This window comes from Squalius cephalus (assembly GCF_949319135.1).
Source record: "Squalius cephalus genome assembly, chromosome: 20".
NCBI lineage: Eukaryota > Metazoa > Chordata > Actinopteri > Cypriniformes > Leuciscidae > Squalius > Squalius cephalus.
Window position 1 is genome coordinate 22084889 of NC_137141.1, and position 60948 is coordinate 22145836.

At 36.6% G+C, this 60948-nt stretch overlaps 3 protein-coding genes across 8 annotated transcripts; 2 read left to right on the top strand and 1 right to left on the bottom strand.

Moving 5' to 3' along the window:
• The first annotated feature begins 9826 nt into the window (after nt 1-9826).
• Nucleotides 9827-20444, top strand: grhl3 (grainyhead-like transcription factor 3). The gene is made up of 15 exons (XM_079853122.1): nt 9827-9934; nt 11194-11353; nt 11443-11507; nt 12118-12334; nt 12565-12644; nt 12838-12988; nt 13487-13598; nt 13922-14016; nt 14937-15095; nt 16167-16248; nt 16533-16666; nt 17319-17445; nt 17582-17667; nt 17772-17836; nt 19652-20444. Exons 1-15 carry the CDS (start codon nt 9918-9920, stop codon nt 19767-19769), a joined length of 1668 nt encoding a protein of 555 aa, XP_079709248.1. The 5' UTR covers nt 9827-9917; the 3' UTR covers nt 19770-20444.
• Nucleotides 20445-22239: 1795 nt separating this feature from the next.
• cldn23l (claudin 23-like) lies at nt 22240-26782 on the top strand. The gene is made up of 3 exons (XM_079854302.1): nt 22240-22461; nt 22713-22772; nt 23601-26782. The coding sequence occupies exon 3, from the start codon at nt 23656-23658 to the stop codon at nt 24331-24333; it is 678 nt and encodes a 225-aa protein (XP_079710428.1). The 5' UTR covers nt 22240-22461; nt 22713-22772; nt 23601-23655; the 3' UTR covers nt 24334-26782.
• Nucleotides 26783-28137: 1355 nt separating this feature from the next.
• On the bottom strand, nt 28138-55535 carry cnksr1 (connector enhancer of kinase suppressor of Ras 1). 6 transcript variants are annotated; one of them, XM_079853480.1, is made up of 22 exons: nt 55340-55500; nt 52305-52462; nt 48228-48430; nt 48017-48101; nt 42385-42426; nt 41363-41482; nt 40132-40191; nt 39404-39472; nt 38794-38913; nt 36780-36874; nt 35068-35097; nt 34754-34863; nt 33951-34075; nt 33634-33667; nt 33356-33531; nt 32468-32541; nt 31981-32052; nt 30393-30466; nt 29990-30063; nt 29357-29459; nt 29074-29252; nt 28138-28598 (listed from the first exon to the last, which is right to left on the bottom strand). In XM_079853480.1, exons 1-22 carry the CDS (start codon nt 55389-55391, stop codon nt 28272-28274), a joined length of 2382 nt encoding a protein of 793 aa, XP_079709606.1. In that variant the 5' UTR covers nt 55392-55500; the 3' UTR covers nt 28138-28271. The 6 variants fall into 6 exon arrangements, with proteins under 6 accessions (XP_079709606.1, XP_079709609.1, XP_079709608.1 ...); XM_079853483.1 differs by lacking the exon at nt 40132-40191; XM_079853482.1 differs by lacking the exon at nt 35068-35097 and having other exon boundaries at nt 36780-36868.
• Nucleotides 55536-60948: the final 5413 nt, after the last annotated feature.

A 60948-nucleotide genomic window follows, 5' to 3' on the forward strand; every position in this document is an offset into this window, starting at 1 on the left:
CTCTCTCTCTGTGTGTGTGTGTGTGTGTGTGTGTGTGCTCAGGGGGTTATTCAGACTAGCTGACAGACCAGTTGTCTGCATTTCCTCCTTCTCAGTCAGGCGTTTCTACCTTTATTCATGCTACCTGCAGGCTCATACTTTGATGCCACTAGTCTTCCTTTACAGCCTTTTGCATTTGAAAGATTCTTCATGTTGCGCTTGCTGATTTGACTCCAATTTGTCCCTCAAGTTTACAAATGAAAAGCTAAAAGGACCTTAAAGTGAAGAAAATTCATGCGATAATAATTTTAGTGGGGATCATTTTAACCGTTTTTCCTCGAGTAGGAGCTGCAATGCAAGCCATGTGGACTTCTCTGTTAAAATCATTTAATAATACATTTTTTACTGTTATATAATTCAGTTTGTAACACCTTGATTTAGACACCCACACTAAACACAACTTTATTCGAAATAATTCTTCATCATAGACATTATGGGGCCATGCAAATGACTTTCTCACAGTTGAGTTGCTCTACACACACTCACTTCACACTCTCACCTCCAGACTTAAAATGTATCTTCTCTTTTAAAGTCACTTCTTTGTCTTGTCGTATGTGGGTGGCTGTGTCTTTAAACCCCCTCCAGCACGAAAGCGTTAGCAAATAACGCTGTCCTTTTTCATTAAGAAAGAATGCATGAACGTTAGCGATTGCAGCAGCAATGACCAAAAAAAAAAAAAAAAAAAAAATTTAGGTATAGCTACTCCATTTCGCTCTATTTTTGGCCTTTCCATTTTTCTCCGGAAGTAGGTTTTTCTGGCGATACCTGATTTTTTTTTTTTTTTTTTTTTACTTTTGCGATGGAATGAAGGTTCGTTAGAGGGTTGTGGTAAGGCAGGCTTTTCCTAAAACTTCCACAGGTTTAGACTTGCCTTGGTACGCACTCAGAGGTATTTAAACATTGATCCAAAAGACAACAATGACAATGACACCTCAGTCCAAATGTGAGCGCAGCCATGAGGGAGAAATGAAGCATAACGCGGCTGTGACTCGTTTAATCAGAATGACAGCCATTAGAGGATAATAGGGTGTAACCATACCTTCATCATGTGTCATAACATTTGCCTTAGAAAGACTTAATTAAAATGTTCTCATTGCAAGAATGTAAAAAAAAACTTATGTATACAAATAATTACGTGATGGATACACAAATGCAATGCTGAAACTGAGACTGAGAGCAGCCTGACTGTGATCCATTCGTTCATGGGGAGCACAATGCAGCACTTTACACTCAGTTTACAGTTTATTTTGGTATAGATGTATGCTGCATGCCAAAGCAAATATCTAATGTAATAGCGTCTGCTGAAACAAAATGTGCATAGTGATTGATTCCCCTATTGTGTCATATGGGCCTAAAATGGCCGTCATCGCGACTAATGCATGGTATTCTGCTAAAAACTGTGAGGTTATGGCTTTTCTTGTATTTCAGATTGTTAAGAATGTTTTTCATTGTCCGAATAGGCTACTCATGAATGATACTGTGATACTCATGCTTGTTTAATTAAAATATTTATGACCTGCAGTATTTTGGGTCACAGACCTTAAAATGAAATCATTTATGATGGCTAAATTTGTAACGGTTAAATTTAAACAAATAATATAATCTTCTGCATCATTAATTTGTGCATATAAAATAATATATATGTGTACAGATTAATATTGTATTTGTATAATATATATATATATATATATATATATATATATATATACATATATATATATATTGTATTTTTATTATTTTTATTTATTTTATATAAGAAAAATAGATATGTCCTATAGATCTCTATATAGATAAATGGCCAAATAAAAAATAAAAAAATGTAAGAGACTATTCTGCATTTAATTTTTTCAGCATCTCATAAAGGTCTAAAAAACAGTTTGAACTTCATGCATGGATTTAATCTTTACATCTTATTATTACGTCATATATGTGTAAAAGTGTGTTTGTGTGCATGATTTCTAGCAGGTTCGATTAGACGAATGATTTCACAAATAATTGCTTAAAACAATGAAATGCAGTATTTAAAAATAAAGTAAAATGAGATAAACTAATGTATTATATAAATGAATATAATAAAATAGTATAACTTTTCAAATTATATATAACTTTATATATATATATATATATATATTAAAATAGTATAACTTTTCAAATTATATATAACTTTTTTCAAATGTTCTCTTTTTGGCGTAGAATTTAGGTTAGAATAGTCCGTAATTGACATCTATGGGATGTCCTAATTGTGAATAGCTAAGCAAACGTGTGTCTTTGACGACTTGAGAACTGTCACTTGTCTAGGTCAGTGTTAATGCAATAATGGTTTGTTTGTGCAGACTTGTGCTAACCGTCTTCTCTGTGTGGTGAAGAGATGGACATATAGACAGACACACAGGCGCAGGGGAATAGGAGCTCTCCACGATGAGCCCTGACTTTTCAAAAGCCATCACGTCGGAACAAAAGGCCCCGTTTCATTTTCTTTCTGTTTGTTTGTCTCTTCCTTCATTTTTTCAGCACCTTGTAATCATAGCCTTTGTTAGCATTCGGTTCAGGTTGAACCTGTTGTGTTACTGTGGGCACCTCCTCTGCTTTATGCACGTTTGCCCCTTTCTCTCCTTTGCCCCATCCTTTCATTTGCAGGCGTGTTTAACAGTTTAATAGAGCCATAATGACATAGCATTTGTCTTAGCCGAGTCCCTGCTCTGCTCTTCAGCAGGTGTCTGCTGTTAAAGCTGAGCAGGTGCATTCTGCATTCTTTCACTCCATGACTCAACTTCACTGGTTAATCCACAGATGTTCTCTAGATTATAATCTTCTTCCTAACCCATTATTCCTTGGGATTAAATACAATAATATACAGAGGAAGTCATTCATTATGATGCATTAAAAGAAACAGTTAAAAAAAGCTTTAGGCGGTCCTAATCTAATTTATAAATTAGAATGAATATAAAGTTTGTGGATTTTGAAAAATAATAAATATTTAAGATTTTGCACTATAGGTCACTGATCAAGTAAGTAAATCTGTTACCTTGATCATGTGAAGTCAAAGCAAAAAGAAGAATACCACATACTAAGATAAAACTAAATTCGCATGATTTCACTCAAATGGTGACAATTTGAAATAAATTACATATTATAATGATATTTATTTATTTATTTATTTATTTATTTATAAATAAATAAAATGACTCCACTGTGTATAAAACTGTATTTACACTGTAAAAAGTGAACAGTTGGATCAACTTAAAAAAATTACTTCAATTGGTAACACCTAAATAATTTAAGTTTTCTCAACTTAAATTATCACGTTTTACGTGATAATTTAAGTTGAGAAAACTTAATTTCAAAACTTTTTGCAGTGTACAGGAAATATAAAGGATAGGGCTTATATATTGAAAAATATTTAACATAACATATAACATTTGTCCTCATGGGTTATAATTTGAGTTGTTGTCAGCTTGTTAAATTACATAACATGTGTCATCCAAATCAGCAAATTCTCTTGCTTGATTTATTTTAAATGTGAAAAAAACCCTTTCCTTGTTGACTCAAAATTGCACAAAATGTAAAAATGTTAACATGCAAACACAAACTATTATGTTAATATTTCTACATCATTTTTTAAAAAACATTTTTTAATTAAAATGCTCCAAATGAAATAGGGCGGAGTTGGGCAAATTGTTTATTTTTAATTTTATTAACAAAATGAATATGTGTACAAAATGTGAACTCACACTTTGTAGTGTCAATGAGATAATTATTTAAATATTTTGAAATATAGCTTAATTTGAAAAAAAAAATTAATTTTAAAGTTTTAGTACTTTTGTTGTGTTTTTGTCATTTGTATTGTGTTTTTTTTTTTTTTTTAAAGATCTTTTTTTTTTTTAGTTATCAAGTTAAACTGAAAATTAGAAATGTTGCTTGGGCAACTAGCTGAAATACATTTTTGATATTTTTTTTATTTAAAGTAAATTTATTAACAAAAAGATTATTAATAGTTAATATTATTTGATTAATTATTATTTTATTTCATTAACATTTATTTTAGTGACAGACATTTTTTGAAGTTTTAGTTTATTTTAAAAATAACCCTTCTTTGTACTTAACATTGTACATTGGATTAATTTGTAGTAGATAATAGTGTTAAAATTATATCATATTTTTTTTTACTTGATTTTTTATTTGTCATCTTTAAAAGAACATTTAATGTAACATCTAAAGTTCTGTAGTAATCTCAGCTATACAACTTAATTCTGTTTTAATGAGCACATTAATGCAAATAGAGTAGAGACTCTCTTCATCTCACTTTCTCTCTCTCCTGAGTGTCTCTCATTCTCTTCAACAAGACAGGACTTGTAGAGTGAAACTAGGTGAGAGATTTTGTGTTGCACACATGAGAGGTGTGTGTGCTTTCTGAAGTTAGAACAAAAGCACTTGCAAATTTTATCTGAGCGGTAGGAAGTGGTGAGGGGATTATTTTTCAGTGTGGGTAGATTTTAAGGATGCCGTGTGTGTGTGTGTGTGTTTGGAAGAGGGGCACATGTGCGTGTTGCAGAGGTGTGGAAGGGTAACAGGGTGATGGTTTGGACATGTTTCCAAGGTTATTTACAATAAGCATGTGTGCTAGCGTTTGCATGCGGGGTCTTGACATGTTTAGTTTCTATTGCTGCTCACAATGTGGTAACGAATCCTGGAAAGCACAGAAACCTCACAATCCCACGGGAACATCTGAACTCATCCAGGGAAAAGTAAAAGAGAGAGAGAGGCAGATGCCTATCACGCAGGGGAACAGTGAACGTCTCTCTGCCTCCCTCTTTTATTGGTGTAATGATGGATTGTTTCGCATTCAGTTTTGCTGCCAGTTCCCAGTGAGAATCCCACAGACCATCACAAGAGCTTAGTGACTGTCAGGATTTCTATTACTCACCACCAGATCTGCAGACAGAAATCAAACACTGACATAGCACAAACTTTACATGAGGCAAGAATCTGGCCGAAGAACAGCTTGCGTGTGTGTCTGTGGTCCTGGTATATCCTAAGTTATGGGGACAAAATGCCCCCACAAAGATGGCAATATCCAAAATCCTTGTCCTTTTTTGTCCCTTGAGGAAAACAGCGTAATGTACAGTTTTGTACAGTATAAAAATCCGTATGTCTATGAAATGTCTCCATAAATCATGAAAACCCAACATGTGCGTGTGTGTGTGTGTTTGTGTGCTGCTGCTACACTCTGTGACTCTTTAAATCTTTTATTTTTCAAAAGATTTAGTTTCAAGAAATGACAAGATGATGAAGACCGAGTCAGATTTGGACTGATTTATTTAATCTTCATCTGTTAAAACAATCACATTTCCTGGTATAAAGGTTTGTTCATGGCCTTGGCTAATCTAAAAGTGAATTTTGTTATAATGTGTGATAGCGTTTGTTTTGACATATTTTTAGCATGTCGCTTAACATTGAATTTAGAAAATGTTTTCTGTAGCAGTTTGGTGTAATAAAGAGTTCTGTAAAATGCTTGGCATGACAGCGGTATTGCGAACAATGATTATCAGATTGTACACTTTCATGACAGTTAACTGAAAAATGCATCCCCTGATGTTAAAAGAATAACTTATAAATGAATTGGGTAGCCCAAAATAGAGAAATTCTGGCAGAGTTTAGCATTTCAACATTTAAAACGAGAAAATAATCCCTAATAAAGAGTTTAAGGCTATGATAATATGTTCTCCAAGAATGATTACCTTAAAAAAAGCAAAGCCCCTTATTTTTTTTCTTTATTTAAAATCATCCTAAACATTCCCCTAATTGAATAATCACATTATTACAGATTTATTAATACCATTTTCACAATATTAACTAGACTGATAAACTCATTATTTTACATAAAGGTACAAATCCGCTTTTCATTTCATCTTTGTCAGTTCAAGAAACTGCTATTGACACGGTGTGTCACATTTCTGTTCTTCTGTTACAATCCCAAAGGAAATATGAGACAATTGTATCTGTGCAGGTTTGTTTTAATACTCCGCATCCTTCAGTTACAACAGTCACAGTGTAGCCTGAGGAGAAACGTGAAGAAGATTGTAGTGTGACTGTAAGAAACTTCCGATAGTGTGTGTGTGTGTGTATGTGGTCCCGGTAAACCCTATACTTTATGAGAACAAAATGTCCCCACAAAGATGGCAATGTCCATAATCCTTGTCCTTGTGGGGGCATTTTTGAACATGTAAAAATAGAGAAAGTTTTCTAGGGTTTAGGGTTAGGGGATAGAATATACAGTTTGTATAGAATAAAAATCATTATTTCTATGGAATAAAACCCCATGAAAACCCAACGTGTGTGTGTGTGTGTGTGTGTGTGTGTGTGTGTGTGTGTGTGTGTGAATGAAACTAGGATTACATCTGACTGATAGATATTACAGGCCACACCTCTTTTTTTACCATTACAATATGTGTGTGTGTGTGTGTGTGTGTGTGTGTGTGTGTGTGTGTGTGTCCTGATCCCTCATGAATGATGCAGAGTGATTTGAGGTTTTGACCCTATAAGGGATACATTTTCAGCACATCTTGGGCAACATCTGGCAGTTTCATTGGGTCATATTTGAATTTAGACTAAGAGGAACCTTAAATGTGCAATCACAATTGAGCTGAATCTTTCAGATCATAAAATCATTTCTCCTCTCAAACAAATCTCAACTGGCATTTCATGTGGTTTTCTTGAACATTTTAGATTAAATTGAAGACCTTTTTCACCAAACAAGGAACTTAAGAGCATTTTAAACAAAATCAGATCAAAGCTTTCAGATCACATTTACATTATATGCATTTACTAATTACATTACAAATGAGAATAGTGCTACTGTACCAAATTTCCATAGAGTTAATGCGTTTATAAATATAAACATGAAAAGTTTTTTTTTTTTTTTTTTTTTTTTTTAGATTGTGGTGGATTCTGCTGTTTGGACTACATATATTGTTATTCTACTCATTTAATAGGTAAAACAAGCCATATTAGTTTATATAATGCTAGTGCAGATCAGCGTGTGATGATAGATATGTGATGCATGAACAGTGCACATAATCCTGTTCTCACAGATTTAAACTGATTTCACCCTGTGAATACACTGCAACACCATTTGCAAACCACAAACACTACATCTGATTTTGATTATACATTTAGCTCAGGTGATGAACAGATCATGTGAAAAATGAAGATGAAATATCATACAATCATGCAAACATCTCATTTAAAATCTAATTTGCACAAGTAAATTTGTGATATTGATCATGTGACTCTTTGTACAGTCAGTCAGATGTTTTTTGGATCATTTTAAGTCATGCTGGAGGACATGATCATCATATAATGGTATTGGAGAATGTGTATATAATTACAAGGATGCAAAGTAGAAGCATTTTCACTGGACTCAGACTTTTGAGCCCCACTTTATATTTTATTTGATAGTAAACTACTCTAAGGGTTTTGACACATTCCAGATCCAGAGAAATCAGAATACTCAGAACTATTATGTAAATAGTGATGGTTCATGTTCATTCATACATTGATTTTTAAAATGGATTTAAAGCTGTTTCACTTTAGGATTGAGGAAAATGGAGTGATTGCTATTTTTGTCACACCTTGAGAGAATCACAATAGAAACCATGAAAAGACAGGAGAGTGTGATAGTGACCCTCTCGTGGACTCTTAGCCCTGTTTACAGCTGGTATTAAGATGCGTTTTGGTGGATCGGATCACAAGTAGACGAGGGAAACACATACCCATTTACACCATCTGTCTCTTTTGTCCACTTTCGACCACTTCTGTCCTGATTTCTTCGAGGGTCTATGGGTGGGTGCATGGGTTTTTTTTGGGGTTTTTTTCAGATCTTTCCATTTAATGGACAAAATAAGTTTGTGCAATTTACATGAACGCACCCGGAGATGACAGAAATGACTATTAAGACTACCTTTAAAAGTTCTTAAAAAGCGCAAAACTTTTTAGACCCCGTTTATACCCATGTTTAGTGTCGTCCACTTGTGATCCGATCAACCAAAAGACATCTTAATACCAGGTGAAAACAGGGCCTTCGATCCGAGGATACTTCTTATATTCATTTCCCTTCTTTTTCTTTCTCTATCTCCAGCTTTCTCTTACAAATGTCTCAGTGATGGAGCATTTACACAGGTTTCGGTTTGTTTTTTTAGTTTTTTTTTTGCATGGTTTCTAGGTGTGAAATGATCCCTTTAGAAAAGCTTCTCAATCTAAGGGCTCGTTCCCTTTACATTGACACTTCCAGCAGAACACAACGTATCTCAACGTGGCTGTTCACACCTGCTGCTTTAAGTATAGGAATATAGGAATCAGGATGGCAAAGTTTTCACTTAAATCTTTAAAAACACAATTGTGAACTAGATGGAATTTGACATAGGATTGATTGCTATTAGTGAAAAACCGTCAATTAACATACATAACATATGCAATATTTGAATAATAATCTGGTATATACAGTATGTGATTATGCACTGTATTTGCATAGTTAGTTTTCAAATGCAAATGGCAAGTTACTACACCATATAGTCACACCTTTTTAAAGTATATGAAAATTGCATGTGTGTCAAGGAACTAACTCGCAGTCATTTACTGTAAACCACTAAAGAGTTATCAGCATTCCTGACTTCCTTTCTTACATCTTATAATCTATTTTTTCTGTACATTTTTTTGGGTTCAACTTCGAGATGCCTGAGGGGTCTGATGTGTGTGCGTGTGTGAAACTGTGAGGGTGTGTGTGAAGGCAGACTGCAGAGCACGCACCCTGTGTGACACAATGCCAGATACCTTCAGGTCTTAAAACTAAGATTAATAGACAAACATAAATGCAAACATGGCTGCAGTTTATTTATGTATAAAGATAATATGCAAAGACTGAAAATATTGTGCACCTTGTCTAGTATGAAATATATCAAAACTATCATTTTTCCAATTAAGACAAATTCAAAAGGTTTCATATAAACCAAACGCAAAATAAAAGTGTTAGAGATTTTAAAAGGTGCATATGCAGTCCTTTATCTGTTTGCACCAGTTCCCGTCTGAGATGCAGAGGCATATTTGACATCTGATATGCCAGAATTTTTATTTGCAAATCATGCATTAAGACCTTATAGTAAATGTTTTGAAGGAAAAAAATATTTCATTTGCAAGCATTAGAAATAAATGATCAAGAATTAAGCATGATACACATAATCATAATTGTTTTGGGAAAGTATGGTGTGTAATGAGAGAGTAATTAAATGCACATAAATAATTATGACTTCATTATGACTAGATTATGACCATGTAAAAATAATACAGTAAAATATCAAATAAAGCTAAATAAAAAAATAATTTCAATTAATTGGAAAAGGCCATAAAAACCATGCAGCCAAAACCTCCCTCTTTCATTCTATTGGAGATTGAGAGAATGACACAACCTTTAATTTGCATGTTAAAACCATGTTCTTTCACCTGTGCCTTTGGTTTCTGATCCCAAATAAGATGCATTTCACACCTGTGGCTGCAGACTCTCAGTCTTTTATATGAGGTGTTAATGAGTTACCCCCCACCCCCCCACCCTCCCACTCACACATGCTGAAGTTTCTCTCCAGCACTGAGAGAGTTAAGGGAGGATACACCTGTCCTATCACACACCTGTCTCAGGCTGGCAGCCAATCAGAGCAAAGAAGGCAACCCGCTATAAATGGAGAGACGATGTGGATACAAATCAAACCACCTCATTTATCAGGATATAAACACATAGACACACATTCAACCAGACGTACAAACACATCTGGGAGAAGAGGCAAGATAACAAACTAAGGATTTTATCACCATCGCCTGTCAGAGGAGTCATGACCAAGGAGATTGAGTAAGTCATTATTTGTATAAATTATTTCCATTCAATTTTACAAAGGTATTTTTTTCTTTCTTTTTTTGTTTTTTTTGTTTTGTTGTTGGCTGTGTTGAACACATACCATTTTTTTTTATAAAAATGAATTGCTATAATTGCTTTGCAAAAATCCTATTTGTCTTATTAAGGATATATTTAAATACTTAAAAAGTATATTATATTTAATATATTGTCAGCAACTGTCTAGACATTCTCAAATGAGCTGTTAATGCAGGACTAAAAAATGCATTTTGTTTCATATGATTCATCTGATTTCTTTGTGGGTTGCGCTAGTTTGCAGTTTCACCGCTCTGAGCTGTCTCTTCCTCTTGAGCAATGTCTTTCTCCTCTTCTCCCACTCTCCCTCTGCTCGAGAGTAAACGGGCCCCCACATGAATGAGTACATGAAGATAATTTCTGCTGAAAATTGACACCAGGACCCAAACACACATTCTCGGTCTCGCTGACAGACAGCCTAGTGTAACTGTCCTAAGGTCCCGAGTGCACAAAAACAGAAACACATCAGTCTTGTGCTAATGTGTTGTGGGTTGGGGTCTATGTAAACATGCAGGTGCCTAGAATTAGTCGATAGGGGTACTTAACAGGGATTTAAAATCTATGCAGGTTTTTCTTTTTTCCAGTGTGTTTTTTTTTTTTTTTTTAAAGAAATGAACCAAAAATGCTCATTCATTAAGTGTGAGCACAGGTGCCTAAACAGTTCTGTTTGCATTTTAGCTTATCAAAGCAGACCACCTCATTGCTAATCATAGTAGTTCGGGAAAGTCCCAAAACAAATCTAACTGTTTGAGGAGTTCTTCAAATCCTTGTCTTTTGTTTGCGGTGCTCGTGTTAAGTTAAAATTAAGTTATTTGCTTTTGACCGTTGATCCGTTTCAAGAGTTTTTGCCCTTCAGATTATATGAGAAGAGAAAGGTAGATGTTTGCCACCATTTTTCTTCACATTTAGCCATTTCTTTTCTTTTTTTTTGCCTGAAATGATTGGGGAGGTTTTCCTGAGCATTATATTGGCTTGAAGTCTGAAGGCTTCACTTCAATTTTGTGGTTTTGTCACTGAGCATCGTATGTGCACCAGAGGCACATTTTTGTGGCCTTTAAAGCTGTTATTAAATTATTTTGCCATACATCACTCTACACCGACATTTGCAAAATCGCATGTTGCAGTTCTTGGGAATGCTTGATGTTTTATCTGTGCTAATATCTCATTCGTCTTTCCCCTAGGGCTCTCATGGTACAGCAGAACGAGAGTTTCAACTACTTGCGCTATTCAGACAATTACATGATGGACTCTTGGCCTTACGAGGATGACATCAGCAAGACTAAACCCAGACTTCAGTCAGATGAAGACCTGGCTATTGACATCTTCTATGATACCTGCAAGGTAATTTTTTTAAATATATATATATATATATATTATCATTATTCAATTTGTATTATAAACAAAAGTTATATTATAAATATTTTTTTCAGACTTCAAAAGAGCAGATGACGGCATGTACCCGTGGTAGCAGCATGTACAAACCCAGAGAGGAGAGGTAAGTTTGGCCATAAAGTTTTATGAATCAAAATGCTTACAATACTAAGCATACAGTAAAGAAGTACTGTCAGTTTATAGTATCAGACAGAAGGCAAGATAAACATATGTCACAACAGTAAGTCTTCCAGATTTAAATGTCACATTTTCTCCATCCAGTACTATATTGCTAGGTTGAGTAATTTAGCCAAAGATTATCTGAGGTCAGAGCTGGTTCAGCTGTTAATCCTTTTCTTCAACCCATCCCAAAAACGACTGAGTCACTACACAGCACCCTTTTGTGCTAGTGAAAAATAGCTGCCTATAGAGCTTGTTGTTGGTCTCCCCGATGTCAAACCCAGCCGAGAAACTCAAACAGTGAAAAAAAATCAGCGTTAGGTAGCAAACAGCTCCCGCCCAGAGTGTTTGGCTTTCCTTTTCATGAAAAGAAAGCTCCATAAACAATGCAGAGATTGAGCAAAGCTTTTATTGACTTTAACACTTTTTTGTCATCATTGTTTAGATAGGTAACAGATGCCCTTGTGTAAATTGCATTAAGGATTGAGTACCATTATAAAAAATTCAGTGTGCAACTAGAAGGTTCCTAATATGTATTGGCATTTATCCCTTAGGACACCGAACAGCTCTTCCCCTGAGCTGGCCACACTGGAGAACGCTCAGATCATGAAAATTCTTTCTGACAATATTCCCTTCAGCCACGTAAAGCAACCATTAGCGAGCACTGAAAGCTACCCAGTCAACATCAACAACATCTTGGAGTCGCTCCTCCCCCCACAGTCACAGAAATCATGGCAATCTCACCCAACCTTTCTCGAGGTCACCCCTGAGGTTTGCAAAGCACATTTTAAATTATTTTTTATTTTAAATTAGTATATATATTATTTTTATTTAAATAATAATCTTATATATTAATAATAATATGTATTTTTGTCGTTGTTTCTGAGCCATTACAATAAATACAACAAAAAAAATATGCCATGAATGCCTAAAACCGGTGCTTTGTCAAATATAATTACCATCAGTTTATGACACATGTGTTTCTTTTCTTCAAAAAACAGCCTCTAAGCAACCGCAATGCGTTTGTGGGACAGACAAGCCCTGTATACTCCTACCCCAACTCTTCTCCAGAAAGATACAGGTGAGACAGGCTGCCTGAGCCTTTACAAATCAGTCATAGTTTTTTCTTTCTCATTCTTTCGCCTCTATAAAAAATAACTGTGTCATTTGGTTACTTTATACAAGCTATAAAAAGTAATAGATATTAGTAGGCAATGTAAAAAACTGTGCAATGCTGTTGCATAGAAAAGTTTTAATTTGACTGTTTTTCGCAGGAATGACTTCCAATTCGTTCTTGGCTCCCCACAAGCATCCCAGCACAAAACTACAGAAATACCCATGGTGTACCTCAACAAGGGGCAGTTTTACCCCATCACGCTGCAGGGAGTGGACAGCACTGCTGGGGTGGCATGCAGCAAAGTAAAAGTAAGTTATACTTTCAAAAACTCACATTGGGAATTTCTAAAATACCACAGAATTCAGGTCAGAATTCATGCTCGCCATATAACATATTTTTTTTCCTCAAGTAATCTGCGCCAAAGAGAAAGAGTTACAAGATAATTTAGCATCTTTTAAAGTACCGTATTTTGACATTTTGTGGCTCAGTAACCTTGACGTGACACTGCAAAGAAGATTCAGGGCAAGTTTCCTTAACTCTATACTAGGCCAAACTCTAAACTCAGGTGATGGAGAAGAAGGTGTGACAGATTGGCTCTTTTGTTTAAAGCACACACGGCTATGGTCAGTGACAAAGCAGAGAGAAAGGGGTATTAGTGTGAAAGGAGTATTAGTAGAAAGGGGTATTACATCACTTGGTAAACAGCAAAACGTCAAGTATTGTCCTATAGGGAGTCACCACTCTCTAAAAACCACAAAGTAACAGGTTGTAATAATGCTTTCTTTTCCTTCCTTTATCTCTTTCAGACGGTGATCATGGCTGTGTTTGAGAATGACAAGAGTCCTGAGATGCAGCTAAAGTACTGGAACCACTGGCACGCTCGACAGCCTACCGTCAAACAAAGAGTCATTGATATCGGTGCGTAATATCACTCTACCTAAAGAACACTGCAAAAATAACTCTTAATATGTTGTCGATTTCCAGTCAAAATATCTTATACATTACATAATATAATATAAGATATATTTATTGAAAGATTTTTAAAGATATGTTGAATTACAATATTCCCGTTTACCTCATTGGCTACATGGCGTATCATTTTTATTAATTTTATTTGGGGAAAAAAACCCAATACTGATTTACTACTTTAAAGTCAGATGTCATTTAAGGTGGAAGGTTTTGATTGATGTGTTGAATTTAATCCAATTTATATTAATAAATTCTTCTGTATTGACTCTTAGCTGACTACAAGGAAGTTTTCAGTGGAGTGAGTAATTTGGAAGAAGTTGCTTTCAACGCGCTGTCCTTTATCTGGAACACCAATGAAGAAGCAAAGGTGAACACCACACACACACGCACAGATACACCTGTCACTTGTTTTTGTGAAGTGATGGGTTGAAAGGAGGATCATTTAGAGGAGTGTCAGAGAGCAGTGGTATCTACGGTATGCAGCCTCCTTAGGCACTTGTCATCATAGGGAATAAAAAAGAAAGAGGGAGGGAAGGAAGCAAGCAGGAAAGAAGAGAAAGAGAAATAGGGCACATTTCAGCATGGCCCTAGGGTAGTGATGGGTGGGACAACGAAACTCACAGCAGGTGGAGCAGAGACAGAAAGAAAGAATACAATCACTGTAACGCACTTTTATTGACTTAATAAAAGCGCAACTACAGCAAATGATAAAAGTCATTTGAAGATTTATAGCTTTAGCTAATAATTGGAACAACTAAATAAACAATTCTTCTGTCAAATATCATAATTCATTAGTCTAATGTTAGAATGTTTAAAGTTGGCAAGCAATATGGCAACAGCCCTTTTTTATAATCAGAATTAAATGTTAATCTGAAAACTCGGACATCGGCACCTGTTCATTAATTTATTCCTTCAGTTTATGATCATCATCATATTATTTAGATGATTGTTTTTGATTGTTTTGCCTCCGGTTCTAACATGTTGGATCTCGCCATGTTGTTCTCCATATGGACACTCCTTTTCTTTTGAAATGAATTGGAATTATTGAACAACCATTCACGTCATATTTGCATATGACACATCTAATGTGTCTTATCCCTGACCCTTTCTTTTGTCAAAGCATAGGTTTTTTTTTTTGACAGGCCAGCACATGAACTAAACAATGCATGTTCTTTTACTCTGCATTTTTATTTTTCTATATAAACTGTCATGTCGTTGAGTAACAAATCTAGCTTCCTAATTAAACAATGCTTTCTTGAGATTTCATGTATCTGATGTGTTTCACAGGTTCACATTGGCATCAACTCTCTGAGCACTGACTTCTCCTCACAGAAGGGGGTCAAAGGTCTTCCTCTGAATCTTCAGATCGACACGTATGATTTCAGCTCAGGGAACAACCGTCTTATTCACAGAGCTGTTTGTCAGGTCAAGATCTTCTGCGATAAGGTGAGCCAGTGCCCAATTATGTTTAACATTATTTTTTTTAGAAAAAAACGTACATAAAAAAAATATTAAATGTTTAACTTTTATGAAATATATTTAGATTTTAATAATATATATATACAAATATAATTATATTATTAAATTATAAATATAAGAAGCAAAGCCAAAAGAGAATCTTATAACAGTGTGAAAAGATGCACGCATACATTTCAAGGCTTGATGAAAACTAAAACACTTATCAGGGTGTGCATTGGATTTCTGTAGCTTGTTTGGCTCATCTTGGACTGCGTCATAAACTCTAAAACAAAACATCGTCCTGACTCATGACCTACTAAGTTATGTACTCATAAAGCGGTCTATGTCTGACCTCGGGTCACTTACTGGCACATTTTCAGTTACGTGATAACTGTTTTCACTGAAGCAGAAAAAAAGACAAGTATTTGTGAATTTTTCTTTTCACTCTTTCGATGTCACTCACCCTTACTCTATCTAATTCCTATTGATCTCTTTTGTTGAGCTGATCAGATAAATGACAGCACACTGCGCCATCTCCCTCATCTCCTTAAAGCTCGTTTGAGCGTTCCACGGCAGCCATAGTTATTAGCTGATTGACTGTGTGAGGGAAATACATGATTGGAAGGTCAGATTTAACACACGTCTGACTGGTTTAGCAGCAAAAGGTGAACAGAGTGCATTACTGCATTGCTGTGGTTTCTCTAGCTGGATCAAATGCATATCTACTACACAGCTGGCACCTAAACTAGACATGAACTCTAAGTTGTTTATAAGAGGGGTTATATATATATATATAATCATAAATATTATTATGAAGTATGGAAGGAGAGTTAAAAAATGAAAACATTTAAAATGTTATTTCTAACTGGTAATACCCTTTGTAATGTTTGTAAATATTTGTAAAAAAAAAAACTAAAAAAAAACCATCTGTGCAGTTAGAGTTTTAAGAGTTAAAAAAAAATTATTGTGAATTATTGGCTTTACAAGCTGTCCTGAAATGCCAGATACATTTTTATTTGCTCAGATTCTAAATGTTGTATTGCTCTTAAATGCTTGCAGGGTGCTGAGAGGAAGATGAGAGACGAGGAGAGGAAGAGAAGCAAGAGGAGGACCAAGAATGTTGCAGACTCCAGCAACAATGGTGAGTGCCGTCAGTCACATAATTACAGCCTGAGACTCTCAGGGAACACCCATTACCACCCTACCAAAATCATAAAGAAAATACAGAGCAAATTTTCCCTGTTTGGTGTCCATGTTGTGACTAATGATGTGTAAAAGAGGGCTCACAAGCTTAAATTACCTGCGCGGGCTACTAGCCAAGCAGTGTTTTCCACCAGGGTCTAATTTTCGTTAATTATGCCTTTATGAAACATTTTCATTTATTACTCTGAGAGTTATGTTAAAACGTTTTTTTCTTCTTCTCAGGTTGCAAACAGTCCCTAGTCTCAAGCTCTGTTGGAAAGGACTCTACCTACTTTAAAACTCTAGATGATCATGTCACACAACCTGTTTTATTCATCCCAGAGATGCACTTCAGCACTATGCAGCGCTGTGGCCTGGTACGTCTGTCTTTCACACATATACACACACATGCTCTTCCCTACATCCTAGGATATGCGGCTTACCGCAGCATTGTTGAGTCATGTTCACCAACACCCCGAGGGGTGAGAGTATGGGAGCGAGAGAGGGAAAAGTGTGGGAAAAAATGTGGTGGGAAAGAAGTGGGCTTGGAAAAGAAAGAGAGAAAGTGATCTCGAGATCAGACATGCTAACTGGTGCGCTCCAGAGTTTACATGACAGCGAGCGAAACTCACCTGAGATGGGGACGGCCATGCTGACTGACACAGGGATTAACCCGTGGGAGCTCAAACACACGCACACACACACACACACACACACTTCTTCTGAGGGTGTTGAAGAGATGCTTTTCAGCTGTGTTTACACAGGCTAAGAGAGGAGGGATGAAGACTGTCCCGACAGGCCTTTTTCCCACAGTCCAAATTTCAACATCATTTCATAACACCAGTCGTTTGGTCTTTTTACATGAAGAAAGCGCCCATATTAGTGTCTTTAGCATATTAGCAAAGGATTAGGAAATCATGAGACCACCCTACATTTTGTTCTGCATTGTCACTGTGATAATATTGCTATCATTATCATCAGCATGTGACATTTGAACAACTTTGATTTTATCTCTTTGTTATTGTCCAGGTGCCCCCTGTTAGCCTGGAAGAAATGGACAAGACATCGCGGAAACGTAACAGCAGCTACGCAGATGTCGGCGACCAGAGCAGCTCCCCTCCAAGCAAACAGGCCCGGCGAGACGAGCAACAGAGAGGTACAGTAGACTCAAGATCATTTTAGTAAAGCAGTAACCTGAGAACATAACAAAACAATCTCAGTCTCACTTTGTTTCGCGATAAAAATCACAGTCCCACAGTGTTTTGATAGTAGATTCTTTATTTTTTCTTCAGTTTTACTCTACGTCAGACGAGAGACTGAGGAAGTATTCGATGCCCTCATGTTGAACACGCCAACCCTCAAGGGCCTGAGAGAAGCGGTGAGTTTTTCAACCTCTCTTTCCGTTACACAGTTTAGTGAAGATCTCACTTCGAACCTTGAGAGGAATTGTACCTAAGACATGACTCATTTCTTCCTTCTCAGATTTCAGAAAAGTACGGTATGCAAGAAGACACCATTGGGAAAATCTTCAAGAAGTGCAAAAGAGGGTGAGTGAGATAAAGCTAAACTTCACTGGGCGAAAACGTTTGGGGACTGTTGCAAGCTGTGACGAAGTCACGGATACAGATAGAGGGATGTCGAAACAACTGTTAAACCCATTTCTTATAATCTGAGCTCCATCTCAACAAGCTGCCAGGAAGCAAAGTCGACAGACCGGGTTGACAGGAGATCTATAGTGTTTGGAATGTGATGATTGCTGCTCCCCTTTAAAAAGACGGTGAATTAAAAGCAAAAGAAAAGGAGGAAGACAAGATACCTATTTCAACATAGGTAGTCATCTGACTGCGCTGTATGTTTTTTTGTGGTTTATGAAGCTCAGAGAGAAACAGTAGAGATGAGGGCTCTGATAGGAAGGCGGCGCTGGTGTCTGGTTGTGTAAGAGACACTACGTGCGAACTACTGAGTCCCGGCTCAGAGAGCACCATTTATCTCTTTGGTTGGTGATCACCCATGACACAATGTAGATATTTGCGCTTACCTGTTCACTCATCCATTGAAGAACATGTGTGGGAATAACTCACCTCAGTGCATCATAAAGTAAAAGGCATTAAAATAAAGCATATAATTGCATGGCTGTATATTTCACATGCCTGCTGAAGCGTTCAAGGAGCGTTTGACCTAGGTAGGTCAAAGAAACATGTCCAGGACTTTCAAAAAAAGCATTTGTCTTAATCAACCTAGCCTAGAGCTGTGTAACTTGGAGCTTAACTTTCCTCAGGCCGTTAGCTGATGATATGGCTGAGGGATAGGGACAGGTCGAGCAGCATTCTCGGTCGTTCTTTCGCTCCAATCTTCAATCAGACTCCCTCCACCCTCAGGGCTGGGAGAACTGGCACAACCTCGCTCTTAGTCTGTCATACACCCGAACATCGTATACATGTTGGCCGGTGGAGACGACTGTTGTGCCAAATAATGGATTGCGTAAGTCGTGAGATAAAGATTTGTGTTTTTAAGGATCTAAATCAGGGTCTGCCCTTAGAGAAGGAATGATGAATGCTTTAGAAGATTGAACATGAATACTTGAGGTTTCTTTCAGCAGTCGGTAGGGCACAGTTCATCTGTACGTCAGTCAGTGTCACTCAACAGCTCAACACAGACATAATGACTAAAATAAATAATGTGCAGTGATGTGCAAATGTTAATGACCGAGCGTTATGGCTTTTGTGCCGAGGAGAAGCAACTTTTCATCTAAAATATCACCGTAAAAAGGTATCAGTTGACTTAACTTAAAAAAATTGAGGAAACCTTCATGCGTATTGAAAAAAATGAAAGTTATAAAAATGTTACAAAAATAACATTGTTATGTGAAAAAGTTAAGGCAACAGGTTTCCTAACTTTTTTTAAGTTAAGTCAACTGATCACTTTTTACAGTGATGTAGTTTGTGTGTGTTTGGTTCTAAAAATACACAATGGTACCAACATGTATCAAGTTATCACCTATCACTATTATTACAGTATTATAGTTTTTTAACGTATAGGTATATAAAATATGCTGTTTTTACATTTAGATTACTTTGTTGTCATATTACACTCTCTTATATTTATTCTTTAAAAACACTAATAATTTAATAACAATGTTAAATGTAATCTTTAGAAAACCTCAAAGTTTTCATACTGTGCATTATCATGTCATGATGCCTAATTTCACTTGTAGCATTTAAAATGCCTCTTTAATTTATTAAAATAGTTTCGAATTTTAATATCACCAATATATTGGTTATCAGCACAGCATGAAAATTATAGGGCAGAATTTTAACAAGAATTCTAGAACTTATTTTCTCTCTCTTTCTTTCTATCCACAGGATTTTTGTGAACATGGACGACAACATCATCGAGCATTACAGCAACCACTCTGCCTTCCTCATTGAGATCACTGAAATTATGATCAGCCACTTCCAGATCACACTAATGGAGTTATAAATGACACCATCAACTAGACACACCACACATGGTTCTGCTGGCAGCTTCTCTCTGCCCTCTCGATCGAAAAGCAGGACTGTGAGACAGATTCTGCAGAGCCAGAACTGTTGCTATGGAAACAAAAGAGCTCACCTGCCAGTTATATCATTATCAGTTTCAACAGACATATCATTATTGACCAGTGTAAATATAAGTTACCTCTTTTGTACCTTTTGTATTTTATCTACAACTATTTTATAACATGAGCAATTATGATCAACAAGGTACATTGTAAATATGAATTGTAAATAGACATAATTATCATAATATTGTGTGTTGACATGATTTTTAAAAAGTAATATGTTATTATTTCAATGATAAACTTGCCTTTTTAATGCTGCCTCTTTGCTGCTTATGATAGGCCTATCATTTCTAGGACAGGATGTGAGGCGTTTGTATCGCTTTATGGTTTGCATGTTTATTAATCTTTCCGCGTGTTACTTAAGCATACTTCAAGTCAGGGTGCTATAGCTATCAGTCTTAGTTTCACATCTGAAACGCTCCACAAACACACACAAGTGTCTTAGACCTTTAAGTCACACATTTCCCCCCTTAAAGAGCCGTGTATCTGTCAGTATTTAAGATCATCACATTTTGAAAACTGACTCCACACATTTCGAATCTGTGTGGCTGTAACGGTTGTCAGGACAACCGGACATTTGTCCTCCGACATTTAACACGTAAGTTCGGACGAACCACTGCAATATCGAACTTGCCCAAACATCAGATTAAATAATGCTGACTTAATTTTGTGGCTTTTGTTTCACAAAACTTACATTTCAAATGCTTTGTATTTCTGTCAAACAATTTTGATATACTAAAGCTGTGTTTCCTTTTTTACTGCCTTTGCTTTTGTAAGGAAAATAAAATCCAAATCAAAAATCCATAACAAACTCAAGTGTGTTGTCATTTAATTTCCTTGCATAAATCATCAATTCATTAAGTCGCGCCAACTGTGATTGATGGTGAAGGCAGGAATATGAAAAATATTGTGTAAGAAATCAAAATAAAGTTCACAGGTTTCCATAATTTGCACTTACCTATTTTACAGTTGTGTCGCAGATCGCAGCAATGTTTCCCGCCTTGCTTTTCAGCGGCGGAGCTGCAACGCGCGGTTCCCGCGAAAACAAACATAACCTTCTGATTCACGCACTAATGACTCATATGAATCGTTTCTTTATTATAATTGCCCCAAAGAGCCACAAACTCTAGAGTTGCTGGTTTGAATCGAATCCTGCCACCGAATCCATTAGACCAGCTAATTGCCTTCACATTATTTTTCAACACGGAAGATGTTTTCTGTGAATGTGCGAGACTTCCAATTTATTAGCCGGTAAAATATATCAAATAATAATTAAGAAATAGGCCAACCAGTTTGCAATATTAAGCACCATAACAAGCTGTTGCTAAAAATAACTGGAAGCAAATGACACCAGAAATTTTCCTACTTAAAGGAGAACATTTTTTTGTCAATTTGGAGTGCTGTCAATACAGAGAACAACGACAAAAATCGGTGTTGCCTACACCGTGTTATCCTCTTTTTAAAATTTGCACCCTGTTGACTTCAATGGGGCAATATTTAAACCTGCTTTTAGTCTCTTAACATCCTTGATGTGTCATTACAAGTGCACAGGTCATGTGAGTGATTCCTTCAGAGTGAACACGAGTGAATCTGACTGCAGTAGATGTGAAAGAAATGGATAAAAATGATGTTATTTAAGCCAGCGCAAATACATGTATTTACATCCTGTTTTCGGTTGAAGTCCAAAGTAGTCGATTGTCGAGTTCACGCGCGTTATCATAGGTAACTAAACCTATGCACGTGAACTCGACAATCGACTACTTTCTTAGTTCTAAATACGCCCAACTTGAGAACTTGGGTATCAAAATGATCTTTGTGCTTCCCAGTGGTAAATACGACTTGAAGTTGAGAGGGTGTTCATGTCCAATTTTTTACTAGGAAACTCCTATTTATGATATTTCAAATAGCATGTGAAGGTATGACTCACAAATAAGCATGACTCACCAATCTGCAAGTTCTATGCAATGCGTCTTAAGAAAGCATATAGTCAATATAGTTTTTATGTAGGCTAAGGTGGGATAATATGTCCACCCCACCTTGAATTTTTTTTTTTTTTTTTTTGTGACAAGACTGCACAAAATCCAAATACATTTAATGATATGGCTATGGCTTATTTTGTGTCTCTGGAAAACAGTGATCTGTAACATTGTATTATGCTGAATATCAAATGTTTTTGTGTCTATTTTTTAATGAGGGAATTGTGGAGTAAAGTGCAAAGGTAAAATTAGACCCTTTGGGTAAGATGAATTATTAACAGATATGATAAGACTGAATTTTAAATTAATATTTGTTTTCTATCCATATATCCATGTCTCTTTTTCTTTCATCAGATCATCTGGTTTAGCAGGCAGTCTGCATTTTGCAGTCAGCACACGTCAGACTTGCTGTTTTTTCTGTTCTGTTTTGTGTGTGTGTGTCATCCAAAGAAGGATGGGGGTGTATGGAAAGCCTCATATATAAAACTAGAGAGAATATGAGAGTGAGGGAGAGAGAAATGACAGAAAGCAGAAGGATTCATCTCAGAATTAACAAAAAGAGCAGCTGAATGATCATTCATTCTTCTCCAGAGAGGTAAGTGGATGACATCTCTGCTATGTGTGATTCCAATAGAGAAGCAGATGACCGTAACATCTCTGGCAAACGCAAAACAAAAACTTATCTTGCATCTTTGCTTTCTATTTGTATTGTCTGCTGTGAGTAGTTTGCAAAAGCCTCATCCTGTTGATCCTTGTCATGATGGAATGAGCTTACAATTTTTTTCTATAGAAAAATCAAAGCTCGACTACAGTGTCTCTGATCACACTGTCATGTTGTTTTTCCAGATATTCAATAACTAGTGCGGTTTGAAGACAGGCGTCAAAGGTGTCAGGTGCTTTCACAATGTGAGTAGCCTCATTTTGTTGATGTGGCAGATTATGTTGTTTTTTCATTAACGTATGGGTGCCAGTGCACCATTTTAAATGTTTGTTTTTAGGTTGCCATGCAACAAAGGTGACTGAAACAGGAAATTAATGTGATGATAGATAGTACTGTACTCTAAGCGCATTAAGTGATTGACCAAACTCTTGAAACGTACATCCACACCCCTTCCGCAGACACCTTTGAAGGTGATATTGTCAAGACGTCGGTTAACAACCGATTAGATGATGAAAATACACCGCTCTTGTCAAACAATATTGGGTGTCTACAGGTTCATGTTTAAAAATAACATCAAGTCAATTGCAGGTTCCCTTTTGTCCTTGTCTTCTATGAATGTGTGTGTGGAACAGACATCAGCACGCTCTCTCAGCTCCCAGATGTCTGGCTTCCTGTCTTATATGTCTGTAAGACTGTTTCAAAATGTGTCCAGTTCACAATAATCAACATCGATGACAACACAACCACACATTTACGTCAGAAGACACTAGCACCTGTGGCCGTGTACAGAACTGTTTCAGATATACCGTAGGATCGTCCGGGTTACTGTCTCTTAGCAACAACAGGCCATGCACCTCCACTGTGCTGGTTGCCAGGAGTGACGATGTTTCTTAGAGCTCAAAGGAGAGTCAACGGCTAACAAGACGTGCATATACGCACTCTTTCTCTTTTAGATCTAACAGACGGCAAAACCAGGAGTGTATTTCTGCCAATGGACATCAGATTTAAATGAAAGCATCTTCTAGAATCTGCGAGTAGAATGAGTTTAACTGAAATGTGATTCTTTTCACCAGGTCTTTGCCGGTGGTTTCTTAGCATCGTCCTGAAGAGCTGAACATCTACAAAGACATGATGCAAACTCCAGCGTCCATGCTGATGGGAGTGGTGTTCGCTCCCTTGGGCCTTGTGCTGATGTTCACTGCGGCGATCACCCCGCAGTGGAGGGAGGGTCATGCACGGCTTGGTGTGGCAGGGCGGGGCGGAGCAACGGAGCTCCTCCTACTCCGCTCAGACGGCCTATGGGAGAGCTGCCTGCAGGTGGTGCACTCGGAGGTCAAAGAGTGCTGGCCCGTGTCGGGATCCTACCAGCGGGATGCTCGGGTTCGAATGGTCCAGGGGATGGTGCTGTCGTCTCTCTTCCTGTGCGGCGCGGGGATCCTGCTCGCCAGCGTGGGGGTCCGCTGCTGGACCGATATCCCGCTCAGGAGTGTAGCGGCAGCCGGTGGCCTGTTGGTTGCGCTGGCAGGCGTGCTCAGTTTGGCTGCGTTAGGAGTGTATACTCGCCATCTTTCGAAGCTGGGGATCGAGGTGGATTCAACCGTATCAGAGACGCAAGGACTCAACGTACACAAGCCACCCTGGCTAACACTACACCCGGCCGGGTCGCTCTACTTTGGCTGGGTGGGAGCTTGGGTACAGGTGCTGGGAGGGGCCGCACTACTTTTTGGGTTCAAAAGCATGAAGTGTTCATTCTGCCATAAGCAGAGACTCAAAGACAGTGTTGAGATGTATGAGGTGAACTGTTAGATGGACCGACCATTTGTAAGAGATGAAGAGACTCTTATGGTGTTCAAACACATTGAGATGGGATGAATAAGGCTATGTTCAGACTGCAGGCAAATGTGGCATTTTTGCTCATATGTGACTCACATCTTTTTTTTCATGACAGTGTGAACAGCACAAACCACATCGAATCTGATTTCTGTCAGGACCACTACCGTCAAATACGATTGACAATTAGCAGTTAGGATTGGCGGTATGGTTCCGTTCTGGGCGAGAACTCCCTGCGCATCCATGCAGCCTAGCATGGATAAGAGCAGGGAGAGCAGCAATAACCCCCCTTAGGGTAAACAGAACAGAACCAACATAAATGTTTACAAATATATTTAATTCAAGATTTTAAAGTACAACATAATTCGAGAATTTATTCTGATTCAAGGGGAATCAGAATTCCAAATACTGAGTGCACGAGAGGAGGAGCTGGGGATGGAGGAGGGTAATTAGCTCCTGAGAAACACGATAGCTGCTGATAATACTGAAGGAGCTTATGTATACGGTGATAGGCGTCGTATTCCTATAGGTAGATGTGGATCAGCTGAGAGTCAGCTGATGCGAGCTTGACTAACGTGACCTGCCAGAACTGACGCTACGCTTGTTCTTTTCAATTCCGATTTGTGCCACTTCCATATTATCCATTAAATCCGATACAGGTCAGATGTTTTGCAATGCGACCTCACTGAACAGTCAAATTGGAATTCATGCAACTTTTGCATCACTCTAGAGCAGGGTGACCAAACTTGGTCCTGGAGGGCCACTGTCCAGCAGAGTTTAGCTCCAACTTGCCTCAACACACCTTCCTGGAAGCCTTTAGTTTTGCTAGTAAGACCTTTATTAGCTGGTTCAGGTGTGGTTCATTGGGGTTGGAGCTGAACTCTGCAGGACAGTGACCCTCCTGGAGTAGGATTGGACACTCCTCTCTAGAGCAACATTCGTCTCAATTCTGCACTCAAGGGAGTCAGATTTTACCAACCCGAAGTTATCAAGACAGTTGCGAAAGGTAGTCAGTAATGGACATTCATGTGTCACAACTCATAAGTATTACATGACAGCTATTTGTGATACAAGCACAAATACAGATGATACAGATTTGTGATAAAAGCAAAACACAAATCATAAATGTTTAAAAACTCTGCTATGTTTTTTCGACTTTGTGGCAGATCACACTATAAATAAACGCGTTATCACTTACTTTAATGTTCTCTGTGTTTACTTCCCTATGACAGCGTGCTGCGTGACGTCTTTTATCGTTCTCTTGCGCATGCGGGTCAGTTCAGGATGATCGGTTCACACTGAAATATGATGGTCACATTTAAAACAACAATGTGAACAACTATACACAAAAATCGGATCTGAGCACTAAGGCTTTCATTGTGAACTTAGTCTAAGAAATGTGAAACAGTAGCCTACACGTGATGTTTCTAAAGAGAACCATATTAAACTGTACAAATCAGTTACCAGTTACCAGAAGGCCGTTCACACCAAGACCGCTAACTATAAATATAATGATAACTATTAAACTAACATTGTTTATTATAAGCATATAAGTTTTTATCGTTTATCAGGTAGCGTAAAGTAGTTCTGAAAGTGATTCCATTGATATATTTCATCGTTAATTGTGTAATTAGAATGATTAACGAACTTTATAGTTATCATTTTTGGTGAGAGCGAGCCTTCAGGGCCGGTTCACACAATGCGTTTTTGCATTGCACTGTAATTGTTTTTCTATGTAAACATACGTTAGACAGACATCTTTGACCATTGCACTGCATTTTGCTGCTTTTTTCAGCGTTTTGCACATGGGCTCCGTGATTTAAAATGCCTTGTCAAGCTTTGTAGACTTCTTTTCCAATCTGCTGCGATATGCCTTGCATTTGTTCCTTAGTTGCTAATACATTAATGATTGCATGCGGTGTCTCTCTGTATTTGTCTCATTTCGAAGGCTGCGCCCTCTGGAGGTCGCATTTGTCAGCCACATGCCAGTGAGGCTGCCTCATTTTAGAAAATTACATTCACAAGTAAAACAGAATTTTTTTTATGTTATTTTTTTAATGGTTACTTTTCTTAGCCTTCAAATTGACTCAACTTTTATTTTGTGGCAGACTTAACTGTTCATCATGACAGTACTGTATTGTTCTTTCCAAAGCTGTACTGAAATGTAAGAAATGTAGACTACTAGTGTCACAAGGCTGTAGGCAATTTAGGCTTTTCCCACTTGTGCGTGAGACTTGTCGTGTCAATTCGCTAAAGCCTTATGACTGATACACATTTTTAATATTTGGACAAACAGTATTAATCTGTAATATATTGATCCGTGTTACTAATTACTAACTGTACTTGTAAATATTTATGTTCTAAAATATGTTATTGACTGTAATGCCTATGTGTAAGGCTACTGATTAAATGTTTCAAAGCATTTTTTCCTGCTTCTCGTGTTATGTGAAAAGTCAGACTGCTTTAAATATTTCAGTCATCACATCTGCTCAAACGATCTGTTGGTTTGTCTTTGTCATGCTAACTAATGCTTTTACACTAAACGGCTTGTTTTGGCAAATACATAGTCTGACCTGTACATTCCCACATTATCAGATCACGTCAGCAGTTAAAATCTAATATTTAAAAAAAAAAACAGGCCGTGCATTGCAACCTGTGCATATGTTTTAGATTGAAATTAAAAATAAGGCACATTGCAAGGCATATTTAATGCATTAAAAATACTTTTATAATGCATTATATATAAAGGCTTTAAGTAAAGTGTTACAGAATGAACAAATTAGTTGTTTTTTCCGCCAAAAAACATATTTAGTGAGCATTTAAACCAATTTAAGAGGAACAGATGCAGTGAGATTTGCTCTAAATAAACAGTAATTGTACACTTTTTATTAACATAAGGCAAATGACAAATCTCAAATTTCTATTTCTTTTTACATTTTTTATCTCTGTCTATAGATGTATGAAAAAAAAATTAAAACAGCAACATGAAATAAATTATTATAACATTTTGCGATTCTAATTTGTCTACAAGAGCATGACACATTAACACTCTTTCCTTTGATCAACTGAAAAAAAAAAAAAAAAAAAAAAAAAAAAAATCAAGCTATTTGGCCGGTGATATTTTAGAATAAAATAAAAAGACTAAAAGAGAAGCTTCAGATAAAACAACATATATAGACAAGCAGCCATTATACACACGCACAGTGTTGGAATGAAAACACTGAAAGACTAAAAGGAACAGGTGGCATATGCTACACCTCGTGACCAAAACACAGGGCGCCACTGTGTGGCAATTCTGGGAAATTGACCAACGCTGGGCATTTAATACAAACGCATTGCGAGGTTGAGGTAATCATTTTTTTTCCTCAGGAAATATAGTTTTTGAGCCTGCTAAACTTGTTTTCAGAAATTGATGTCAGAAATTATCTACAAAATAAAAAGGATAAATTCTTATAAAAGAAATACTTTCTTGTCTATCGTGTCTGAACATACCGAAAACATTCATAAAACATTTTTTGACATATTTAAGCAAACCTTACACACACACCTAAAGTAAAAACAAATCTGCATAATAATAATATAATTAATCTAAAATATATATTTTTTAAAATTACATACATCAGTATAATCAACATCCTTTAGCAAGTGTCTTAAAGTTAAATTTGTTCTTTTGCTAGCATGTTGTAGTTCATCATACATTCAGTGACAGTTTATAGTGAACGTACAGTAGAAGTACAAAGTAGTACTGAAGTAGCTGAAAAGCTCCAGATAACAGATCTTTCTTCTTGTGAACCGACCATCGCTCTGTGCCGGCTGGCTGCAATTCGGCTCCACACATCTGTCCCAGTGTTGCACCTTTGTTTCTCTATCTATTTGTTTTAATACAGTACAGGAGGAAAGTGGCTGTACCCGTGTCATATGTAAAAGAAGCTCTCTGTAGGTGTTTCGCCTGTGACTGGTGTGTGCATTTGCATCAGCACCTGTGCATCAGTAGGAGTGAAGCATCCGTCATCATGTGTCTCTGCATCTACCAACTGTTCTCCGTCACTCAGGGACAGTCCGCTTGCCTCGTCGTTGGCCCTGGACGCTGTGTCTATGCTTGGCGACTCTGCCTGTTTGTACAGTTTCTCAATGTCCTGCAGCAGCTCTTCATTGCACTGCTTCCACTGACGGAACTTCTGCGATGAGAACTCAGAATCCTCTAGGATCTTGTTAATCAGGTGAAGCTCCGCCTCCTTCGCCTAAGAAACACAGGCAGCCAATGACAAAGGTTGAGACCACTGTGTGCCTGACCTCCTCTACCTGGGTAATTATGTAGTACTGCATACTGTCCATCTATTATTGTTGACGTGAGTAGGAAATAATCCTAATAACAGTTCATGTTTGTGTGTGTGTGTACTTGTACAACTATCTTTGTGAGGACCAGTTTGAGTTTTAGACCATTGGAGTGAGGACAAAGAGTAAAGTGAGGACATTTTGGCTGGTCCTCACTTTCTGAGACCCCTTTAAAGGCCTGTTTGAGGGTCAAGACTTGGTTTTAGGGATAAGGTTATAATTAGGTTAAGAGTAGGTTTAGGGTCAGGGTTCGGGTTAGGCACTTAGTTGTGATGGGTAAGGTTAGGGTAAGCGGCTAGAGATTGCATTGTGTCAATGAATGTCCTCATAAAGATAGATGTACAAGAATGTGTGTGCGTGTGTGTGTGTATCATGTCTGACCTTGAGTGTGCTCTGGAGGGCACGGAGTGTGTGTATCTTCTCATTGATAACAGGGTTTTTGTTGCGTTTAATGAAGGATTTACGAAGTTGGTCGTGAGTCGTCGGCTGATTCTGACCAATCAGAGACACTCCTCCTTTCTTCAGGCTATGGAACATTTCATCCATCTCATCTAATTTTCCTGAGACATAGAGAGAATTTGTTTGTTTATCTTGACAAAGTTTCCAAAGATACAATATATATTAAGAAGCTGATAGGCTGATACAGTTTATGCTGATCCTTTACCTGCGATTTTACTGCCCCCTGCTTGTGAAATGGTTAATGGCTCCGACATCCTGTTCTGCTTACCCTTTGTTCGAGGAAGTGTGTTTGATTGAGTTTGGGTTTTCTGTTACAAAATAAAGAGGAAAATCTGTAAAACATTTTAATTTCCAAGGAAAAGTTTGGATATTGGAAAAATGTACTTTTTTCCACATTGACAATAACAAGAAATGTTTCCATCTCCGAACCAGTAAATTATTGTAATAAGAAATGTTTTCTGATCCCCAATCATATCAATGATTTCTGAAGGATCATGTGACACTGACTGAAGATTGGAGTAATTGCAGCCGAAATTTCAGCTTTGCCCTCACAGGAATAAATTGCATTTTAAAATATATTTAAACAGAAAAGTTATATTAAATTGTAATAATATTTCACAATATTATTGTTTTTACTGTATTTTTGTAAATATCAAATAGTTTTTTCCATACAAAAAATAAAATCATGCCGGTTTTGAACAACATGAGGTTGAGTAAATGGAATATTCCTTTAATTTTAGGTTTTATTTTATTCTCATTTGTTTTGTGTATGTATGTGAGGACTGCACGTACATGTCGATGTGTATTCGTGAGTGGGTGTGTCTATGTTTATTCTCACCGTATTGAGTTTCTTCCGATGAGAAAGAGGTGAACGTGATGTTTCCTCCTCAGATTCGGTTTCACTGTAACAGTCTGACAACAGAAACATCATTCATGAATCCAGCACTGACAGAATTTTTTTTATAGAACACAACATAACAGAGAAAGGTTACAAATACACTTGAAAGACAAGTAAAAAGTTGCAAATACACTTGAGGAATATGGATTTTTTTTTTTTTTATATAGAAAGAACATTAGAATAAGTTACATAAGGTGATGAATGCATCAAGTTTGGACTTTACAAATTCTATGCCAGAATTAAATCAAAATCCTCAATGACTGTAAATTGAAAATATTGCATAGAAACAGCATAAGTATTGGCATATATACTATGAAAAATGCGTTAACACATAATTGCCTACCTTCTTCACTGTCTGGCTGACTTTGGACATTTTTCTTGTTTTTCTGAATGGCTGCAATTAGGCAATTAATCCATCTTTTTAGAGAGAGAGAGAGAGAGAGAGAGAGAGAGAAAAGCAGTCAAAAACTGATGAATTATCACCAATCCACATGTCTCACCATCACCAGTTTCCAATTTGCACTACAAGTGATTTGTATCATGTTGTATTAGGCAATGAACAGTAGGGGGCATAGGTGACACGTGAGAGATCCTGCATGCCTAAAAACGAATGATTATGTGTGTGTGCTGTAGAAAAGAGCAATAATAATAGGCAAGTAAACATGAGGCGGGAGTGTTTAATAGGTTAAAGGCGTTGGCATTCACATTGTCTCCAGTGCCGCAGACCGAGACTGTTGCTCTCTGTATCTGACTCACTGCTTTACTGCACAAGTGCTGCTCAAGAGGTCAAAGTCATTAAGAGTCATTTTAGAGTTCAAAGCTTTTCATACTGAAGCTCAGATCAACCACTGCAACTTGGCTACAGAATATCTGAACAATTGTGCCCGTAAATAATGGACATAAATGGCATAAATCTCTTCAGATGAGACAAAGTCACCTGATTGGTCTAATATTATCATCTGGCAAATGAATGGGGGAATGATACATGATAGTTAACATAACTGCCCAAGGTTCTCTCCAGAACATCATATCATCAGCTCTATTATTAGAGGTATGAAGCACCTGAGTTTGACTGGTCATTGGACAAACCATGCAGTGTAAAAGAGAGCACCAATCTGTAGTGCTATTACATAAGATGCTCAACCCTGAATTTATGCAGAGGTGCCATGCAGTGGCTGTTGAATTATCTGATCAATGCTATCAAACTAAACTAAAAAGTTATTTTCACAAAATATGTTTTTAAAGAACAAATACAAGCCTTTCCAGCTTATTTACTGTATTATATAAAATTATATTAATGGTGAAATGTGGAATTTCTGGTTTCCAAGCAAGAATTTCTGGTTTTATTTTTACCATTTTTTAGCCTCAGTAATATAAAGTAATATGTGATATGCAATTAAAGATATTATTTTCATGATTAAGTCAAGTCTGCTAGATTGTGACAGTCAACTGCACAAGCACTACCGACCCACAAGATCAGGTTACACAATTGTGTAAATTGCACAAAGCACAGATTTGTGAGCATGTTTCATCATAACCTGATCTGCATTTTTTTTAAATAAATAAAATAGCCCAGAGAGTGTACAAATCAATTCGGCTGTCAGTATATGCAATTTGTTCTGAATTCCCCACACAGTGTTTACACTTTTTGTTAAGTCAACCCGTGAATCACTTATTATACTTGGCTATGTGCATTATGTTCACATCACAGAAGTAACACTCCACCTTTAAAAATACAATGTCATTTCATCTAACACATCTATTTAAATTCACAGATCAAAGCGCAGTCATTTGCACATGAAGATAAACTGCAGGTGCACAGCGAGATCTAATCATTGTGACATTTCGCTACTCAATTATTTTTACAAAATGCTCTCTAAGACATAACTGTCGTTTAGAGAAAATGCTTGTTTATATGCAGCCAGACTCACTTGCTCATGTCGTTTACATTTTCAGCAGCGAAGAAAAAATTCTGGAAGCGCTGGTGGCGCATTTTAAAAACACTAGGAGAAAAGGAGAAAGAGATCAGATGATAATAACCATTAATCTTAGGGCAGAAGCTTTAGCAGCTTAATGAAAACTCATTTGTCATCATGGTGGCAGGTTGTGCTGTACAGTGTATGTGGACTGCGGGGGAAGATCTGAGGAATGTAAAGTGTAATTCTGTTATTCACACATCTCCAGCTAACTGCCCTCCTGTGCCAGATACTCTCACTCTCACAGCCAACCACAAACACAGAGTCCGAGGAGCCGGGCGACTTCTGTTTCTTTATGATAGTGTGAACACAAACAATCACGCTGAACGGGGTTTAATGTTGTTCAGTCAATAGATATGCTTTCTTTAAATTTGATACAGCAGCAAATAATGAATGGGTAAACCACTGCCAGCATGTTCTGTATAGTGCAGAAGATACTCACTACTTCCTCTTGTGTTCTCCCGCGCTCTCTATATTGTAGCTTCCGATCTTGATTAAGCCCTCCGCCTTCTCCTCCTGCACAAACAAAAGGGTTCAATAATTATTTTGTTAAGTACATCTAATTTAACTGATTTTGTACAAAATAGAGGTACAAAGATATTAAAATTCTGTCTGATACCGACAAACTGATAACTAGTGTAATTTAGTTAAAAGGGATAGATAGTTCCCCAAAAATGAAAATTAATTTACTCACTCGCATGTCCTTGCAAACCTGTATGCATTTCTTTCTTCTACAGAACATAAAAGTAGATCTTTTGAAGAATGCTGGTAAACAGTTTTGGTTCCCACTGGTGACTTCCATTGTGTGTGTGTGTGGGGGGGGGGGGGGGCGGGGGGGGAATACAATGGAAGTCAATGGGAACAAAACTGTTTTTTGTTTTTTATACCAATATTCTTCAAATGATCTTCTTTCATGTTCCATAGAAGAAAGAAGGTCATACAGTTTTAGAATGACATGAGGGTGAGTAAACGACAGCATTCTCATTTTTCCCTTAAAAAACAAAACTGTTGAAAATAAGTAAGTTAATGTTGGCATCACAACATTATAATGTACAGTAGGAAGAATGAATATTCAGATATTTAACACTGTTATTAAAGACTGTTACAACATCCAATATTGGCTAAATAAAAAAATAAAAACTCTAATATCATCCAATATTGTAAAGATACATTGTGCATCCCTTGTAAAGATGAAAACACTTTCAAGGACAGTTTAGTTTTACAAAAACTTTTTAATATAATATGTTACTTGTTTATAAAGTGCCAATCTGTGTATCCACTTATAAGTTTACTTGTAATTCAACCACTTTACAAGTAAACTCGTACTAACCTGTTGGCTGTTATACCAATACAGCGTAGGACCTTTCAGGACGAACCAAAATCTCTGCCATTTCTGAGTCATGAAGACATTTGCTTCTTTTCTCTTCTTCCAGAGCCAACCGTCACAGTCTGGCCGGCCAAGTTCACGACAGGACACCCTCCTGCGGCTCATCGCTGTCCGTGTTCCTTAAGTATACATACGAATCAGGTTAGATTCATTATTTTGCAATAGATGCAATCTATTGCAATTTTTTTTTTAAATAATGAATGAACAAATCCATGCCTGACCTTTAGTAGAGCTCTTCTTGTTCTCCTTTTCTTCCTATGGTTAGAAGAAACTTATCATTACTCTGAGATCACATGGTTCAAAGAACATCAACTTCTGCTGACGTCATCCCAGTTGCCGCATTAAAACACTTTGTTGTGAGATGCCTCAGCAGATGCTTCTCAATGACTCACGATGTACTCGAGTGTACCATACGCAAGGGCACAAGGGTGACAAATCATTATAGTATTTCTCCAAAATGCATCTTGCTCTTTAACAAGGTGAAAGAACAAAGTGTACTGAATTGATTACCAAATGAATGTATTTTTAGTGTACTTACTCTTAGTCCTGCCATGTCAGGACAGGAGCTGGTGCTGGCTCGTTTGAGCTCCTGGTCTTGTGGGGACGGACTTCTTACTGCAGGTGAACTGACTTCCAAACTGTTTCGACTCGCACGCTGAGAGTCTATAAGTGTGAAGACAGAATTATATTGATCTTATAGAGCTTATAAGCTGCAGATGCAGCTTTAAATGTATAGTCTATAAACTAAGGAACAACTACACATGCTCAGCAACACAGAACCAATGAAACTATGGCCGTTGAAAAGACTTCCTTTAAGTAACATGAATTATAGAGCTGTTTCAACCTGGCTTATGCTGTTTACTGGTAGTTTAGCTGGTAGAGCCAGGCTGTTAACTAGAAAAATATAGCTGATGAACAATATTTGGGACAATTTTCTATTTTATATAGAGGTTCTGTATCTGGAACCATTTCTAATAACTATGTTTTTTATTATCTCTGATATCTAAAAAGATTTAATTTATTAGATATCATCTAAAAAGTAAATGATCATGTTAAATCAAAGCTACCGAAAGTTTTCCATTTGAATATATTTTAAAATGTAATTTATTCCTGTGATGTTAAGCTGAATTTTCAGCATCATTACTCTTTCCAGACTCTAGTCAGACTTTTGATCGACAGTGTGCGTGAAGCGAACAGTACATATTATGAATTGTGATGTTTGTGAAAAATTTTATTTATTACTTCTGGGTGGACAAAATGTAAAAAATCTGCATACATTATGCATACATAATGGGGGCTGATGTCTTCAGTGTTTTTTGTTCAATCTGCAGTGACTTTTACCTGCCCCTGGCTGGTGGCGTTTTAAGGTGATTGACTGATGTTCACCAGAGCTTTGATCACTAGAGAGCGCTGATTTCTCCCGTTTGAAATGTGTGCCGTCTGATGCTGATCTATGGTACATAGACACACACACACACACACACATTATAGAGAGAAAGAAGGTCATAAAGAAGGTCATATTGCATATGACAACAACAAAAAAATAAAAAAGTAGCCCTTTGCAATACTATTATACAGATGCAGCTTTAATGCTATGAAAGCTGACCCACACGCACACATACTATAGTTTAGCCATGATGTACACACACAGAGACCTGAGATAGCGGAGTACTCGTATGTCCTCACTGTAGCTTACAGAAAAGAGTTATGAAACAAGAATTTAGTTTATGAAACACACAGGCAGAGGAATGGAGACTTTCACTTCTTATACAATTAACTGAATACATGACATTAACTAACCACACATGTATTATCTTATAGCTGTATAATACTGCTGTATGGAAACACTCATCTCTGGCTGATAACAGAAAACTTCTTAAATTGTAACACTGAAACAAGCATTTTCTGTAAAGCTGCTTTCGAAACAATCCCCCAGTTTCACAGACAAGGCTTAAGTCTAGTCCCAGACTAAAACATAAATTAACATATCTTAAAATATGTCAATGTCATTGTTTTGTCTCAAGATGCACACCAGTGATGTTTCTTTCTAAGGCACGTTTATAAAAACTACTTAAATGTCCTAATTGAACTAAGGCCTAATCCTGGCTTAATCTAAACCCTGTATGTGAAACCAGGACAATATGTATTGTGAAAAGCGCTTTACAAATAAACTTGAATTGAATTGAATTAAATTGAATACACAGTAAGTTTACTGTAAAATAGAAAAATGATGGAAAACATAGAATCCGTGGTAAGCATCATGGGTTATCTGAGAGAAGCAGACAAAACTATCCTATTACAGTATGTCCTACCACATTGTAAAACCTAAAGCTACTATAATTACTCAATGCTTGAACAACAAACATCATATGGGAGACTTGAAATGGTTGTATAGACCCTGAAATCATGCAAATTTAGTATCAGAAACAGCAGCATAGTAATTATAGGAGCGTCAGAGGAAATTCAGCATCAGAAACAGCAGCATATATAGTGATTATAGGAGCGTCAGAGGAAATTCAGCATCATAAACAGCAGCATATAGTGATTATAGGAGCGTCAGAGGAAATTCAGCATCAGAAACAGCAGCATATAGTGTTTATAGGAGCGTCAGAGGAAATTCAGCATCAGAAACAGCAGCATATAGTGATTATAGGAGCGTCAGGGGAAATTCAGCATCAGAAACAGCAGCATATAGTGATTATAGGAGCGTCAGGGGAAATTCAGCATCAGAAACAGCAGCATATAGTGATTATAGGAGCGTCAGGGGAAATTCAGCATCAGAAACAGCAGCATATAGTGATTATAGGAGCGTCAGGGGAAATTCAGCATCAGAAACAGCAGCATATAGTGATTATTGGAGCGTCAGAGGAAATTCAGCATCAGAAACAGCAGCATATAGTGTTTATAGGAGCGTCAGAGGAAATTCAGCAGAGGAAATTCAGCATCAGAAACAGCAGCATATAGTGATTATAGGAGCTTCAGAGGAAATTCAGCATCAGAAACAGCAGCATATAGTGATTATAGGAGCGTCAGGGGAAATTCAGCATCAGAAAAAGCAGCATATAGTGATTATAGGAGCGTCAGAGGAAATTCAGCATCAGAAACAGCAGCATATAGTGATTATAGGAGCGTCAGAGGAAATTCAGCATCAGAAACAGCAGCATAGTGATTATAGGAGCGTCAGAGGAAATTCAGCATCAGAAACAGCAGCATATAGTGATTATAGGAGCGTCAGAGGAAATTCAGCATCAGAAACAGCAGCATATAGTGATTATAGGAGCGTCAGAGGAAATTCAGCATCAGAAACAGCAGCATATAGTGATTATAGGAGCGTCAGAGGAAATTCAGCTGAGACGGCCAAACTCACCTGAAGGACAGAGAACGGACTGAAGCTGCCACCCTCCCCAAAAGAGAATGTCTGTTTTTCTCTTCCTCTTCTTCCTCTTCCTCTTCCTCCTCTCTCTGAAAGTAAAGAATCGATGAGATCGACGTTTGGAAAAACCCAATGTCACCTCAGAGAGTGACTCCTCTCATGTGGCAAGTGTTTTTTATTGTGGCGAGACATGTAGATGTGTGACAATGAGTTCATGTGTACGTTCATGTCTTGTGAATGACCATGGTTAGTTTGTGGCATGCATTACATTTATGTGTCCATTTCCAGTTAGACTGTGCTAGTGCCTGTGTTTGTGTGTGGGTTTATAAAGCAATACTTTGGGGACAACATTGTTCCAAGAAATCATGATTATTATTTTAATTCTAAAAATGCAAAAGCTTACTTTTAGCTTTAGGCTTCATAAAAACAATAGATGTCTATGTGTCCTTATTTAAAAGTCTAAGTGTTGGGGTTATTATTGTTAACTAGAACAAAAAGTACTCCATAAAAAAGTATTACTTGAAATAAAATAAACATTAACAGAAATAAAATAAATTATAAAAAAAGAATTGTTGTCAAGGCAATAAAAAGTAGACAAAATAAAAAGTCTCTTAATAAAAAGAGACATATTTAAAAAAACAAAAACAAATACAAATGAAAAAAACACTCAAACTGTTTTACTCAAAAAATTCTTAAAATGAAACCATAAAAATAAACAAAATGTAATGAAACTAAAATTATAATAGTATACAAATGACAATAAATTAACACTGGAATGTGTTTGATAGCTCATAAAGTGAATGTGTGCATTTGTCTGAGCTCTTTGCGCAGCCCTGAGGATCAGTCCCTCAGGGTAACCAACAGACCCAATCATTGTAAAAGCCACATGACTGCTACATCACACACTGCTTCAGAAAATGTACTTTTTTTATTTAACTGGAAATACACACATACTAGATCAAACGGCAAGGAGAACAGTCTCTCTCTCTCTCTCTCTCTCTCTATATATATATATATATATATATTATATACAGTATAGATATTAATAGAATGTTCAAAAGAACAACATTTATTTGAAATCAAAATCTTTTGTAACACTGAAAAAGTTTTTACTGTCACTTTTCTATCGATTTAATGCATCCTTGCTATAATAAAAGTATTAAAATTGTTTTGTTTTTTTATCTTACTGACCCCAACTTCTGAACGGAAGTGTATAATAGTCATCAAACCTGTATGAGTGTGTATATGTGCGTGTGTGTGTGTGTGTGTGTGTAATATCAGGAGGGTAGGAAGTCACTGCTGTCATGACGCTTCTTTGCTGATTGTTTCTTTCATTTGAAAACGTTTATTGTAAATGTGTATGTGTGAGAGAATGTGTATTCATCGCAGTGTCACAAGAGGAAATGTGCTCATCGAACAAACACAACCACGTGTGACGTGTGAACATGTGATGTCAATAAATCTGTTGCAAAGCAACCACTAAAAGAATCAACAGTGTAAAACGCTGGCAGCACCTCATATGAGACTCATGTGTTCATTTCAAGCTTATTATTAACACTGTCAAAACACATTCAGCTTTTTTTTAGACAAACAGCAATACCAAATGAATGGAATACAACAAAAAAAAAAAAACACAAAAATGTTTATAAGCCCGATCCAAATCACATTCGTAATTAGTTTGAAATCTGTTTGTTTTTTAAAGTATTTTGTCGTTAAAACTACCTGAATGCCAGTCAGTTTTTTTGATCTCATCATTTCACTTTGTCATAACAATGTTTTTTTTGTCAATTTTTCTTTTTATGTCATAATTATGATTTGGGTTCAGTCCTAAAGATCGGATTTGATAACCAAATCAAATATGAGTCCAGTGTGAACAAAGCTGAAACAACCCTAAAGGATTTAAAAAACTGATTCCAGAGTCATTAAGCTAAACTGCCAGATTAAAATTAGTATTTTAATGTATGTATGTATGTATGTATGTATAGTAAAAAGGATGAGCCTTTAGTACCTCAGAATTTGCTCGGCTCTCTTTGCGTTTCAGGAAACCTGGAAGCCTCCTCAAAACCAGATTTACTCCATTTGGATTCTCCTCTAGTTTTTTAACAAGATTTGTCCTGCTCCAGCCAACCTGGAATTGGATTTATAATTTACATTGTGTTAAATACATGTATATTTGCATCCAAAATGGAGGTTCTTTTGCACCTAATGCTGTGCTAGATTGATTTATTCATTTCATTTGAAAAAGTTAGAAAAAAACCCTGAAAAAACAGAGGACATTTCTTTTTCAAAACATTTTGCCAACCCTGTTACATTCAGAATGTTTCCGTGTTTAACATCAAGAAGCATCAGCGTTTGTCTTTCTTCTAGTGTGCCTATCAGTAATAATAGGGCATTGGGCCACAAAATAACAATAATCCAATTTAGTGGACAAAAGACATCTGCTCAAATCCAGCGGGCAGGTCATCAAATGGACGGACGAGTCTCACTGTGCTAACCCAGGGTTCAGCCCCTCTTATTAAAACCCTGTCAAATTTCCTTCCTTACAGAAGTCTTTATGTAAATAACCTTTTACTATTATTTAGTACAGTTATCATTAGCATTGAACAGTTCCTACTTACTACTATCTGTCCGTTGACCTGAATGACCTCATCTCCCGCTAAAATCTTCTCGCAGATCTCTGTAGGAAACTGTAAGACAGGATTTATGATTATGTACAACAGAAGATGTTCAACTGAGTATATCAGTACCAAAAATTGCAATGGCGTAGAAGGAACCACCCACAAACAGAAGCATCATGCCCATTCAAACTGACAAGTGCCGCTTTTGAAACCAAGTGCATTTAGTATGCAAAATCACTAAAAACTAATTATTTTAAATAATAGTGTAGGTTAAAAACTGTTTAACTTAAAGTTGAGTGAGTGAGTGATTAAATGTGCCTCTTTTCTGAATCCAATATATTTAAATGAAACTAAAGGAAATTACATAACTCCCCTCTTCCCCCATTCTTCCCCCATTTCTGACCATAAGGCATTTTACTTTGAAGCATAGTTTTCTCTTTTTATATAGGAAAGAAAAATTAGCAAAAAAAATTCAAACTCAAGATTCTCATTTTAAGACAGCTTTAAAAATAGCCCACTTTTTTACAAGGAGGAAGTTAAGATTTCGGAGTCAAGTTTGACTGACATTCTGTATGTGTCGATTAATTTACGGGATCATTGACAGCAGACTGGGTGATTTAAATTTGTATATGCTAGAAAAACACGAATTTTCAACCTAAACAAATGAAATTATACTTTTCCATCTTTCAAAATATAAGAAGCGCTGGGGTACCGTCAACCTGTCCTACCTCAGCTGCTGTTCCAGTGACAAAATGATTTCTGGATCCTGTGGTGGTGATCTCAATTCCCTATGTGAAAGAAATAATTTGAATATCAAGCCAAGATTATCTTAGACCTCAGCTAAACTAGAATTCAATGGCTTATATAAAAGAGATGAAAATCCGGGCTGCTAATTGGTCTGTGAACCCTGCAGATTCGCTATAATATTTAGCCTTCCTGCCATCTAGATCAGCAAGCATTATGGAAAGAAATTCAAAGGGAGAACTGAGGGAGAATGTTCAAACCGGCATTGGTCAATGAATCGACTGCAGTATCAGATGTTAGACAAAGTCCGATTGAAATAGTATTGATTTTGCTGAAAATGTACTGTAAGTACAGAGACCTCCTGCTAAAGAGACAATGAACCAGGGTGGTCCAACCTCTATTAGTATCTGTCAGATCAATAATAATCAATCATGTCCAATTATTATATTCTCTGACTCTTGTTCTTCCAACAATATCGCTCCTGGAAACAGCAGAGGCGGGTCTTTCTTGGCAAGAATCACAAGACAGATATACCTTTGATATTAAAGTACAATGCTAAACAGTGTAAAAAAAGTGTTATTAGATTTCCTCAAATGTTTTGTGGATGACTGCCAATGTAATCATGCATGGTGCATTGCGTGTTTGTGTCTGATATGAAGACACACAAAACATAAATGCCCCAAATTAAATTCAAATATGTCAAACAAGACAAAAGACTATGTAAGCCTTTATAACTAATCAAGTTTCTAAGAGTAAGGCTGTTCTTAATTGAACTGGGGCAAATTTAAACCAATTATACTATTTTTAATAGGTTTAAATTTAAATTAAAAACAGGCACCTCACAGAAAAGCTTCTCTTTTGTGGAGCTGCTTAGTGTTGTTAAGGTACAGAAAGGAGGAGCTTCACATGACAAGTGCAAGGACTGTCTGAGTAGAAATGATTTATTAACACTGTTTAAAGAAAGAGATAAAACAGACAGAGCGCAGAACTCCATCTGTACCTCTATACTAAGCATGGTTAGTTCTTTAACATTTGCCAACTAAGGAGTAAATTTAACAGCACCAAAGTATCTAAATAAATTATGAATCTAGAAAATACTTTTACTGCTGAAAGCCAGAGAAAAACAGGGAAGCGAACTGGACAACATAGAGGATGAAACAGAGAAAGAATGAATTACTGTAAATAATTTGAGTTATAAATGATAAGATGCATTACCACGTGATCTCCTGGTGAGGCAGGGACCAGTTCAACACTCTCCAGCTGTGCAGAATGGGTAAGAAGAGTAAATGGACTAACGGTCAAAATCTCATCACACACTGCTACCAACTGACGACACTAGACAGAAAGACAGAAAAAGAAAAACGCATGTCAGTTTAACTGAAGATGGATCATCTCTTCTAAAGTAATGAATATAATCGTACATATAATTGGATTTCAGCGAGTTATATTTTCATGTACAATGTACACTAACGTCCAAAAGTTCGGGGTCAGTAATTAATACTTTTATTCAGCAAGGACACATTAAATTGATCAACAGTGACAGACATTTATAATGTTACAAAAGTTCAAATATATGTTATTATTTGTTATTAATGTTATTAAATTGTTATTAAATTATAATGTTCAAATAAATGTTGTTTCATTTAAACCTTTTACAGTATTCAAAGAATCCTAAAATAATATATCATGGTTTCCTTGGTGAGCATAAGTGACTTTCAAAAACATTAAAATACATCACATATTTTTATTATTTAATAAAGTGCTGTAACAAAAATACAAGATGCACATTTGCTCTTTCATTGTACACTTATTACACTAAACTATTTTTGTGACTGAAAATTGCTTTCTGTGGTAAATGAAAGCATACCACAGAATCAGAAGTGTGTCATTTCTGTGCCATGAAAATAGTTATCATGTGTCTGTGTCACATGATAACTATGATATGCATTACATTTGTAAACAAACAAAAATATAAAGAATATTTTAGTACTTTAGTAGGGCTGTCAAAACGATATATATATATATACATATACATGTATGTGTGTGTGGGTGGGTGTGTGTGTGTGTGTGTGTGTGTGTGTGTGTGTGTACACACACATATATTATATAAACAAACTTTGATGTTAGATGTGATTAATCGATTTGACAGCATTTAAATAAAGAAGACCTTCATATTCATTAGGGTCAAGAGACACGCGGAAAGTAAGAGTGAAAACAGAAGACCCATGATCTCTTACTATGGAGATGATGTCCTTCTCCTTTTCAAACACAGCGGTTTCCTACAGGGAAGAGAGAGAGAAAATAGAGAACATTTACTAAAAATGCAAGTGCTTCCACCCACAGTTCAGTTTGATGCACAATCCAGAGATCTACAAACACAGAGTTCATCTAACCCACTCACTCCTTGGCTGATTCAGCTCGTTCAGCCCTCTCAATGAAACACTTCCTTAAAAAGAGTGACGCTACACACAGCTAACAGCCCTCAGACCATTGAATCCACAAGCTGAAGTAAGAACAAGATTACATACACGTAAACACACTCTCATGCGTAATACCTGGAACATGTAGATCATAGACTAATTAAAGGATTATGGTGGCCGCTTAGGATCAGTGGCAACCAGACATACTGATGCGCCAAATCTTATGTAACATCCCTAAAGATAAACATTGAATCCCAGACCACTAACAGATTCACTTCAGCCAATATACAACTCACCCAGCCATGAAGTTCAGTACAAATAAAACCAAAACAAATAAGGGCTCAAATCCAACCTCAGATCTGTTTGAATTGGCTGAATGTTTTCAGTTAGTCCATCTGAGGCATAAAAGTATGTACTTACTGGACTCAGGTGTGTGAGAGAGAGGATATGACAAGGCACGCAGCTGAATAATTTTGAAGGAAGGGATGCGTGTGTGACAACGATCGCTCACTTCTCGTTATATTAAACAAGTGTGTCACTTCCCCTCCTGACAGAGCGACATAATGTAAAAAAAACAGCAGGAGGAAATACAGATTCAGAGAAATAAAAAAAAGGTGATTGGATGGATGGATGGATGGATGGATAGATAGATAGATAGATGGATAGATGGATTGATGAATAGATGGATAGGTGGATGGATAGATGGATGGATAGAGGGATAGACCCTCTATAAACACATCAGTTTTGAGTAAAACAATGAGATCTGACAGAGAGTTGGCGTTTTAACAGCACAGGCTGCAGGGATTTCACTTCAAATGAGAGCAATTATCTGCTTTGTTTAAGGTTTTGGATAAGGATACAGTTGTGTTTCCAAGAGCTTTAAAGTAAGATGTGCCGTTGTCACGGAAACATATGTAAATGTGAAATAAATGGAATGAGGATGTGTAAGGTCAAACAGGACACACATACACACACTGGTCATGTAATTTAGAATAATATCTTCAATGTTCACACCCTGCCAAAGAAAACTACCAAAGTGTTTTTTTATAGGTCATTATGGTACAGTTCAAGCACAGGTCATTATACAGCCATGCAGAGGAGACCAACGGCCAAGGTCAAGATTTTCATTAAATACTACATTAAATTTCGGTTTGTTTTCAATAAACTCTATCGGATACCCCCAAAATATCTGGCACGTGTCTCATGGGATCATTCTGTGATACCTTTACATCTTTTTAAAAAAAAGCTTGATTGCCATTTACTGGCATTACTGCCATTTAATGAAGTATATGGAATTAGAACAACACCAGGGTGAGTAAATGATAACTTAATTTTCATTTTAAGGTGAACTACCCCTCTAAACCCTTTTGTATAATCAACTGCAAGCTCACATTTAGATCTGCCTCTGTTTTTGAGTGCAACTCCCACATTTCAAAATCCAATCAACAACCAATAGGTAGTACCCGCCCTTCATTTTTTTCTTTCCTGATAATACATTACACCTAGATGTACATCACAATATGGAAGACAAGAGCTGTCGCTTCTTCTGCTTCTGCATCGCTACTTTAATTGAGATAAGGAGAGATTACATCTCTTCTTGCCCTTGCTTAATTTAATTTAGTTTCTTTTCCTCTTTCTCTAAATTTAATTTTACTGTATTAAGTTATTCATATTTCTTTTTTAATCACTATAGATATTTTGGCTTTTGATATTTTCTGAGCAAATGTAATACTGAAAACTAAATTTGAAAACTCAGAAAAGGAGTGAAAATGAGAGACATCTTTGAGACACACCTGATATTCACTGTCTCCCCAGTAGCTTTCCTTTCCTAGCTCTATTGAGGCTGACATCCTCACACAAAGGAGATTCATTCAGTTCAAAAGCTTTTACCTTGTTTTCTTCTAGTTCTCAACAAAGCTCCTCATTTCAAATTGATAATGATCATTAACTCTATTTTAACACCGCAGAAAGAGAGAGAGAGAGAACTTCCTTCAGTGATAAAACACAGGTCAGCAATGGTTTACTGGCGTGACAAATAACTGCATTTGCAGCTGCATAACAAATGACAAAAATGGAGCAGACCAAAGTATATAATGCTTCTGTCTCAAGGCAGAGACCAACAGCAAAATCAAATGCTCTAGTAAGGGGGTCACAGTCTCCAGGCCAGCAGACCTGGAGATACTAAAAAAAGATCTGCCTCACATCCTGCATGGATTCGTTTACACCTCTCCAAGGCATAAACAACACATATGCTTGTTTTCCCATCATGGTGGGAACTTTCCATTGAGCTGATGAGATTCTATGCCCCATGACTAAAACCTAACTCTTACAGAAACCTTTATACATTTTAACATTGTCAATAAGGCATTTTGGAATGTTTCTTAAGCTTACATTCCATACTGTAATACCTTCTAAAACTCTGTCCTTAATTTGAGGAACTCTACAGAAGAGACGACTTCTAAAATTCCATGACACCGACTGTTTATTAAATGAAACAACCATTTCCTCTCAACACAAACCGGCAAATATTATACTAAATATTTCTGAGGCAACTTCAGACATGTGAATGTTGAGGGAAAAGTGTATTTAGGGTAAAAAAGATAAAACAAGCACACACAGTACCTAACGGACGTGACCTTTTCTTAATCCACTGATGTGTTATTTCAGTACAGTGTGTGTGTGTGTGTGTGTGTGAATCTCCTTTTACACCCTCTGTATAACTCCCGCCTCTTATCTCTCTTTTAATTAATCTATCTTTCACTCCTTCACCTCTCCTTCGTTTTAAGTTCATTACTCCTCTCTCTCTTTCTCGATAAAGTCATCAGCTGACTGCTAATTATTCCACTCCCCAGGGAAGCGCTGCCAATACAGACAAACACACCAAAACTTGCACAGATGCAATTATATCTCTGACAAAAAGAGCTTCCCTTCATATCTGGGTTATCCCTGGAGTCACTGAATATTTGTTCATCTGTTCATCAAAAAACACCACTCACCACCAGCGAGCAAAGACACAGTCATCCATGTATGACACACACTAGTATCACCAGAAAGTTTTGCTTGACATGGTGACCTTTGGCTTCAGGTGACGTGGTTTCTATGAAGATCAGAAGCCCACCTGTCCCCTAACACCTGTTCTAACACTCACCTTCATGGTTTAAATGTCACAAACTTATTAAAATGTAAGTAGAATGAACACTCTATTCCCAGAAACCTTTATCCAACTGTAATTATTAATAGAAACTGGAGTGGTCTGACCTCAGTCAGAAGTGATCTGTTTTGATTTAGGAGTTCATATGGGATTTAATATAAACACACAAACCGAGAGCTTTTCTGCATAAGTTGATCCTTATGCAATCAAATATATATCGGGTCATATATGTATATTGCATTTTCTAATTAAACACACACAACTTACATTGCATATATAATAAAATATATGAAAGTATTATTTATGTATGCACTACCGTTCAAAGGTTTGGAATCAATAAGATAAAAAAAAAAAAAAAAGTTTTATTCAGCAAGAATGCATTAAACTTATCAACACTCAAAGCATTTATAATGTTACAAAATTCTATTTCAAATAAATGCTGTTCTTTTGAATTATTAATCAAAGTAAAACATACATATATCTTGGTTTCCACAAAACTAATAAGCAACACAAATGGTTTCAACATTGCTAATAATAAGAAACGTTTCTTGAGCACCAAATCAGCATATTATAATGATTTCTGTAACATTTTTTATCAAATACATGCAGCCTTGTTGAGCATAAAAGACTTCTCCCAAATTTAGTTTTTAAAAAAAAAACGTACAGACCCCAAACTTTTGAACGGAAGTACCGGTATATCAAATTTGTATTTTCACAGGTGAATGTGAGAATGACCATGTAAGGATCAGTGACCCAGAACAGCCCTCAGTTTGTACATTAACTCTTCTTTTACTGCTACCATTCTTACATTCAAAAGTTACTGATTGCTGCACAAAAAAGCATTTGCTCATATAATAAACACAGAATTTGTTTTGTAGTGTAAACAGGAAGTATACAAACAATGCACTTAAATTAGAAACGATACCATCAGCTTTAGGAAAACGAACTCAACGACAAAACATCGCGGGAGAGAAAACAACTACCTAGTGATTTACACTGTGTGTGTGTGTTTGCTACAGCTGACAGAAAGTAGCTGATAGCATCAAGTGTCAACATACTTAGTGTGCACATTGCACATTGTTTCTCCATACACACACACTTAGCTTCTTTCTCATTTCCACACTTTCCTTCCCCTCTTTAGCAATGCTGTTAGCTTTCAGAGTAGAAGACTGAGTCACATCATCAATGATTCAAACCCTTTTCTGTTATTTTCCTCTGTGATTACACAAACAGCACCAAACAGTCCTTGAAACTTTAAAGCGAACCAGAAAGTTGCAGGAAACATGGAGCAAATGGTTCAGATGCCTTTCGAATGACGAAGCAAACATAAATCTAGAAATAGATGCTATCTGGTTTCCAACGACACTGTGAGTAAGTCAACAAGTTTTATCATTAGTATATCTGTGCGTGTGGCTCTGTGTGCACCCAAGTAAACTGTAAGACTGTTAAACTGGTAAAAGTTTCTAGGTAAAAGTATATGAGATGAATGAATGGCAGGAAATGAGAAATAAAATGAGCAATCAAAACCTAATGAAGTATAAAATTGTCAATAGACAACAAACCTACTATTCCATGTCCAGATGAAAGATACTCTTCTGGTGGAGTGAATATCATGTGACCTCTTCTTCTGTACGCTCACCACAGGTGAATAACACACGACCAAAAGATCTTTCAGTTCTCATAGTCTGTCTATGAATGCCCCTCCCTCCCTCCCTCCCTCCCTCCCTCCCTCCCTCCCTCTCTCCCTCTCTCTCTCCCTCTCTAGTGAATACACATAATGAAAAACATATGTTTGTCAGCATTTTTCTGAATATCAGTCATGAAGCAAACAAGCAAAGCAATTATTGGACAACATGTAAAATGCATTTCCAAAAATATTTAGGTTAGCAAGCTGCACAAATAGTACCACAAATAGGCGATATGGACAGACTTAATATGGATTTGACTTTAATCACTTCAGACTGATTTTTAAGTCAGTATTGCCTGAGTGCACATTCAGATATTTTCAATTAATAACAATCTAAATTTCAGTATGTTACTTGTAAAAAGTTATTGAATGCTTTCAGAAGACTTGGAATATAGCACACAAGTCATATGGACCAATTTTATGGCCTTTTCCCTTTTCCTTTTTTTCACCCCACTCACTACCATTGTATGGAAAAAGCAATGGTTCATTGCTTGTGTCAAGAAGGAATGTCATATAGGTTTGTAACAACATTAAGGGGGAGCAACCAATGGCACAATTTTCATTTTCGGGTGAAAACTCCCTTTAAAGCACTGTAATATGATCAAACTCACCTTATGCACTGTGGTATCCAGATCTTTACACAAAGTGGTGACTTTCTCATTTGCTGTGTATCCGGTCTGCTGGGCAAACTGATACCTGTAAAAGACATACACATTATGACTGAGAATGAACAAAATATCACAACACTACTCCATGCTCAAACTCATGGCCTGAATACGAACACGGTAAACATCGCTCTGTGGTTCAGACTGTGATTCTCACCTGTTGAGCATAGATGCAAGTCCATTGGATGCTGTGATCACGTCCACCACCGCCTGCAGTACCTGTTGTGGGAGCTTGGTGGCGCTCTGTCCGTCAATGGTATTGACACGCCAGCGCCCCTGTATGCTCATCTGCAGAGTGTGAGCCACTGCACGCAGCTTCTCCGTCAAACTGCGCAGACTGTCACCCCCAACACTGTATGTCTGTGCAGACATGGGAAACATGTTAGGTGCCATTCACATCAGTGTTTTTTGCATTTAAAGTGGAATTAAAAAAACAGGGTCTTGAGATCCGTTTTTAAAAGCTGAACTTTTTTAACGTCATTCTTATGGTGTGTTTCATTCCTTCTGAAAAGTTCATATTTACAAATTGGGAAGTTGTAATTATGATGTCAGATGCATTCAAGTTACTTTGTTTGGAGCATAAGCAATGCATCTTTTTAAATTTTACTTCAACAATATGATGAATAAAGAATGCGCATCAGGTGTGTTTTTAGTTTTTTTATTCAAATTATGAAGGTGCTGTGTTATATATTCCAGTGGTTTTCAATCCTGGTCCTGGGGACCAACACTGCTCTGCACATTTTAAATGGCTGCGTCCAAATCACATACTATTTTAAGTAGGTACTCATTTTGAATAAGTACTTACATTGCAAGCACTAAAAAAGTGCTCTACAGTTGTGGTCAGAATTATTGGCACCCCTGGTAAATATGATCAAAGATGGCTGTAAAAATAAATCTGCATTGTTTATCCTTTTGATCTTTCATTTAAAAAACTGAAGTAAAATAATTGAAAGTGTGTGTGTGTGTGTGATCTTTCATTTAAAAAACTGAAGTAAAATAATTGAAAGTGTGTGTGTGTGTGTGTGTGTGTGTGTGTGGGGGGGGGGTAATCACATTGTGAAATAAATGTTTATCCTCCAAAAAGATGTTGGCCACAATTATTGGCACCCTTTTATTAAATACTTTTTGCAACCTCCTTTTGCCAAGATAACAGCTTTGAGTATTCTCCTATAATGCCTGATGAGTTTGGAGAACACCTGACAAGAGATCAGAGACCGTTCCTCCATACAGAATCTCTCCAGATCCTTCAGATTCCCAGATCCATGTTGGTGCTTCTTCTCTTCAGTTCACCCCACTCATTTTCTATAGGGTTCAGGTCAGTGAACTTGGACTTCCATTACAGAAGCTTCATTTTGTGTTCAGTGAGACATTTTCGTGTTGAATTTGATGTTTGTTTTGGATCGTTGTCCTGATGGAAGATCCAACCACTGCCCATTATAAGATTTCTAGCAGAAGCGGTCAGGTTTTGATCTGTTGGTATTTTTCTAGAATCCATGATACCATAAATAGTCTGGAGGCCAGGACCTCTGGCAGAAAAATAGGCCCACAACATTAAAAATCCAGCTGTATATTTAACCGTGGGCACGGGGTACTTTTTATCTCTGTTTGCACCAAACCCATGTGGTGGGTTTGCTGCCAAAAATCTCTTTTTTTTTGTTTCATCTGACCACAGAACCAAGATCCAGTATTGTCCGACAATTGAATATGCTGGAGTTTGTTTTTGGATGAGAGAGGAGGATTTAGTAGGGGTTGTTCTAATTTATTTTTTTCATTTTTAGGCTTTCTGACCCCAAGACTCAAATAATCTCTGCAATTTTCCATCTGTGATCCTTGGAGATTCTTTGGCCACTCAAACTTTCCTCCTCACCGTGCATTAGGACGATATAGACACACGTCCTCTTCCAGGCAGATGCGTAATATCTGTAGTTGATTGGAACTTTTTAATTATTGCCCTGATGGTGGAAATGTGAATTTTCAAAGTTTTAGCTATTTTCTTACAGTCACTTTCTCTTTTGTGAAGCTCAACAATCTTTTTCTGCACATCAGAACTGGTTTTACTCATTGTGATGGATGATTAAGGCAATTTGGCCTTTGTGAAACAAGGAATTTATATTCCTGTTAAACAAGACGTTATAGCTAGACAATTTCATCTTCCTAGTCACCCTGGTGTGCTAAAAAATTAAAATATTAATGGGAATATACTTTAGAGATATTTTACTCATAAAAAATTCTAGGGGTGTTTCATAATGTGATGCCCCCCACTTTCAATTACTTTACTTCAATGAAAGGAATCAATCAATGCAGATTTATTTTTACAGCCATCTTTGATCATATTTATCAGGGGTGCCAATAATTCTGACCACAACTGCCATTTGACATTTGCCATGTTGTCATTATCATGTGACCTACAACGTCAGTTAAGTCGCTTCACTGCCATTCACATATCCTCTCCCATGGGCTGCATCCGAAATCACATACTTCCCTACTATATAATAGGTAAAAAAAAAAACAGTATGACAAAATAAGTATGTCCGAATTCACATAAAACTGTAGGCAAAAAGTACCCAGATGACCTGAAGTGATTCTGAAGTGTGCATACGATGGACATTTTACTATCCCATTAAGCCACGGGAGAGGATTTATGAATCGCACTGATGCTGAGATTTGAGGTTTGCTAACTTACACCTGGAAAATACAGTTCCTGTTATTCTCCAGCTATTCTCTCTATAGCAAAGCAGGAGCAGTTGAGCCTGACGTTTACTGTTACGACACACGCAGGGAGTCCTGGCACCATCAGGTCCACATTAATCCTCCCAGCAGGCAAAACATTTACAGCACATGGAGCATATCCACTGTCAGCTCACTGGAAGCTTCAGTCAGCGAGCAAGCAATAAACACATTTGTGACCCTGGACCACAAAACCAGTCACAAGTCGCACGGGTATATTAGTGGCAATAGCCAACAATACATTGTATTGGTCAAAATTATTGATTTTTCTTTCATGCCAAAAATCATTAGGATATTAATTAAAAATCATGTTCCATGAAGATATTTAGTAAATTTCCTACCGTAAATATATAACAAATTTATTTTTGCGAGTGGATGCAGCAGAATCGCGAACATAAATGGACAAATTTACCGGATGTTCTCAATGTTTAAAATTATTTGTCCTCTGAGACCCTGCTAAAGTCAGCAGGGTGAGCAACCCTCACAGATGTAATGAAATTAACAGACAGCAAGAGAGAGAGAGGGGGGGGGAGAGAGAGAGAGAGAGAGAGAGAGAGAGAGAGAGAGAGAGAGAGAGAGAGAGAGAGAGAGAGAGAGAGAGAGAGAGAGAGAGAGAGAGAGAATGAGAGATATTGTCTACAGAGCAGTTCAGTCTCAGACTAATGTTATAACTGTTTAAAAAAAATGATAGTGACTCATGGAAGAGCTACAGCATTCTTCTCCTCCATAACAAAGGCTCTACATTGGGCAGCGCACGCTAACTAACACATACACTACCAAAAACTCATACAGAAATACTTAAAATCAGATGAAATAACAAAAGGATTATTACAATACTATTACACCCTGTATTCACAAACCATACACTAAAATCCAAACTTTATCGTCTTTATGCTCCATTCACATCCTTTGCACTAAAAGCATTCTGAAGTGTGAATTAAGGTATTATTTAGTCCAGGAGCATTTTTAGATGTTTTCACAAAGATTAATGTGATCCACACACACACACACACACACACACACACACACACACACACACACACACACACGTCTGGTGCACTATCTTTGTGGGGACTCTCCATAGACGTAATGGTTTTTATACTGTACAAACTGTATATTCTATCCCCTTACACTGCCCCTATCCCTAAACCTACCCATCACAGGAGACATTCTGCATTTTTACATTTTCAAAAAAACTAATTCTGTATGATTTATAAGCTTTTGTACCCATGGGGACCTCAATTTAGGTCCCCACGGTGACACGAGTCCCCATGAGTCTGTGTGCATTCAGGTTTAAGTCCCCACCGGTGTAGAAAAACATGTCCACACACACACACACACACACACACACACACACACACACACACACACACACACACACACACACACACACACACACACACACACACACACACACACACACACACACACACACACACACACACACACACACACACACACACACACACACACACACACACACACTCCTACCATCCTACCATCCTACCAAAGCACAGAGTTTTTCCACAGCCTCTAGTATTAGCTCCTGATGTCCGATTTTATGCACTCCGAGTTTCTCCAGCCTGGAAGAGGATAGTTGCAGCAGATCTGAGCCAGAGAGCTGCCACTCAGAGAATGAGTACTGCTGCAGAGGAGCATCCAGACCTAACAGACACACAGACATATCACAATTCAAGTTCATCAATAGTTCAAGTGAGAATTTAAGTTCATCACAGTACCAAATGTTACTACATCTTATACAAATGTAATAAAATAAATATTATATATACTACCATTACAAAGTCTAGGGTAAGTATGATTTTATATTATATATATATATATATATATCATTTTTTATATATTTATTCAGCAAGGATGTATTAAATTGATCAGTGACAGCAAAGACAAAAGACATATTATTACAAAAGTTTCCATTTCATATAAATGCTGAAAATATTAAGCAGCAAAACTTACAACAAAAACTTTAACATAGATAATAATAATAATAAACCTTATTTACAAGTAACAAAAACACATATTAGAATAATTTGTGTAACTGAAGACTCGAGTAATGGCTGGTGAAAACTTTTTGAATAAAGCTTTGTCATATAAGGAATAAATTACATTTTATAATATATTACAATTTATCAATTTTATTAATATTTCACAATATTACTGTTTTTACTGGGGTTTTTTTTTATCAAATAAATGCAGCCTTGGTGAGCATAAGAGACTTCTTTAAAAAAAAAAAAACATTAAAAAAAAATCTTACCAACCCCAAACTTCTGACTGCATCTAAAAATTAAAATGATCTTCTTAAAATATATATAAAGTTAAAAAGAAAATATATAATCCTCACTATTATAATGGAGAAATCCAAATAAAAATATTGAAAGAAAAATGAGTAGTGAGTAGAAAGAGTGAGATGCCAACACATTATGAATGAAAGGAAATGGCTACATCATGAGAAGCTCAAGTACCTCCCAATGAACAATCCACATGTACACATACGAAAACAATTCCATGTAACTGTTGTAATGGAAGGAAATGAGGATGAAGAAGGAAATGAGGATGAAGAAGGTGCCCAGGAGGCATGTGGGTCATACACACTAAAGCTGTGCAGCCAGCTGTTGTAGTCATTATAAAACACACACCTGCTATGTGTTTACTTTAGAAGTTTCTATTGTTAACTAGTTTGAAATGATCAAGATGAAGATCCAGCTGAAGTTACTAGATGGATTCTCGTCTGCACATGCTTTACTCCTGTAAACTCATATGTGTGACACTCAAAACACTCAGGATTTAAGCTTTTTTTCTCTAAGCTGGTGAAACACAAAGATTTTAGGCCCTGAAGGAAATTCCTTTGCGTAAGATTTTTACGCAACTACATCCACAGCCAAAAGATTTTATAACCATATGAGACTATTCTCTAGTCTAGATTCATAACACATGTAAAGTATTATACCATGATTTGTTTTATAAATCAAATGAAATGCCATATAAAATGCAATCTAACCACAGTGAATATAAGGCTTTGTTATCATATTTGGTTTGATATAGCCTAATATTTATTCAGCCTTTAGTGATCTCATAGCTCCAAAACAGGATCTAAATGATCAAAAGATACAACCTAATGTCCAACATTTGTCAAACACTTAGACAAACAAACAAGTTAGAGAATGGACTCTATGCTTCTGTTACAGTCTAATAGGTTATAAGGGTTTCAATAGGATCTACACAAACACACAACTAAACAAAATTAGTAAAGTGCACATTAGAATACTTGTATTTTATATAGTTTTACTATTATTAATATTGTTTCGAACTCAAAAGGCCGATTTGTTTACAACATTTTATTTTAGGAAAAAAGCAAGGAAAATTGATATTATGTGTGAAACAACTGCTGAATTACAAAAATAGGGTGAAGATCTTATTTGAAGATAAGATACAGATTCAAGAAACCAAGTTAGAGGGTGAAACTGTTGCAAGCATATAGAAGAGATAAGGCCTAGTTAGGAAGTCAAAAGGCCTACATCTCAGCTGTCAAACACCTGGCCTGTTCAAAAAACCCTTAAATTAAAATCATTATTGTTAATTATGCCCTTCAAACTAAAATGTATACAGTATTTAAAAATGTTTCATAAATATATTATGCAAATTTAGCTGAAAGGCCTATAATAGCCTGTCTGGACTAATTGTGACAACATTTGGCATCATATGTGTTCAATATCTTTTCTTCTGTGCAATATTGGTCGAACTTTTCAGTTGCCAAATACTTTAAGATATGTGCCTATACTAAAATTGAATTTGAGAAACATTCATTGAAGTATTAGGCTAAGGTTCTCCTAATTCATATTACTAATCCACTGTAAACATAACTCAATAGAAATATAAAGCAAAAACGAAGTACATAAAGAGTAAAAGGCCAGCAGTGCATAATCAATGTTATACTTTACACTTCATAGTTGGATTATACATAATGAATACATAATATTTTTACAACCAACTGCTGCACAAAATAACCATAATGGTTCATTAGTATTACGCAATAGCCTACTACAGTATAGTAGCCTGCACTATAAAACTAATATAAACATTTTTTAAACACACAGCGACACAAACACTATTGTGAAGTATAAAAGAAACGACATTGTAGAGAGTTCGAGTGTTAAAGTGAAACCCCAGAACATCAGAACTGAGCGACAGTGATAGAGACATGCGCATATAGAACGATGTGGGCCAGTCTGGACACGCACAGAGAATGACAGCAGCAGATTTTATCGCTTTGCATATTATAATCGACGTATCAGTACTATAGCATAGTGTTTTTGAAGTTTGTTAAATCGCCATTGAATTCACCAGCTGAGTTATCAACAAACTAAAAAGCGCTTCCTCATTCCACCAACACCTTCCTTCCGTTCCTTAGGGATTTGTGTCGTTCCTGTTTTATTCGGCCATATCTTTCTGTCGACCTACATGAAACTAACTGTCGGTCTCTAAAAACACAAAGACACAGACATAAACAAAAACAAACCCGTTTACCTTTGAGCCACTCGGTGACTCTCTCGGTGCTCCAAGACGCTACGGGCTCCATGATCGTAGGAGCATGAATTCAAATCCCTGAAGTGGATCAGAGCAAAGAAAAGTTCATCCTGGTGTCTGTCTGGTTGGCACACCTTCCTACAGGTAAAGCTGCTCTCTTGGCCAATGGTGTTCTGCGCACACTGCGCCTGTCTCCGTTTGCTGGGCGGGGTTCATGAAACTGTCATAGAGGCTGTACTGTACATGTCCCGAGAACAAATGTTTTGTTTTGTTTTTTTCGGTTTGCCAAATTGCCAGACTCTCTCCTTGCTTGAAAACTTGAAACATACATGAAACTTGAAACAACATGAAAACATAACTTGAAAATGTTTTGATCAGCTTTCTGCTAGCATTAGTAAGTAAAACTATTTTAAATCCAATTTCCCCCCTTAAAGGGATAGTTCACCCAAAAATATATTCTAAAGAATGTTGGTAATCAAAAAACAAAAACAAAAAAAACAAACAAAAAAACTATGGAAGTCAATGGGGACCAGAAATAAAAATAATGTTTCAAAATATCTTTTGTGTTCAACAGAACAAAGAAACTTATTCAGGTTTAAAACAACATGAGGGTGAGTAAATGATGACAAAAATTTTGGGTGAACTATCCCTTTAAGTTGAAATTTACATGTTATATATTGTTTCTTACAAATGTTTTTTGAAAAATATGTGAACATATCCATCTCTTGCAAATTACAGTAGGCTAGTTATGGTGTGAACGCAGCATAAGCTGCTTTTTTTTGGTTCAGGAGGAACTGTATAAGGGGGCTGCTGTTTGTTTGCGGTGCTCTGTGACTGATGTCTGTCTAACTCTGCATAGCATGAAACGCACTGATGACGTGTGATGTCTGCGTGAGCAGGGTGGAGGTGTAGGCAGGTAGAACATCGTACCATCGAATGCGATGATTAGACGAACATTTCATGGTCCTATACACCTTCCACAGACAATATATAGTCTATACATAAAATACATTTAGACCACTTACTAACATAGTGATTGCTATCAGGATGTGAAGAGACTTTCAAAAAATGTGTCTGGAACAAATTGCCTTCCCTGCCTTTAAAATAGTTTACCGTTAGGAAATTGTGAAGAAAAAAGGAATCCAAGACTTTTGACTGGAAGCTTTATTCAACAAGTAGGTTACAAACGCAAATTGCATTTTAAGGTGGTATCTGCACATTTTTATTTATAAATAAATAAATATATTTTCTGTAACTTTTTTTTCTTCAAATATGACCATACAGTCTAAAAAATGTTGGGTTGTTTTAACCCAATTTTGGGTCAAATATGGACTAACCCAAACGTTGGGTTAAAAATGCAATTTAAAAATGTAACCCAACGCCTGGGTTTATCCATTTTTAAATTGCATTTTTAACCCAACGTTGGGTTAGTCCATATTTGACCCAAAATTGGGTTAAAACAACCCAACATTTTTTCTCAAATACCCCTCGATCATTTTCTAATTAATCCAGTGTACAATCCAGCCTAAGATGGTTAGTGGTTTTAGTTGTTCTCAGTCAGATCTAATTTGATACTTTAAGATGGGATTTGGGGAGTTTTGGAGACCACCACAAACCAGCAAAAACTAACATTATCCTGGTTTAAGTGGTTTTTGTTGCTGTTGTTTGTTTGTTTGTTTTTTTCATTAGGGCATTGTACTGCACTCTATCGCCTCCTACTGTCTGTGTGATAGATGCATTGTTTAGGTGATGTGTGTGTGTGAATGCAGAATATATATTTTAAAATAGTTGACTTAATGTACAAACCTGATAAGACATGTTTCAAAACCACCATGCAGTCTTGGCTCCATATATAATAATTTCTCCCATTCAGATCCAGCATGTTGTAAACAGAGTGCATCTCAGTATGCATGTCCAATAAGACAATAACACAGAGACGATATATGATTCAGAACATATGGCTATGGAGTAGATGATAGTGCTACATAAAAGAGCAGTCGCTTCAAAAGCAAAGCAAGTGCATGATTTGATTTGCATTCTATTGTAGAGCATAGAGGCGGCCGAGCAGTGAGTGGCCTTATGAAATCTATCCTTGAAGCTCTTGAACTCCTGATAATAGTTTTACTGAGTTATGGCGGCATTGTGTCCAGAGAGGTGACCTGACCTGGTATACATAATTTAAAATCCTTTGTTCTCGACTCTACTCAAGATTCATGAGCAACACAATATTACAAAGGTCTAAACTTGCATTTTGTTGCAATCTATGCATAGAAGTTAATTAATCCAATGCTATGGAAATGGGTGAATAATATACATTTTTATTCCAGTGAAATAATTTGGCTGTATATATAATGTTTTAATTCAACGTTTATTTTGCATCACATTCATTTGAAATTGACCCTTGACCTAGTTTCAGACTGTGTATTGGTTCTCAAATCTTGGTTTAACTGCAGTATAAATATAACAGAGAGTCCCTGAGGCTTTCGTCCTCCCAATTTAAGCTACAAGAAAATAACCAAATACCATTCAGTCTTTTGCATGTCTGAACACATCAGGTTCTTCATTTTGACAATGTAAAATGTAAGAAATGAGAATCGCTGGTTTGCCAGCACTTGCCAAATCTAGATCCAGATAAATCTCAGAACGTCAAGAATTCTACACCACTTTCCCTATAAAACAAACAACAATATGACAATTACAGGCCTTTTCTGGCATTAATTTGTTTTAATGCCTTTGGCACATTGAATCAGTGCTGGTTAGTAATTGATTACATGTAATCTGGATTAGTTAAGATCCAAAGATATACTTGTAAAAAGATTATATTACATTTTAAAATATTTGTAATCAGACTACAGTTACTTTTTCATTGATTACATAATTGCATGTTATTCTCCCAATAACAGTAAATTATTCATAATTAATTTATTCTACTTACTTTTTATACTTAAAGTCTACTTTCTATAAAAGTCTACTGCTTATATACGAATGTCAACAATAATAATAAATAATAATAAAATGAAGTTCATGGTTCTCTGTCTGTTAATGTCACATGACATGCATGTATTAAATAAATGTTTTATTTCGATTTTTTTTTATTTTAATATTATTTATTATTAGTAGTATTTAATTCTTAATTTTGATGATTTAATTACTTAGTAGCTTTTCATTAAACTCAGAAAACCCCTGCAGTTCCATCACACACACCCAGTCTGTGAAACCCTGACGTATTGTAACGTTTAATGCACTTCATGTTGCTGATAACAAAGGATGGAATACATTTTCTTTCCCTTTTTTATAGCAATGTTACAAGATTATCCTATTCAAATCAATGTGATTAACGAGTTAGGTCAAAAGTAATCTAAAAAGTATTCAAATGTAGTCAGAATACATTACATAAAATGCAATCTAGATTACAGTACTAACTACAATTTTTGTCATGCAGTTTGGAATTTGGAAAATGTCTGATTATAATTAACCAGTTTTATTGCGATCCTTTGGAACACTTCCTCGTCGCTCTTCTTCTCTTGAGTAAACAACTTTATTGATGCATGCGTTCATTTGGCTGTTGACATCTAACAGGGCATGATCCAATCTGTTTTTTTGTTTTTTTTGCAAGTGTTTGCTGGTTATTTTTCTCAAGATGGCTGCTAAAATAAGACAAATTATGCAACGCAGATGCTAATGAATTCACACCTGGCATACAGACAGAGTGAGGACACTGAAAAACTTCCTGATGGCACAAGAAATGCATATTTGCGCTCACAATCTTACTCTCTAAGAGAAACTGTGCTGTTTCATTTTAATCTACGTTAATGTATTCAAATGGGCTGTAAGGTACTTTGCCAGTTCTAGTTTTGCATAACATTTAAAGGCCGCTGTATTGTGGGTTTTGCATACAAAATTTATTTAATGCACAAGATGGCTCAAAATGTTGGAGGATATTTTTGATTTAGGAAACTCATTACTTTTCCAAACCTACCTTCTGCCTCCTAATTAAGGCCTCTCTAGCTGAAATAGCATTTTCAGAAAGGCATGTTATGTTTGAAGGGTTTTATACTGTGCAGAGTACTGTATGTGCATGGATTGTCCAACTTTGCTGAAATGTGCAGCATACAAACCCACCACGCACCATGAATACTGAATCCCACAATGCAATGTGCTCAGCTTGACGTTATATTTCCAGAATGAAAAAAGAACTGTAAACTCACCATTACATAATAGCTAGTGAGCACAGTGTCTCCTAAAGAATTCTTCTTCTTATTATTCTTTTTTTCAACAGGGGAGCCTGGAACACAAAATGAAACTGACATCACTGAAACATCACCTCATGGGGGTGAGGGAACATTTGGCAACAGCTGGAGTGCTCGCCATCGGATTCTGTTTTTTTAACCATATATTATTTAGCACTATAATGATTGTATTGTTATTGCTACTCTTCTTATGCTAATAAATAATCAATATTTTTAATTGAAATTGAAATAGAAAAAAACATGCACACACGACACGCGCACACACACACACACACACACACACACACACACACACACACACACACAAGGTTCGAAGAATCAAATTGATTTAGTCTCATTTTACATACTTAGCACAATCACCAAAGCCCTTCAAAGCTTCACATCTATCATTTGATCAGTGTGCTGCATTTGTTTGTGCTTTTGCATACAGCCCTCAGGAACAAATGAACAGAAAGAGTGTTACCATTGTAATTTGGTACGTGGTTGTGTTATCCCATCACAATCAATTCAGATTGAAAGTTCACAAATTGGGTAAAGTATTCTTTCACCATGACACTGTAGATTCAAGCAAGGAAATGCTGACTGAGGAACAATGCACATGCGCGAGATCTTCTGGGAAGGGAGAGAAAGGTGTGCGCTTCTGCAGAATAATTTTTGTTAACTTTTACAGCTGCCTTATTTTCTGGTCAATAATGAGAGAAGTATTAAAAAAGTAAACTAATCTGATTATAGGTCCTTAAAAAAACTAAACAAGGTTCAAATAGCCTACTGTTACAACCCAACCATGTTCATGACTTGTTATTTGAGTGGATTTTTTTTTTTTACAAGATTGGATCCAAAATGCAAAATAGTCACATTTATTTCAGGATTGATAACTTGATAGTGCTTACTGAAATAAAAATGCAACAGTGAGGTCATGAGACAACACTATTCTTATATATTGTGCAGTATGCAATATACAGGTACTATGTACTGTCAAAACATTCATAATAATACATTTTATACTGCCTATATAGTATATTGCTTACTACACCCATTATGGACTAATTTGTCAGTTGGCTACACTTTCCTTATTGCAACTTGAGGAGTGCCTCAGTACACAAGGAATGCTCACAATGGTGATAGCTCATAAATCTGCAGTGTTTGAACCATATGCTGCATATTAGACTATACTGTATGCAGCCTGCTACAAAAAACCAGAGACCCACTGCATTGTGAGAAAGACTATGCTAGCTAATGAACTCTATATATTGGGTATTTATGCATATGGAATATTATCAATACTACTAACATACTATTAACACACCACATGCGAAATTTCTTTCAAATGAAGCAGCGTAAATTAGTGTGTGCATGTTC

Excerpts from the sequence above, each read along its gene's own strand:
- grhl3 (XM_079853122.1), top strand. Across the intron at positions 16,667-17,318 it reads CTATGCAGCGCTGTGGCCTG|GTGCCCCCTGTTAGCCTGGA; the intron begins GTACGTCTGTCT and ends GTTATTGTCCAG. Across the intron at positions 17,668-17,771 it reads TCAAGGGCCTGAGAGAAGCG|ATTTCAGAAAAGTACGGTAT; the intron begins GTGAGTTTTTCA and ends CTTCCTTCTCAG.
- cldn23l (XM_079854302.1), top strand. The coding sequence starts at position 23,656 with ATGATGCAAACTCCAGCGTCCATGCTGATGGGAGTGGTGTTCGCTCCC.
- cnksr1 (XM_079853480.1), bottom strand. The coding sequence starts at position 55,391 with ATGGAGCCCGTAGCGTCTTGGAGCACCGAGAGAGTCACCGAGTGGCTC. Across the intron at positions 40,192-41,362 it reads CCTCACCAGGAGATCACGTG|GGAATTGAGATCACCACCAC; the intron begins GTAATGCATCTT and ends TCTTTCACATAG. Across the intron at positions 29,253-29,356 it reads AGGGGGCAGTAAAATCGCAG|GAAAATTAGATGAGATGGAT; the intron begins GTAAAGGATCAG and ends TCTATGTCTCAG.